The sequence below is a fragment of the Pinus tabuliformis genome, chromosome 2_1 (assembly GCF_031772625.1).
Source record: "Pinus tabuliformis cultivar Carrire ecotype Pingquan chromosome 2_1, CPIR1, whole genome shotgun sequence".
NCBI classification, from domain to species: Eukaryota; Viridiplantae; Streptophyta; class Pinopsida; order Pinales; family Pinaceae; genus Pinus; species Pinus tabuliformis.
The window spans coordinates 974,242,915-974,315,003 of NC_142299.1; the positions used below are offsets into that span (position 1 = coordinate 974,242,915).

Genomic DNA, 72,089 nt, shown 5'->3' on the forward strand with positions numbered 1-72,089 from the left:
CTGTCTTTCCCCAACCAAAAGCCCCCTCTCATCCTCGGAGGTAATACTTATGCAAAAGCTTGTGACTCTTGGTCTTCCCCGCCTCTTCATCTCCCCCCATTATTTTTGATATACAAATCGAGTATACAGAGATAGGATCGTCAGCGTAACCGCTGACATGTAGAAAGCATATTTGTTGGAGCGCTTCGTTTCCCGAGGAAGTGAACAGATGTTGATAAAAGGGGTGACTGTGTGTTGCCACACCATGATGAAAATCAGGACAATTTTGCTTTCAGAACGCACAAGAAACGCGTGGGATTCCGACCTGGAACGCCTAAGGCTGGATCTTTAAACACAATGCTTCTGCATACATGACTCTTCGAATCCACTCCTACGTCCTTTACTTCTCACCTGTAGAGATAGTTATCATTAGCTTCATGATTGTGAACAATATAACAGAAATGTTCAAACAAAACTTAAACGTTGCCTTCATTAACTTTTATAAAACTACAAGGAACACGTGTGAAAAAAAAGGATTTACGCACAAAACACACGTAACACACAATTTTCCCACTTAATCCATAATATTGGCACTGTTTTCGAGGGCTTACACTTCCCCGATGTGCGATTACACTATTGGGACTCCACAAGCGCGCCTTTTACACTAAAAACCTGCTCCTTTTGTTATATCGGGAATTTTGGAAAACACGGGAATACAAAGAAAATCTCACTCCAATCACTTAGGCCAGACCTCAAATTTTATGTATTAGGGCTTATAAATATCATCGGGTCCGGCATATCACATATCGCAATATACACAAGCCTGGGGCTTCGCCAATTGCAATATGCGATATCCCCCCGGGCCTGATATATATATATATATATATATATTTGATAAGCTTGGCGGGTTCGCCATATCGCCGCACACATTGTGTATAAGGCCCGGCGTCCGCCGATATGCAATATGCGATATGGCCCCGAACCCGACATATGTATGAAGTATGGTTAATAGTGTCGTGAGTTCTGGAGTATAGTGGTGCACCTTATATATATAAGCCTTAGACCTTCGCTGATTGCGATATGTGACGAGGCTTTGGACTCGACATATATATATATATATATATATATATATATATATATATATATATATATATATATATATATTGTGGTTTATAATGTCGTCGGGTCCGGTGCCTTATGGTATGCGTTATGTGCCAAGGTTGAGTGCGATAAGCGAAAAAGGGAAGATTTATGCATGTTAGTGAAGTCTTTCATTGCAAAGAGTTAAAATGGAAATGAGGTGCGATAGAAGGTTTTGTGTGTTAAGTACACAAACGACTATAGTGAGGGTGGGGTGATTATGCATGTGGGCATAAATGTACTATGGATGCTTATGAGGATTTGAAAAGTCCTGATGAAGGGAATGAATGAAGGGCTAGGCTGGGTTATGAATGAACCATGCAGCCAAGATTTATTCAAGGGGCTCAACCATTAGGAATTGAAAATTTGACTTGTGATAGAGTTAAAATCACTAGGATGAAACAGATCATTCGGAGAGATGAGAGATCAGATTTCTAGGGGACCCATTCAAAATTGCTACCAAGGCAAGTTTTAATAGGGTGGTGGTTGCGGCCACAACAAAATGCAATCACTGATTCATTCTCCTCCATTTTAATGGAGAGAATCTTGCTTTTCAAAAACAGTAGGTGATTTGTGTTTTTGATCTCGTACATGTCCTTGAGGGTTTTCCAGATGTCGTTTGTTGATTTACATTCACGGATGTGAAGAATAATACAGTCTTTCACTGATAGTTTTAACAACCCTTTTGCTTTGTTATCTTTCTTTTCCCAATCCTGAATTGTTGTTGTTATTCCGCCTGTAGCTAGGGTCGTCTTTAACTCATCTCCTCTTGTAATCGCCCATGTGGTTTGCCCCTCCAACAGGGTCTGCAACTTAAATTTTCAATTGGAGTAATTGGATCCATCAAGCTTATTGCTCTCATTTAGATATGCTCATGCCATCTAATTATTCATCTTGACAGGTCTCCCGTAGAAAATTTCAAACCTCCAACAATTCAAAAACAAATCTATCCTCACATCCAAGGAGCAATCTAAAAAAGGTACTCTCTTAATAAAAAACAACTCCTTTAATTAGATGAAAAACAAAAAAAAAAAAACAAGATCCCCTTCTTTCTTAATAGAACCTCCTTTGAAAAATAAAAAAATGTGACTCCTTTTTTTTACATGTACAAAAAATCTCAATCACATGCGCCCAACATTTTTTTTTAAATGTTACAACCCCAATTTCTTTTTTTCTTAAACACGGGTTTCAATACCCCTTGCTCTTAGCCTTCGAAATTTAGGCCTTTTGACTTTTGGCCACCACTCGACCTCTGGCACTTTCTTTGTAAATCGAGCTGCCACCAGGCCCGACTTCCATGGTAGTCAGTTCCCACTGAGTGCAACCACTCGCGTCCAGCCCGACCTGCACACCACGAGTTTCGTTGTGCCTCTGTGTTGCTGGATCTGTGGATCGGCCACCGCTCAGCCTTCTGGATAGGCTTTATCCATCAGAATTCTACCCAAACATCAGAATTTCACCCAGGCAAATTAATGCCTCAAAGTCACCATAGCAGGCACCGATTTAATGGGAGTAGCACAATGATTTTAATGCTACAAATCCACCACCCTTCGTCAATGGACGCAACTCACTCTGCAACCTCCACACTCATCGATCGACACCGACGATCCACCACTGCAACAGATCTCTCGAACATCAATTGAATAACAACATCCAGCCCTTCTTGGACATACATTAGCATGCAAACTCTACCACCACCGTCCTCCTTTTCGACCATGCAGTTCGGTTCTCCTCCCCAGTTCAATCGCTAGCGCTCGGCTCCGTCGCTTCAACAATTCCACGCGGTCGGCCACAGATTTCTCTCCAGCCTGTTGTTGCTTCTCTTCAACTGCTCGGCGCAACAGAGTCTTTGGCTCAATCACGTTTTAATCACTCACTGCTAAGCCACCACGATCTTCGATGGCAGCTATCCACAGATCCACAATCGACAGTCAATACACTGGTCAACGGAGCCACGCAACTCCTACATCCAAATGCGCGCTGATGGCCCGCGCTGAAGAAAATCGACTGGAGAGAAAGCTGAACAACGTAACTTTCTCTTTGGTAAAGGTGTTGGTCAACACCTAAAAGCACGTTTCCTGAGAAAAAAATGGGCGCTGATTAGATTAAACTTCAGAGAAAAAAAAAAAAAATTCCCGGTGCTCTGCCTCTTCACCCGACCTTCTTTGCACCACTCAGGTCCGCAATCATGCCCGCGACGCTCACCCAATCACCAAAGCACTTTGGCTTTACCTCACTCAACCTTGATGATATTATGTTTACGCCGTAAGGCGTTCCCCTCTGAAATCAACCTCCCAAAATGTCTTCGTGTCGTAATCGTAGCCGTTAGATCTAGTGTTAGACGATTGTAGAGAAATAAACCGTTGATTAAGAGGTTAAAGTTTTTTAGGGTTTAGAAAAAATCAGCAGAGGGCGCGGGTGTTGAGGGGGCGGCGGCGGACCTGCAGAGGCGGACCTGCATGCGGGTGTTGAGGGGGCGGCGGACCTGCAGAGGCGGACCTGCATGAGGGCCGCGTAGTCGTGCGTTGCCTCTGATGTTTCAGCTGCCTGGAGGAAGTAATGGAGTCTTTTATAAAGCTTTTTCATGTGGCTTGTAATCCTGACAGAGATTCTGGTCACCGGTTTGGGGTTCGCACCTGCTACAGAGGAGAAGGCGCTCCTCCAAAGCCACGCTACGACAGCAGCCGGGTAAGATTACAGACAGTTTCGTTTCTTTCTTGGTTTCTGGATTCGAATCGTAAAACTGTAATTGCTTTCATTTCCTCTGTAATTAGTGGTTGGTCAATCGCTCCGAAGAAAGAATGTTTGATTGAAGATCTGTGTGCCTCAACATTAATGACCAGTGGTTGGGTTCCTTGCATAAATACACTATTGCTATTGAGCTGTCATTACTATGTCTGATAGAGCTTATATATATTGTCAAGTTAGTATTTTAGTGAAGCCAGGGCTGTATATGAAGCCAGGGTTGTCAACTTGTTCTTCAAGTGGTTTCCCAAATCATTACAAAATCTGTTCAGCGTAGTCTTTAGCCCTTTTACAACCAGCCAATAGTGGTCTTTTTTGTTTGTTCATTCCAGCCTGTCCACCTGATTCACCTCACACAAATCTGAATCATGATCTTACCAGCTCCCTGGATTAATGCCAAGACTTTCCATTTTGTTGGCAGTTCTCACATATAGCCAAGCTGCTGTTAACAGTTCTTATGTAATGACATGTTGCTCTGGAATTTATAATTATAGAAACCAATTTCCCCAAAGTATGGAGAATTCTGTCGGACTATTTTATAGTGATGGAAACGATTTACAAATGTTGAACCGTATGCAGAACTCTGCCCTTTGCGCATATGGGGTATAATCTGAAAACACAAAAAGAACTTGGAAGCAAGTCATATATAGATTCAGGGCACTCTTGCAACAGCAATTTTCATTCACAAGCAAGAAGTTAAATCTAGTCATATGTGCAAGTATATGTCTAATATGTTGTGAAAAATTTACTATTAGTTCATGCTTAACTCCGAACTTGGCCATAGAAATTTGATTTAGTAAGCAAGTCTTGTTACTGTTATAGCAATTAATCATTATCGTTCTTAAATGGTTCGTTTTAGCCCTTGTGGAAAGAACTCTGTTGCTCTGCTCTGTAAGAGGGCTAAACCTCTCTCGTGTTATATAGACAGGAAGTATGTATATACCACATTTGGCATGTTCCAGAACTCAATCTTGGGTTTAATGCATTAAAATATAATACAAACTAGGGAGAATAAGATGGTAATATGTCATTGCAACCGTCCATCGTCCATTATTCTCATATGATCAAAGAAATTTGGTGAACAAAATTTTACAAAAAGAAATCCAAGAGACAGTTTTTATTAACACATTTGCAAAGATTTGTCCGTCATGGTCATCATGTTCTCAAATTCCTCAAAATCAATTCTACCATCTGAATTTCTGTCAAATCTTGAGATCATGATTTCACAATTCCCCAAATCTATGGACTCTAAAGTTGTTACAACGCGGTATTTTCTGGCATTCATGTAATACGCAGATAGTTGTGTATTGTTTGCAGGGCTTCAGATTTAATGATCTCTGCTTCTTTGTGATCTTCTTGTAATCGTGTGTTGTGGATGGACTAAAATCATTTCCTGTGAACAATTGATGGGCCACATTCATAATCAATGAACCAAATATGAAATAATCAGAATGATGTTATTTGATGTTAGAACCTCAGTATCGGTTAATATAAACAACAAAAGTTATAGTTCCTTAGCCAGAGATATCTTCGAGTAGAGTTGGGTCCATGACTAGCATCAAGCGATTCACATAGGTTCTATTATCAGTTTGGAGTCTGGACTACCCTCTTACATTTTTTATGTCAATCAAGTTATACCAGAGTTGGATACATCAACTTGTTCTCAATCGAACATTCTAGCTCAGACCATTTAGGACTAACTCTTTGCCATGCTCAAGTAAGACCTGGTAAGGTCTTTTTGGGACATGACTTAGCAGGCTGCAAGTCCTTGGTGATAATTGCTGGAAAAACTATAGGTCAGACCTGACAGAAGAGTCTAAGGAAGTCTGTGCTTTGTGATGCAGCTCCTCAAGTATTTTTCTTAAGGAACTTAAAAATGTCTGGTTGTAAATTTCTTCCCCTATCAGAAACAATGCCTGGGAGGTGTTTTCAGATCTCAAAACAATAACATACTTTTTATAAGCATGAAGGATACTAAAGAAAATAATTGGCAATTAAATAAAGTCTATTTTCTGGAGTCTCATGATCCATTATTCCAAATATTTAAGGTATAGGTTATAGTTCAAGTGTTGAAATATGGTTGAGTTGATATTTCTGATTTCAAGAATGTGTTGGGTTCCTTGCATAAATACACTATTGCTATTGAGTTGTCATTACTATGTCTGATAGAGCTTATATATATTGTCAAGTTAGTATTTTAGTGAAGCCATGGTTGTATCATTGATGTGCTACTAAGACCTGGTAAGGTCTTTTTGGGACATGACTTAGCAGGCTGGCCTTTTAGGACCAGAGCTCTACTAAGGGCTAAGCTTATATGATTGAAGCTCTACTTATATAAAACCTTTCAGGACCTGAAGTTCTACTTACATAGGACCTTTCAGGGCGTTTCTTTTGGCAAAGGGAAGTTTATTTTTGGAAAGCTCAGGAAAGACCCTTTAACACCAACCTGGTATAGTCCTTCTAAGACCAAAGCTCTGCTTAGATAAGACCTTTCGGGAGCTTTCTTTTTGCAAACGGAGTTTCAAGGAGACGAGGCACAGTGCAAGTCCTTGGTGATAATTGCTGGAAAAACTATAGGTCAGACCTGACACAAGAGTCTAAGGAAGTCTGTGCTTTGTGATGCAGCTCCTCAAGTATTTTTCTTAAGGAACTTAAAAATGTGTGGTTGTAAATTTCTTCCCCTATCAGAAACAATACCTGGGAGGTGTTTTCAGATCTCAAAACAATAACATACTTTTTATAAGCATGAAGGATACTAATGAAAATAATTGGCAATTAAATAAAGCCTATTTTCTGGAGTCTCATGATCCATTATTCCAAATATTTAAGCTATAGGTTATAGTTCAAGTGTTGAAATATGGTTGAGTTGATATTTCTGATTTCAAGAATGTGTTGGGTTCCTTGCATAAATACACTATTGCTATTGAGTTGTCATTACTATGTCTGATAGAGCTTATATATATTGTCAAGTTAATATTTTAGTGAAGCCAGGGTTGTATCATTGATGTGCTGCCATCGTTTCCAGTATGAATAACTACGAGTTGATATAACTGTAATTGCTTTACGCTATGGACAATAAAGAACTGAAACTTGTGTATGTATACCTGATATACACTATGCATTGCAGCATGTAGGAGGAATGGTAGTATCTTATATATTTCCTTCAGACACCCATATAGAAGTCCGTCCTCCCATCAGATAAAATGTACAGACATGACAATATCAATGTCTGTGTGATAGGAATATTCCCAGACAAATTGTTGTAAGTTAATATACATGTAACCAATTCAAACAACCAAGAATGAGAATTGAAATTCTGTAAGTTAATATGGAGTGACCAATTCATACAGCCAAGCACATTTTAGGAGACAAAAAGAACATTATATTATCCGTTCAATATAAGTAATAGTTACAAGCATCTCAAAAGAAATAACAAATAGACAACCCATTTTCCTTCCTACATAATTGCCAAACCATAATAATCAACCCAAAACATACATATTGTAGAAATATAGTTGCCTCTTAGTTGTATGTAGTTAATCCGAAATCAATATCCTCAACCATACTTTTACAACTTGCCAACTGGGATGCTAGGTCTCCAAGAACTGAAAGATCCATCCAAGGGTATTGAGACTCGAGAGAATGAAATTCCAGACAATGTCAATAGTGGTCTTTTTTGTTTGTTCATTCCAGCCTGTCCACCTGATTCACCTCACACAAATCTGAATCATGATCTTACCAGCTCCCTGGATTAATGCCAACACTTTCCATTTTGTTGGCAGTTCTCACATATAGCCAAGCTGCTGTTAACAGTTCTTATGTAATGACATGTTGCTCTATCTTGTGTATTTGCCTCTGTTTAGGAGAGTGGACTCTAAAGTTGTTACAACGCGATATTTTCTGGCATTCATGTAATACGCAGATAGTTGTGTATTGTTTGCAGGGCTTCAGATTTAACGATCTCTGCTTCTTTGTGATCTTCTTGTAATCATGTGTTGTTCTATCCATAAACAAAAATTTTCGTTCATTGCTCCTCAAAGTAAATTGCCAAAAGTTTTGTGTAATCACTTTAAATTATGAATGTAACATCAAAAGACATTGACAAATTTCTCTAAATTTCAGCATCTAACACGTTCAGAGTTTTTTCATTTACATTTAATCATATAGTAACCAAGGCACTATTGACATGTCATATGAGGTATGCCTCTAATAACTAGATATTTGCCTGAAAGGAGATATATTAGTCTTCAGATTTTGTTATCATTTGTCTTCCCCTTATTCTTGTTTTGGTAATATTTACATGTTTCTAAGATTCAAGTCTCTGCACTTTGCAGAAGGAAAAATGTATTATGTTGTACTATGCACGTTATTGTTAAGAATTATTGGTGAAAATAAATTTTCATGGCATTAGTGGAGTAATCACTCGCCCTCTTAGGGGATTGAAGAGCTTTCTCCCTTGTGGAACAAGTATAAGCATGAAGATATCTTTGTGTGGACCTCCTAAGGTACGGTGAGAATATGGCTTGCCTAATGAGCATGGAATTGCATATGAGGCTTGAGCCATGAGCTTTGCTAGCTCAAAATCAAAATCAAAATTCCTTTCAAATGGAAACAAATTCTGTTCCTTAGTAGTGTGTGTCCTAAGTCCTCAGGGGAGCAAGGGCAGCAAACGAACTTCTTTCTAAAGAACTAACAGCAGATGTGTCTAAGCAAGTTGAATTCTGCTATGTGATGAACTAGGATTTGGTGCCTATTGTATTGATGAAATTTTTGTGTTGAGGGTTACTTTTATTTCAGATCTTCTTTTCCCAGGTTTTTTATTAGGCAAAATGTTTGTTCTTTTAAAGTAGAAATATCATTATACAGGCTTTGCTTTTATCTTTAATGAGTCAATATTTTCTTGGGCAGAATTTGGCAAAAGAAATTGTAAGATCGAGGCAAGCTATTAAGTGCCTTTATGAGAACAGGGCACAGCTGAATTCGATATCTACGCACCTTGGAGAAAGTGGTGGTAATTTTTTCTTTACTACTTGTTCTCGGATCATCCTGCATGTAGTTTAATCTCTGTTCTGTTATTGAATTTGCAGTTGTTTCTCCCTACCTTTATCTGACAATATCCATTTTTTACTATGTGTCAAGCAGTTGCAAGCTAAATATGATATTAACTAATTTGTAGTTGCTGTTCAACTTTCAGCGTTGAAGGACATTTCTGGACGTTCTCTGTATTGCTTCATCTCTGGTAACAACCTTAATCTCCTTTCCGAGTTTTTGCTTCATTTCTATTTCATCCATGGACCATGATAGAAAAGCATCTTCCATCAATTGTACATTAGCCGCTGAGCAACTATAGAGTCTTACTTGAAAGCAGAAAGTGTTTTTCATGTATTTAACATTATGTATATTATAGAAGTAAAAGACGAATCTTTTATCATATTGTTCAAGTTCCTTTGGAGACAATGCTTAATAGTAAGTGGGTATTATGGTATACATTTTTATTTGCTGGGGCACCCACATTTGCCTAGGATTTTATAACATAAGAAAACCTTTAAATTCCTGCAAAACCTTCCTCTTGAGGATTAGATTGTGTGGATTATGTTGGGTTTTCTTCCCGCAAAGACTATTAATTTGCATAGCACTGTGCAGCTTATGTTGGTTACTCACACAGCAATGTTAAATACAGATACTTTGCCTTGGCCTACTCTGTTTTGTCACTGGGCAATTCAACTTTCAGCATTGAGGGACATTTCTAGGCGTTTTTTGTATTGCTTCATCTCCGGTAACAACCTTCATCTCCTTTCCGAGTTTTTGCTTCATTTCTATTTCATCCATGGACCATGATACAAAATCCTCTTCCATCAATTGTACATTAGCCACTGAGCAACTATAGAGTCTTATAAATTTCATTCAAAATTATTTCCCAATTGAAATGATTCAGTTATATATATGCTTTCTTGATAATTTAAACTTTATTCCTTTGTGTGGATTATGTTGGGTTTTCTTCCCGCAAAGACTATTAATTTGCATAGCACTGTGCAGCTTATGTTGGTTACTCACACAGTAATGTTAAATACAGATACTTTGCCTTTGCCTACCGTATTTTCTCACTGGGCCATTCAACTTTCAGCATTGAAGGACATTTTCTGGACGTTTCCTGTGTTTCTTCGTCTCCGGTAACAACCTTAATCTCCTTTCCGAATTTTTGCTTCATTTCTATTTCATCCATGGACCATGATAGAAAATCCTTTTCCATCAATTGTACATTGGCCACTGAGCAGCTACAGAGTCTTATAGATTTGATTCAAAATTATTTCCTAATTGAAATGATTTAGTTATATATATGCTTTCTTGATAATTTAAACTTTATTCCTTTCTGTTAAACTAATGCAAAGTGGTGCCATCGTGCCTGTCTTGTTTCTAGTGAACAAACTCTGGAAAATATTAGATACAAACTTCAATAGCTTTGCTTATGTCTGTCAGAATTCTTGAATAGTCATATCCCTATATTGATATTATATTCCACTTGGCATTTTTTTTGTCATGCACACATTAAGAAAGCGGGAAACAAATACATGCATGTACATTTACATTTAGAATGCATGCATAAATTGATTTATGGAACAATTTCACTTCTCTTTCCTTAGTTACGCCGTAAGGCGTTCCCTCTGAGAAAGACATCCCTAAGATGTGACGTGTGCGATCCTCAGCCATTGATTTTATGTGTTAGATGATTGGAGTGTTTTCTGCCGTTCATTTTATCTGTTTTTTCATAGAAAAAAATGGTTTTTCCATGGTAATGGGGCATGAAAGGCCAGGCCTGGCCTGCTGGCGATGAGACTCTTCTGCTGCCTTCGCAGAGACTGCCTGCTGGCGATGAGACTCTTCGCAGAGACTCTTCATGGCAGAGACTCTTCATGTCTTTCTTTGTCGACAGTTATATTATTTGGCCTCCATGATTTAGTGGATTAGTAGCTATTTAAGGTTCGACCCACAGCTATCAAACCCTCATCGTTTACATTTTCCTACTGTTTATTTAAGGTTCGACCCACAGCTATCAAACCCTCATCGTTTACGTTTTCCTCCAAGGTATGAACTCTCTATCCGGTCAATTTGAACAGAGTACTATTCTGTGTGCTTGAATGTGCTTGAAAACCCATCCCAGCCGCAGTTTAAAGTAGCGAGAAAAACCGGGTTACTTATATATTGTGTTTTATTTTGCATTCTCTTTTCAGTGGCTAGACTATGCATATGGTTATTTTCTGCTTTTGCATGTAAAATATGTGAATTGACATCTTCAAGCACTCATTTCAGCTGGAGTTTGATAGCACATCATTGTTACATTAAATTCTATTCAATGGCTAGGCTATGCATATGGTTATTTTCTGCTATTGCATGTATAACTTGTGAATTGACGTCTTCAAGCATGCATTTCAGCTGGAGGAGTTTGATAGCGCATCACTGTTAGGTTGAATCAAATAGCATTAACAATTTGAACTCTCTATCCGGTCAATTTGAACAGAGTACTATTATGAACTCTCTATCCGGTCAATTTGAACAGAGTACTATTCTGTGTGCTTGAATGTCGAGAACAGAGTACTATTCTAATTGCTGCCGATTTTCTGTGAATGATATTTACTTCACATCATTATCACCGATAACAATGCATAAATCCCAATCTATTAGCGTAGTTGTAGTTGTGGAAAACCCATCCCAGCTGCATTTTAAAGTAGCGAGAAAAACCGCATTACTTATATATTGTGTTTTATTTTGCATTCTCTTTTCAGTGGCTACACTATGCATATGGTTATTTTTTGCTTTTGCATGTAAAATATGTGAATTGACATCTTCAAGCACTCATTTCAGCTGGAGTTTGATAGCACATCATTGTTACATTGAATTCTATTCAATGGCTAGGCTATGCATATGGTTATTTTCTGCTATTGCATGTAAAACTTGTGAATTGACGTCTTCAAGCATGCATTTCAGCTGGAGGAGTTTGATAGCACATCACTGTTAGGTTGAATCAAATAGCATTAACAGTTTCATGATTTCTGTTGGCACCTATTGGCACCATACTACCATCTCCAAGTCTGCTTCAATCAGGCTTTGTTAACTTTGTCAGTGGTTTATCCTATGCTTTCTGCCAAATTTGTGCAACATTAAATATAAATCTAGGCTTCAACTTGGTGTTTTGAACTATGCTCTCAGGTTATTCAATCAGGCTTTGTTAACTTTGTCAGTGGTTTATCCTATGCTTTCTGCCAAATTTGTGCAACATTAAATATAAATCTAGGCTTCAACTTGCTGTTTTGAACTATGCTCTCAGGTTATTCAATCAGGCTTTGTTAACTTTGTCAGTGGTTTATCCTATGCTTTCTGCCAAATTTGTGCAACATTAAACATAAATCTAGGCTTCAACTTGGTGTTTTGAACTATGCTCTCAGGTTATTCAATCAGGCTTTGATGTGCATATATATATATTTCCCATGTAACGAAGTACAACCTTATATTCTACCTATACTCTCAATTACAGAGTATAAGTAGGGTAAAATGTTTTCAAATATGAAGGTCTTACAACAAGGTGGCTGGAAGTTCTTGTAACGAGATCCAATCTTGTTAACTTTGGAAGTAATTTGACTCATAAAATGTATTTATATATTTTACTTCTGAAATCACTATTTAAGTTTGCAAAGTTATACATATTCTATTATTAGTGTGCAAAGTCATGCATATTCTATCTGTAAATTTGAATTGATAACTTTTGAATGATGCAACATATTTTTTTAACCATCAAATTATATTAAAAGATGATATTAAACTACTTGTTCTCAGATCATCTTGCATGTAGTTCAATCTCTGTTTTGTTATTGAATTTCTCCCTACCTTTATCTGACAATATCCATTTTTTACTATATGTGAACCAGTTGCAAACTAATTTGTAGTTGCTGTTCAACTTTCAGCATTGAAGGACATTTCTGGACGTTCTCTGTATTGCTTCAACTCCGGTAACAACCTTAATCTCCTTTCCGAGTTTTTGCTTCATTTCTATTTCATCCATGGACCATGATAGAAAATCCTCTTCCATCAATTGTACATTAGCCACTCAGCAACTATAGAGTCTTACTTGAAAGAAGAAAGTGTTTTTCATATATTTAACATTATGTATATTATAGAGGTAAAAGATCAGTCTTTTATCATATTGTTCAAGTTCCTTTGGAGACAATGCTTAATAGTAAGTGGGTATTATGGTAAACATTTTTATTTGCTCGGGCACCCACATTTGCCTAGGATTTTATAACATAAGAAAACCTTTAAATCCCTACAAAAACCTTCCTCGCAAGGATTAGATTGTGTGGATTATGTTGGGTTTTCTTCTCGCAAAGACTATTAATTTGCATAGCACTGTGCAGCTTGTGTTGGTTACTCACACAACAATGTCAAATACAGATACTTTGCCTTGGCCTACTCTGTTTTGTCACTGGGCAATCCAACTTTCAGCATTGAGGGTCATTTCTGGGCATTTTCTGTATTGCTTCATCTCCGGTAACAACCTTAATCTCCTTTCCGAGTTTTTTCTTCATTTCTATTTCATCCATGGGCCATGATACAAAATCCTCTTCCATCAATTGTACATTAGCCACTGAGCAACTAAAGAGTCTTATAAATTTCATTCAAAATTGTTTTCCGATTGAAATGATTCAGTTATATATATGCTTTCTTGATAATTTAAAATTTATTCCTTTGTGTTAAACTAATGCAAAGTGGTGCCATCGTGGCTGTCTTGTTTTTAGTGAACAGACTCTAGAAAATCTTAGATACAAACTTCAATACCTTTGCTTATGTCTGTCTGAATTCTGGACTAGTCATATCCCTGTATTGATATTATATTCCACTTGGCATTTTTTTTGTCATCCACACATTAAGAAAGCGGAAAACAAATACATGCATGTACATTTACATTTAGAATGCATGCGGAGATTGATTTAGGACTTTGCGTGTGCTCTCTGCTCTATGTTCAAACAGTTTCGCTTCTCTTTCCTTAGTAGCTAGGATTTTCACTGCAAAAAAGAAAGTAAACGATTGTTTATCATCTTAGATTGCATATTTAGGAATTGTTTATGTACATCACGTGATCAACCTTAAAGGCAAACTTCTTAAGAAAGATCAACTGTAAAATACATTTCAATAAACATAAAAACGCTTTGGAACCTAACGCACACCATTTAGAAGTCTAGGCTAGAGACGTGTTCCGGCTTCGTAAAGCCTGGTAACTATCACTTTCATCGTAGGTTGGGTGATTCCTCCTCTTTGAAATGACAAGTGCCAGTACGGACTTGTGCTCCCACGTGTCGTCGAGTATATATTGGGAGACCACAGTAGGCTATATCCTTTATCCTTAGGAAGCCGTGTCTGCCGCCCTATCGATCGCAATGCACTGAACACAGCATTCGGGAAGATTGACTGCCGTACCATAAAAAGTATTTTGCAGTTTTGCGATTGGTTTGGTAATCCCCCTGTCTAGATATCCAGAGTAGTCACTTTCATTCCTTTTCGGACTCCTTAAAAGAAAAGGACCATCTGAGCACTTGTCACTTCAAGCTCGTTAAAAATCGAAGGCGACTAGAGTCATCTTTAGCTTTTTCTCGACTCTTAAAAAATGAAAAAGCAAATTGTGTCAAAGTGTCATAAAATTTATTTAAATCGGAATAACCTGGACCATCTGAGCACTTGTCACTTCAGGCTCGTTAAAAATCGAAGGCGACTAGAGTCATCTTTAGCTTTTTCTCGACTCTTAAAAAATGAAAAAGCAAATTGTGTCAAAGTGTCATAAAATTTATTTAAATCGGAATAACCTCACTGTTCCCTCGTTGGTCTTAGGGTAGGAAAATGGAGTCCACCAATCAAGGATTTCCCCATGGAGGAATCCTGCTCCCTTTTCCTCTAGGGGAGATGTTGGTGCACCTCATATGGCTACATTGACCCTTCCAGGGCTTGCAATTGGCCTGCCAATATGCTTTTTCTCGACCTCTGCCGTTCAAAACACCGTGATTCTTGAGCAATCAACTCAGCAACCAGATGATACTAGAGTTGCCCAAATCGAAGGCGACTAGAATCGTCTTTAGCTTTTTCTCGTCTCTTAAAAATTGAATAAGCAAGTTGTGTCAAAGTGTCATACAATTTATTCAAATCGGAATAACATCACTGCTCCCTCGTTGGTCTCAATTTGACAAAATGGAGTCCACCAATCAAGGATTTCCCCTTGGGGGAATCCTACTCCCTTTTCCTCTAGGGGAGATGTTGGTGTACCTCATATGGCTACATTGTCCCTTCCAGGGCTTACACTTCGTCTGCTGGTATGGCTTTTCTCGACCTCTGTCGTTCAAAACACCATGATTTTTGGGCAATCAAATCAGCAACCAGATGATACTAGAGTTACCCCCAAACCTTCTATTTCATTTGTTTCTCCCTCTCCTTCCTCTGCGCTTCGTGGAAGTATGCTTAAAAAAAAATGAACGTATAAAAGTTGTTGTAATAAATATTTTTCTTCATTATGTTTACAAGCTTAGATGCCCAATCATTTAGAAAAAAACTGAACATGCTTCTTTCAACATTTTTGTGTTTTGTTTTGTACCAGAAAATGACATCAAACCTCACTGAAAATGCAATTTCCTCAATGTTATCTGGATCAACTCATATTCAACCATACCTACAAATTGCTGAACTTGAGCCAATACAATCAATGCAAAATTCAACTCCACGATATCGTACTGCAATTTCAGACGGAACACATAAGAAACACATCATGCTTCCAAAAGATTTCAATGATCTCGTAGCAACAGGCTTGCTACAAAAGGGTTCTATTATAAATGTTAAAAGTTGGACTACCTCAGCTATTGGTCCTTCAACGTAAGTTTGTTATAAATTTCTTATTTCAAATTTAACATTTTTTTACTTATAACACAACCGCTTCTAACAGTTATTCCTTTGACTCTCATTTGTCGTGTAGGTCTATAAAGCTAGTAGACTTTGAAATATCTGCTTCATATGCACCCTTAATTGGCAATCCAAAAACTATGAGTGTCCCCATCACATCTGATGAAAACTCTCCATCCTCATCGGATCCACATCCTCCATCAAAAAGGCACTGCCCTCTTCCAACTACTCCAACCCCGTCCGTTCAACTGGTTCAAATTCCCATCAAATCGTTAAACCCTTACCACTCAAACTGGTGCATAAAAGGATACGTCCAAAGGAAAACAGCTCTTCGACAGTTTCAGAATCAATACGGACCCGGTAAAGTGTTTGGTTTTGACCTGTTCGATACAGAGGGTGGAGAAATACATATTACATGTTTCAACAATGTCGCAGATTATTTTTTCGACAAAATCCAAAATGGAAATGTCTACATTGTTTCTAAAGGGAATGTGAAAATGGCTAATAAGCAATAAAACCACTTGAACAATGACTGGGAAATTTTGTTGAATGCAACATCTACCATAGAACATGTTGTCAGTGAAAAAAAACATAATCCAACAGTGCGATTCAGTATAAAATCAATTGATGATATCAGAACAACAAACGTCAACTCCATTGTTGATATTCTTGGTGTTGTCACAGACATTTCCAGTGTATGCACTATACGTAGAAAAGATGGCTCTGAAGTCAATAAACAAACAGTACAGCTTCGAGACATGTCAGGGTATAGCATAGATGCAATCTTTTGGGGAGATAATTTTAATGCCGTTTCACAAGAAATCTCCTCCCTATGTGCTACAGGAAAAAACCCCATCATTGCAATCAAATCTGCACGTGTTGGGGAATTTAATGGAAAAAATATCGGCACTACAACGAGATCCATTGTTCTTGTAGATCCTGACATTGAAGAGGCCCATGCGCTAAAGTCGTGGTTTAAAAAAGAAGGCTCGACTGCTGCTTCTACATCTTTGACAACAAGCTCTCCTTTTTGCCACCAACAAAAAAAAATAACAATTGCTGACATTTACATTATGGATTCCTTAGAGAAACCAACATTTTTCCAATTAAAGGGCACAATAACAAAAATTGGTATGGATAGTTTTTACTACATTTCTTGCCCGTCGATTGTTGGTGGGAAAAAATGCATGAAAAAACTTATTCCACAAAATACAGGGGTGTGGTTCTGTCCAAAATGCAACGCTGAAGTAAGCGGCTGTGATTACAGATACTTACTGAAAATCGACATACAAGATCACACTGGTGAATTGGCTTCAACTGTTGCTTTCAAAGACGCGGGCTCTACAATTCTTGGAAATAATGCCAAAGACTTCTATCTATTATCTTCAGATCCAGAACTAATCAAGGAAATTGTCTCTAGAGCTCTATGGACAGATCATATCTTCACACTATCAGTGAAGACAGAAACTTTTAAAGAAGTCCCACGATTGAAATGCGTTATCATAAAAGAAGAAAAACTGCATTTCATGACAGAATGCAAAAACATCCTTCGAGAAATTCAGAGCATCTCGACATTGTAGATAAATATTGCAGAATGTGTTCCTTGCTTTTTGGCAATTCCTATTGTCCAATTTTATAAATACAACTTTACAAGATATATTGTTGCATGTCTTCTTATGAAATTTTCTTATATACCATTGAAATAAATATTTGTTCTCCATTGTATCTAGCATTATGTTAGTAGACAAAATCACATTTTTTTTCCTTTTATCAGCTTTACACATGAAACTACCTACATGTATGCAGAAAAAATACTAATACGTTCTTTCAAAAACATTTCTCAAATAAAAAAATTCACATGGCACTGTTCAAAACTTAGATTTTTTTCCCCTTCTTTCGCTTTCGCTTGCATTTTTTACCATTCTTTCGCTTTCATACAATAACATGGTTGTTGTCTCCAAATAACATTCTTCTTTTCCCCTCCCTTGCTTATAGGTACCATAAATTTTGCGAATGGCTTCTTCTTCTAATAATGAACGTGCTCGAAGATACTATGCAACAAATAAAGAACGAATAAATGCACGGCGCCGTGAGCTTTACCAAGCAAAAAAAAACATCATAGAATGTCAAAAACACAAAAAACAAAAGGGTGACCAACCTTCCTCGTCTGAAATGGCCCACCCTGAAAACAATCCTCCCTTGCAATTATCAGACTCTTTATCTTCTCAGCAAACCTCTCAAACAAATACATCCATGCCTCATTGCCCTAACCCCTACTTTGCACATGCTTTCAGCAATGTTTATACTGATCAAGCACATCGAGATTTCCGTTCAAAGCTTGATAAACTTCCACCTAAATGCCCATGCTCCATTTGTCTTGAATCATATCCTGGAATACATATCCACAATTCCAACCACATGTATTGCTGCTCCAGATGCACCTCTGAAACAAAGGGTCATCGCTTCTCATTATCAAACAACATGGACCCTTGCCCTCAACCAGCTGCCCTTACGTCTCTTTCACAAATAGAAGAAATGCTCATTGCTAGGGTTAATCCTATACTGCAAGTAACACATGCACATGGTGGCCAGTATAAATACAGTGGCCACACAATTTGTTTTCCTCAAGACATAACAAAAATCGCAAACATGTTGCCACGACGTGTTGAGCACTTGGACATCCTAATTGTCACGCGTCATAGTAATGACCATAAGGTTTATGATTTCATTGTCAGTAGACATCGCGTTCTCGCTACATTGGAATACAAATTGGCTAATGACCCATACTATAAGAATGTTCGTATTGATTCCAATGCACTGGCGTCCTTACCAGCAATCCCCACCGATGTCTCCTCCTCCCTTCACCATTCCAATACTACAGAAACCACTGTTCGCCTTCCACTTGAACCACCCCATGAGCTCACCGAAGATTTCACAGACCCATCCACTGGCCAAACATCATCGTTCGTACCCATCATACCCAATACAAATACAAAAATCCAAGAAATCTGCCATTATTTGCATGCTTACAACCACCAATCTGATACTACAATTGAGTGGCCAACAATTGGTTTATCGCCAGTCAATGAATACAACACAGAAGGTCTACTCTTTATGGCTTTCCCTGCCCTTTTCCCGACAGGCGCTGCAATGCCAAATCAGCCAAGAATGAAAGCTATGCAGTTACATGAATATGCACTTCATCTCATACGTTACTACGATAACAGATTTGGAAGCCACCCACGCTTTCGTTATTACATATATAATCTCATGATGCGGCATCGCAGTCAAGCAACAACGTCGATTTTTGTGAAAAAAAACATCACAGATAACTTTCCAATATCTATTCAAGATCTGAACATTCGATTAGAACAATTTCCAGATGAGCAATTGGCAGAGCAAGTCATGCGATTCGGTAGCTCTTTACGTGGAACAAGGTCATTTTGGCACAAAGCTAAAAATGAACTAATGGACATGATATCTCAACTCGGTTGCCCGACGTTCTTCTTCACATTGAGTGCAGCTGATACAAAATGGCCTGATCTTCATGCAGTCATGCCCGGATGTCTTCCTACTGATATTGGAAAACAACAAAAGTGGAGAAATGATAACATTATCTCTAACCCACATTTAACATCACTATATATGCACCATAGATTCACAGCATTTCGTGAGATTATCTTGGAGAAACACTTGAATACAAAAGATTACTGGTACAGGTACGCATTCTACCGCATTTTTTTTCCTCCAAGAACTCTAAACAACATTCCTTACCTATTGCAAAATTATCTTACAAAAACGCATACTTGTTAGGTATGAATGGCAACATAGGGGATCTGCGCACATCCATGGTTTCCTTTGGATAGAAAATGCACCTGATATGGAGAATCTCAACTGGGAAGACACAGAAGCAGTCGATGTTGCAAGGCAGTTCTTCGACAAATATATTTCCGCTTGGAACCCTCGTGCTCCTTCGAATTCAAACCAACCAAATGCTTGGACAAATCCCGAAGACCCTTGCCTGTTGTCCACACCGCAAATCTTCAGAACCAATCCTTTCAGTGACTATGAACAGCTCGTCAATTGTGTTGAACGTCACACAAAATGCTCAGAAAGCACGTGCCTAAGAAAAAATGGATCCTCACTCCAATGTCCTTATAAAGCACCGTGGGAATTACATCCAAAATCGGCCTTATTCCTTGATTCCAATGGCCAAAAAACATACACCCCTGCTCGGAACGACGATCGACTCAATAGCCATAACCCTACCATCCTATCTAATTGGCGTGCAAATGTTGACTGCCAACCAGTACTCTCCATACACGCTGTACAAAAATATATCGCCAAATATGCATCCAAAGCAGAAAAAAAATCCGAAAGCTTCCACGACATGCTACGTAGAATTGTCCTGGCTTCACCCATTGTTGACCCAGCAACATCCGCATTTCGAAAATTTCTTGCAGAAACCCTTGTTGATCGTGACATTGGAGCACAAGAAACCTGCCATATGCTGCAAAAATTACCGTTAACATTATGTAGTCAGCCATTCATTTCTTTAAATGTAAACCAAAAAATTCTTATGCGCCTTCCACAAACGGACACCACCTCCACTACATCCCCGCACTTCATAGATACATATATCCAGCGCCCTTCTACCCTAGAGTCCACATCACTAATAGAGTTGGCAAGATCCTGGTCATATGATCCTCGTCGCAGAACAAACAAATGGAAACAAAGGCCTACAAAAGCAATTGTTCCGGTCATACCATGTTACTCCTCCATACCATCCACAACAAAACCTTGCTATGCTGACTTTTGCAGGGTTGAACTTATGCTATACAAACCTTTTCGCCGTATCGTACAAGATATAGGAGATTCTGCTGCAGAATTCATCGCAAATTGCAAGCATTTCGCCCATTCTACAATCCTTGGCATCAACGCCGCACACTATCTGATATTGAATCTGTCACAAATGATACCTCAACTATGAATGAAGCCAATCCAACAGACACCATGGAAATAAATGAATGGGAATTACTTTCCCAATTACACCCTACAAATGAGCTTCTCATAAACGACCTTGACATGCTTGGTCTTCGTGGCTTTGATGACACCCATAACTGGAATCATACCACTATCCCATTGGATCTACAAAATAATGCAATACAATTCATTGAGAATAGCCGCTCCATCCACCGCATTCTTCAAACACATCAACATACCCTGCCGACCCTTACTACATTATCTCCAATGCAAAGAAAAGCTCTAAATATTATTCTTAATCATTTTGCTAGGAAGGATTATTTACCTGCTCTCAGAATGATAATACAAGGCACTGCTGGTACGGGAAAATCCCTCCTTATTAATTGCATCAAAGATATGCTCATAGGCCTTGCAAGCCTGGGACCTTCACCGATCATGCTCCTCGCCCCTACAGGGGTTGCTGCCTTCAACATACAAGCATCGACAATCCATTCTGCTTTGCACCTTCCTATAAAGGATCTTATGCCGTTAGAAAGTAGTGCTCTTGCAAAATTCCAAGAAGAACTCAGACATATAAGATACATACTAATCGATGAAATGAGCTTCATTGGGCAAAAGCTTCTCAGCCATATTGATGAACGTCTTCGCGAGGCATTTCCCCACCAAAGAAACACTCCTTTCGGTGGTTGTTCCATAATATTGGTTGGTGATCTCGGTCAGCTACCACCCGTCAAAGACATACCTCTATATGCAGGGACGAGCCACGGAAGCGCACTGTGGAACACCTTCAACACAGTCATCACATTAGACACAATATTTCGTCAACAAGGCGACGACATCGCCCAGGTTACTTTCAGGAACATTCTCCAGAACATTAGAGATGCAAATCCAACAATCGACGACTACAACGTACTCATGTCGCGCACAGATTCCTTTTTATCAGAAGAAGAAATATGTTCATTCCATGATTCCATGCATCTATTTCCAACAAATGCTCAAACAACGGTCCATAATAAGCAAATGATGAAATCTATAAACACTCCTATTGCACGATCCATTGCTGAAGATGACAACACATATTCCAGTCTTTCCTCTGAAGATGAGCAACTTGAGCGAATTGTATTGCTATGCAATGGCGAAAAAGTTATGTTGACTTCCAACCTTTGGGTTTCAGCCGGTCTTGTTAATGGTTCCCTTGGAAAAATTGTAACCATCTTTTACAAAGAATCAACTGCACCACCACAAATTCCAACATTTGTTGACGTAGATTTCCCCAAGTACATTGGGCCTCCTTGGGATGAAAGAAACCCCACTCACTTGCCTATTCCAGCAGTAAAAAGAAATGGTCGTGCACAAATTCCACTGAAGATGGCTTGGGCTTTAACCATACATAAATCTCAAGGTATGACCCTTCCAAAAGCAACAATTGACATTGGAAAAACAGAACGTCAAGGTCTCACATTCACAGCTATTTCAAGAGTGCCTTCTCTACAAGATCTTCGGATTAACCCCGCATTCAGTTTCGATCGTTACAGTAAAATGAAGGACAACAAAAACATTGCTCGCAGAAAACACGCAGAAGAAATTCTCCGTTCAATGCCGCCTCCAGAGAATCTGCTCCAACCCGTACTTTGACATCACCAAAAGGTTTCCTCCATTTATTTAACTCATTCTATTTCATAACATACTTTTCATATCTTTCAACAACAACAAACTTTAATCAATATTAGTAAAGAAACAAATACTAGAATGTCTTTATATTGTCTGTACATCTCATTCTAACCTTTTCTTTCTTTTGCAGCAGGCCACATGGGCTCAGAAATAACATACCTGCACAACTACATGTAGATTGGCAAGCAAAAAATCTGCATCTCCAGCTGTGCATTGACCTCCAATGGTGTTCAATATGCCGTTATTCACCATGCATCTTCCACTAACAATATATGGATCCCCATAGCAAAGGTAACTTCATTACCATTCATTCCAGATTCATTTTAACACAACTCACCTGCAGAGTATTACTAATAAATTTCTGCAACTGATTTACATATTACTAATTCTAACAGAATATAAATTTTGCAGGTCCATTGCTGCTTCGCTGCCTCCACCATGTTTTCGTACAACTTCAAATATGGAATGACAAGCACAATGTTCTTTAGACTATTATATTCCTTCTCGAACCTCTTTTGTTACAATTCACTGTTTGTATTTTCCATGTCAAACTTGAAAAAGGATGTTTCAAGATCAAATACCGTTTTCATTGTTTGTTTCCTCACAACTTTTTGTGTTTTCCATTTCAATCTTTAAAAAGGATGTTACAACACACTTTGTATTTTCCATTTCAAACTTTAAAAAGGATGTTACAATACACTATTTGTATTTTCCATTTCACGCTTAAAAAAGGATGTTTCAACATCAAATACCATTTTGATAGTTCATGTCCTCACAACTATTTGTGTTTCCCGTTTCAAACTTAAAAAGGGATGTTTTGAGATCAATGCCATTTTGATAGTTTATGTCCTCACAACCATTTCATTGTCAATGGGTTTTAACATATTTTGTTTACAAAATCAATTGACTTTAGTGATTATAATTCATGTTTTCAATATATCTTCATATTAATTTAATTTTCAATTTGAATAATGGTTTCTTAAATAGCCCTTTCCAAATCAATATGGTTGCCCGGTTGTTGTTCGCATATTAATTTAATTTCCCATTTGAATAATGATTTCTTAAATAGCCCTTTCCAAATCAATATGGTTGCCCAGTTGTCGTTCGCATGGATTCATTTATTTATCTTCACCTTTAACTCCACAATTTTTCCAACAACAAACAAAGGTCTCTAAACATGTTCAATACATATTTATGGCTGCTTGAATTCCATTTCAGCGGTTTTAGGCATCGCTCCCTCAAATTAAAGCTCGAATTCATCGACCCTTGCTTCCAAAAAAGCCCGCAAAAGCCTATTCACGTTTCAATATTCTTCCACACACTATGCCTTACGGCGTTTCCTTTGCAACACTAGGTGCAAATGCTAGTAAAAATGGGAGGACACATGATATATTCAACACATTGAGTAACTCTAAGGTGAGGCTGGAGACTCCTTATTGCAAAAAGCTTTATAATCTTTTCATTGACAATCAGGAATATATAGTTGTCAATCAGTGATATATAGTTTACAAGCAAATAGGGAGATTAGAACAACCACCTAGAAAATAGGGACAAATTCCTAATCTAAATCTACTAGGTAACTAATGAATTGACTCACTTCTAGATTACATTTCTCCAATAACTTTAACATAATGTTTAACAAGGAGCCCGTCAAAAATGACGGTGAAAATAGATTCAGCGCCATCAACCTCTCCAAAGACAAATCCTGATCCCTGACAAGAAGCCTCAGAAGCTGCCAGGCTCCATAATCTGGACTTCCATGCCTTCCGTAGTACAGTCGTGGGAAAAAGTGGTAAAGTATGGATGTGATGTAGAATTTGCGGAGAACTTGAAGCCTCACATCCAAGCAATCTTTCAAACGAATGGAATTAAATTTTCACACAACTTGAATAAAATATGTGTGTAGCTAAGAACTTCGCTAAAACGTTTTGTAATAATAATGATATTAATTTTAAGTTTACGGCCAAGTCAGTCAAGTCAGAGTCAAGTGGGAAAATATAAATGTAATCTGAAATTTGGTCAGAATTTATTGAAACCTTGCAACAAAGGTAATTTTTCAAATGAATGGAATTAAATCTCAGGTAACTTACATAAGATGGGTGAGTAGGTAAGAATTTCGTTGAAACTTTCTGTAATAATAATGATTCAATTTTACAGTCATGCCCAAGTCAATCAAGTCAGACATCAAATGTGAAAATATAAATGTGATGTGGAATCGGTGGAGAACATCTTGAAGCCTCACATCCAGCGAAATTTTCAAACGAATGGAATTAAATTTTCACATGACCTACATTAAATGGGTGAGTAGGTAAGAACTTAGCTGAAAAGTTTTGCGATAGTAATGTTCAATTTTAAAGTCGCAACTAAATCAACAGACTTTTATGAGATTTTGTTATGAGATTCTTTCAAATAATTTATTTCTAAGTAGCGATTTGACCACAAACGTCGATAAAATCAGATTTAAAATTTAAGGTGTTGTAAAGCTATTTATATTCAACAGTCCACACATCAACATATTGGTCTGTTAGAGGAGATTTAGAGCTAGTAGTGTGTGGAACAGACATTATCGAAAAATAAACAATTGTGCTCCTCTGAAATGAATCAACACGGTGGTTCCAGTTAGACCTATGGGTAATTGAAAACAATGGTTTTCTTTTAAGATAGTGGTGGGCGGAAAGCAGAAACACTTTCATCATTTTCGAAGTTTTGCCAAAATATCTCAAAAGAAGGGCCACCTTTGATATTTGCTTTATTGAAACAAAAGTGAGGTTTCTTTCCAGATAGTGGGACGCTGAAAGTAGAAGCGATTTGATTGCGTTTGAAGTTTCGTTAAAATATCGCAAATGAAGAGCCTCCCTTTATATTTTGTCAAAACACGTTTTGACATGAAGAAGCAAACCAACACACGCAACGATATCTTGCCTAACTTTGTTTTTATTATACTCGATGGGGTGGATAAGTATAAATTTTTATTTTATTAACCATTATAACTATTTTATGGTGGGGTGTTTATGTATAGGTTTTGGTAAATTTTGATTAAGATTTCGTATATATTTGTTGTTAAAATGGAAAGTTTGAATTGTGTAATTTGAGGTTCGTGTTTATGTTGGGGTATTTGTGTATAATTTTTTTTTAAGGTAAATTTTGATTAAGATTGGTATATTTTTGTTGTCAAAATTGAAAGTTTGAATGGTGTAATTTGAGAGTCGTGTTTTAGGGAATGAAATATATTTTTTTATTTAAAAATGTATTTAAAATAACTAAAAATTATAATCTTTCGAGAATTACATCATTGTAAATAATCAAAAATTATAATCTTTCTAGAATCACATTATTGTATTCTGTTGAAAAAGATTAAATTTATGGTATGGTATATTGTGATATCCTAGGAATATTCTAATTGGTATTTGTTGGGTTTATTTTTACAAATTAGGGGTTGAGAGCTAGTGAATCAATTAATCTTGCCTCACTCTTAATTAATTTGCAACTTAATTATATTTTTTAATAAAACTTATTAAAGTATTATCCAATTTATATGTTAGATTTAGTATTTAAAATATATAGAGAGTGATCACACCATCTTGTATTTTGATAATGTCATCTTACTACATCATTTGGTCATGTTGATGCCACATCATCTCCATGTTGATTCTACATCAACCATAGGACAAATCCATGTTAACACCACATTAGTCCACATTAGCACCAGGTCATCTCCACATCATTACCATGTCACTACCACATCAGGATCCTGTTGTAGCAGCTACAACCACCCTCCAAATTTTTTCCTTTGCCTGTTTTTGAGCCTCCCTACCAACCTTCACAGCAGCTTGCCTTGCTTCGTCAAGTCCTCAAGTTTCAGTGTCTTTATTGCTCAAAGGCAGTTTGTCGATCACAGTTTGATATTTTCCCTTCATAGGTTGCTCACCCAGACTTGGTTCAGCTGCAGGCTAAGCAACTTCCCCTTGAAAATTGCGCATTTCTGGAGGGCAACTAGCCTTCACTCTAGAAATTGCGTAATCCTCACTGACAGCCTGATGGGTTCTAAGATTGCGCAATCCTGTCAGTCAACCCTTCCAACAGGATTTGCGCAAATTTTCCTAGTAGCAGGCTGTTCAACCCAGGATTTGTGCAAATCTGGGCAGCAGTCAATTGATCAGCCTAGAAATTGCGCAAATCTCCTAGGTAGCCAGCCCAGCTCCCAGCCAGAAATGCGCATTTTTCTCCAGCAGTCAAGAAATCTCTTGCATGTGCAGTTGAGTTGACCGATTCCCTCCGGAACTGAGCAAAACAGACTTACATGCATGGGCTATTTCTCCCAAGGCAGCATGCAAAAGCATCCCTTCTTTCAGCGATCTATGTTTAGCAGTTGCAGGTTACATGTAAGGAACAATTCAGAAACCTCCCTCCAAGTGTCGCTTCCCCTAGATTTGTGGCATGTGTGTCACAACCTCAATTTGATCAAAACTCATCAACCGGACGCTGCGGAGCTCATTCCTCAAATCAACCTTGTAGCTCTAACATCCCACATCACATCTAGGAGCAGTCAACACATTCAACTCATTTGCTTTGGGGTAAGCTCGCTTCCCATACATTGTGCTGCATTTTTGTCGTTTTTTGTGTATTTGTTTGTGTGGGTGGTATTTGCTTGATTTCTTTGAACACCCACTGTCGTTTATGTGTATTCTAGCTTTTCCTAGCTCTGTTTCAATTTTCATTGCTATCTCACTATTATCGCATGCATGAAACTATTTTCCACATACGTTCGCCCAACTGGCGAACTACCTCACCCACATGCATGTTGATCTGTTTGTTGAATATTTCATTCATGTTTTGCATGCATGGTCAATTACTTTTCCTATCACTTAGTTTCACCATGCAATTACTGTGTTAGTTGCTTTCAGTTGCCCATCGGTGAGTCGGGCCAACCTTTGCCCAGACTCTGCCTTCCCCAAGGCTGCGTTGCACAATCTGGGAAGGAAGGCTCACCTTCCTCTACAGATTTGTGCATTCCTACCCATCACTGGCCTCTAGGACTATTTTGCGTATTTCTAGAGGACAGTGGCTGCTTGGATCAAGAAATTGTGCAAATCTGTCCCTGGGCTAGCAGTCCTTCCCAGCTGGAATTGCGCAATGCTTAATCCCAACAGTCAGCAGCCAGACTGGACTGTACATTGCACAGTTCCAACAGTAAGTCAGTCTCTCAGCAACTTGGATTGTACCTTGTACAGTCTTAGTAGTCGGTATCCCGACCTCCTAGACGAAATTGCATAACCTTCATGATCATTCACCCGGGGATGTTTCCAGTCAGTTCTTATGTTCATTCTAGCTTTCGACTGACAGATTGCTTGCTATGAGTGTTTTCATGTCTCCAGGTATCGCAGGTGTTCACATGCCTCTCAGCAGTACCGGTACAATGGCTTCTAGGAGAGCAGTGGCGAAGACACCATTCCGAGCATGCTTGGGGATGCAGTCGATCAAGTGTCTTGAGCTTGCCTACTCATGAAGACATCAAGTTGTTCATGGACAAGGACATCAAGTAGCAACATCACAGCAAGCAGCATCATGAACAACAACTGAACGTAACATAATGAATGCAGCGAATGCAGTGAATGAAGCAAATGCAGCGAATGTAAGAGGAATGTTGTTGACAACATAGAGGCGGAGAAAAGTTGCAAGATCAAGCAGATCTATTGATAATGAAAGCAACTTTGGAGACTCAGGCTATGAAGTGACGACACGACATGAAGATCACGTGAAGGCAGAAGATGGAACAAAGAAGGAGTTGCATGTGATGAAGTAGCAACATAGGAAGAACATGAAGTTGCATCGACAGTCCAATGAGTTGCAGTAGGAACAAGAACAACAATGGGTGCAACTTGCACTCACGGATGAAACTGCACCAGTACAAGTTAAGGATCCAACCCAGCAGCTGACGCAGAGCAAACATGGTGAGCAGTGTTATTGATCACATGCAAAGGATCTAGCAGCATTCATGTCAATGAGCGCACACATGCAATCCCACCCATTCAACACACTCACCAAGGCGAAGACAAGAAGCAAGTCCAACTGGGGTTCAACATGCACTTCAACAAGTTGATGCACATGACCACCAACACACACTTGAAGATCAGCATGGACACTATGCATCAGTGTGTTGTCAGTTCGATAGTACCCCAGAAGACCATGCACATGTTAGCAGATGAGTTGGATGAAGGAGTTGAACCAATGCACTGGTTGCAATAGAGGCAAGATTTCACTTTAGCAAGATGTCACCATAATGTACATGCACACCATCATGGATGACCAAGCTTGGCATCGATTCACCAGCTTCACCATCACAAGCATGTCAAAGAGTTGGTCTCACCACAATGGATCGAGTGTTTGTGATGTCTTGCAGGGCTTGCTCAAGAAATGTTGTCTCACATGAGTACATGTGCATTGTAATGTTGAGTCATGTCAATTGTAAGTCGAGTGTCAACAGTTGGATGTAACAGTGATAGAGTAGGTGAAGAGTTATGAGGGTAGTTGAACTGTCACAAAGGGGAATGTCAAGGCTCACCCCACCGTTTGCTATAAATATTCCCTCATAACTCATTGTATGGGATTTTGGTCAGCCAAGCTTCTACTAAGACTATCTTGAAGAAGGCTTGGACAATATTGTAACGTGCCTTGGCTTCTCCACTGCATGGAGCTAGTAAATTTCTTTGGAGGAGCAGGCAAATGTGGTTGTAACATTTTGCTATTGGGGCTAGTAGGTTTACATGGTGTATTGTATGATTGTGACTTACACTTCTTTAATAATAAGAGCCATCACATTTTCATGCATATGTTGTTAATGTAGTTGGAATGTTCCAGTTGCCTTAATGATATATGTTGTTTAACTTATGTACTGGTATATGAATTGATTTGTATGCAATTATATGAATATTGTTGTTAATGTGTTTCATATATTGTTAATGTTGTCATCGTCCATGTCGATTGCTCTTCTGGACATTAGATAGACCTTTCTCATCAACCTTGCTATATCAACCGTCACACTCGTCTCAGACTGATTCATGAGTGTTGTTCATGTTATCTTACCTTGTTGTTGTGACTGTTGCATTTGAGTGGACTGCTCCGCCGGAAGTTATGCATGTTCTTTGTGTGGTGTGTTCCTAGTCGATTTGGGACTGATCCCTTTCAACCTGCAACTCACCTTCACCTTCCTCTCCCTTTGAAGTGTTGGAACCTCTTGTACACATTCCTTGACTCTCTCCATCAGTCACACCATTGCTATTGACAGAGTTATCTTACTTTCCTCTGTGTGACATCACGGTCAAAGCATTACCTTATGACCCACTGCTGGGACTCTTACACCGAACGTTCTGAGGTCTAATTTGGAATTCTTACAAGGGAGATCCCCTTGACATGTTGGCGGCTCCAGCACCATCAACATTTTTGGCACTAGAAGGAGGGCCTGATGACAAATAGTGTCCTCTCATCCGGTTTTGAACCTTTGCATATCTTTCATGGAGTCCTTCATTCTTCTTCCCCCAAGGTGTTTTTCGAATCATGAATATGTCTCCATATCAAGGAAGATTTTCAATCTCTTTTCCACTCACATGTATGATGGTGAAGGAGAAGTGACCTGACTTGAGAACTTACATAACTTTCTTTCCATGATTTATGAGAAGATGAGTTTATTGACGAACAGGCTGGGATGTTGCTCGCATACACACTTCGCGGATATCCATTTCTTTGGGTGCTCAGCCTACCGGCTGACACTGTGCACTCATGTGAGCACTTCTATTATCTTATTGAAGACATGTTCCACTACAAGAAAAAAGGACATTGGTGAGGGGCAAAAAATGTCACCATAAGCTCATTGGTGACGATCAAAAGAGCCTTCTTCACCAAAAAACTAAACTTCACCAAAGGTGGTGTCGCTAAAAGTATAGGTGTTGTAGTGACATTCAAATTCCATCACCAATAATGGTTTATAATGACGGATAGTGACCGTCACCATTTCATATGAGCAATGGTGATGAACAATAGCCTCTGTCACTAAAAACTGAGCGTCACCAAAAGTGGTGTCACCAAAAGTATAGGTATTGTAGTGACATTCAAATTCTGTCACCAATAATGATTTATAATGACAGATAGTGACCGCCACCATTTCATATAAGCAATGGTGACAGACCATAGTCTACATCACCAAAAACTGAATGTTACCAAAGGTAGCGTCGCCAAAAGTATAGGTGTTATGGTGACATTCAAGGTTTGTCACGAATATTGATTATAATGACGAATAGTGATCGTCACCATTTCATATGAAAAACAACGATTTATTGTGATGGATATTTCATGGCTATCATTATTGGTGCATATATATGGTGACATTTTTTGACTGATAAACAAAAGCCACATTGCCAGAAGTATAGGTGTTGTGGTGACATTCAAAGTCCGTCACGAATAATGACTATAATGACGGACAACAGCCGTCACCATTTCATATCAACAACAATGATTTATGGTTATGGACCTTTGAGAGTCGTCACTATTGATGTTTATATATGGCGGCATTTGTTGACCATCACCATTTCATATTTTGGTGAGGGTCGAAAAATGTCACCAAAGCTCATTGGTAATGGTCAAAAGAGCCTCTGTCACCAAAAATTGATCGTTGCCATTCCATGTGGATGTCAGGGCATGATGGAGTCAAACCACCAACCTCATGCTTGTGAAGCAGGGTCTCTTTCATTGAGCTAGCACCCTTTAAAGAACTAGACTTTTAAAAATTAGACCTTGAAACTTCATAAATTGCAAATTCTACAACTTTCAATAAGTTAAAGTTTCAGCAATATTTTACTAAACAAGCAAAGAAACATCAAAGTTGCAAGTCCCTACTTAATGGTTATGAAAGTTATGAAAAGTTGGTGGAGAGAAAAATAATTATGTATAAGAAAATCAATATGTTCAATTGAATACTCAATTAGAAGTGAAACTCTGAAGACATTTATAACCTATAAATGACCTATAACTAGCAAATGCACCAAATATTGCAAAGGAAATGCCATAAGTAGATAGCATATGGAATAAGAACATTAATGAAGACAGATGCAATATGTTATAAGTTGAGTGAAAGAAAAATCTCAATGTTGTTGTTTGGTGTTTAGATATCTGAATGATATCTAAACTTCTGTGCAAATGTAACATGGATCTCTAGAAACCATGAATGACATATGATATATATATATATATATATATATATATATATATATATATATATATATATATATATATATATATATATATATATATATATATATATATATATATATATATATATATCTATATTCCCTTTACATAAACCAACATGCAATTTGGAATCTCACAAGTCCACACTCAAAACATGACAGCGACCAACAAATAAAAGAAATTGACTTGGACAGGAAGCAATAGCTTCACCTTCATTCTTGAGTTGCTTCTGTTTATTTGAATTTGACTCATGACATTCTTTATCTGAAAAAGAATCAAAATCATTACTAGTATTAAATTCATCCAACACGAACTTTGGATATCCCACTGACATCTACGTTTTAGTTGCCATGCCCGAAAACCATGGTATTTTTTGTTGATAGTAGAATAAGATGTGTGCCTGTTGCTCAAGAAAACATTCCTTATTAACCATTGTTACCTGACAAAAACCAAAGAGACAACACAATATCAGTGTATGCAAAATCCCCTACCGAAATATAAACATAACTTAACCAAGAAATCTAAAATATGTTCTTAATTAATAAACTTTGCATTTGGAAATATTGTTTCTTTAGATTTAAAAAGACTATGTTGTACAACACTTTTGTCTATTTATCCAGGCAATTATATCATAGTACATGTCATGTAGTAGCAATATAGAATACCTAAAGTAAGAAGAAAATTTTTCTCAAGAAAATAAATTTAGAAAAGAGCTTTGAAAACTATAAGTTTGTCATCATGCAAGTTGTGTAGGCTATGCAAGTAGCCATTATCTCAGAATGGTTGTTGTTGCAACCTAACAGCTATTGTGACAACCGCAATGAGCTAATCTGTATAACATCTAATTATGTATTCCAGTGTGTAAGATTATAACAACAACAAAGTAAAAATACCCACACTTGAAAAGATATGTCAAATACTTAAGAAGTTTTTAGTTTACGTATAAATAGAAAGGTATAAAATCATGTTTAACAACAGAAAGGGATTAATAAATATGGGAGCTACTACAGTCAAAGCAGTGAGACTTTTATAAAGGTAATTTAATTTGCGAGGCTAAAAAAGGATGTCTACCTGTAACAGCACAACACCATCACCATCCCCAAAAAGAACACAGGAGATCCAGTTTGTTCAATCAACATATCTATTAAAAGCATCTGCTCCAATAACCAAAACATTTTTAAATCCACCACATGTCATTGTTCCAAGAATACTAACCATAAGTAAATGAATTATAGAAAAAAAATGGATTTATCAGCAATTGGAATAGACACAACAACTCACCTTTTAAGAAAGATGTAGTTGTTACAATACCCAACACAAAGCCATTACAAGAAGTTGTAATGTCGAAAACCAAGGCTTTTATACAACCCACCTCACTTTGTACCTAATATCAAAATTGCATTTTTTTCTAATATAGAATCATTAGTATGAATAATTAATGCAAAAATTTACAGAAAAATATCTAAAATCTACACATAGTAAACTGTATTTGCTAAAATTATACAAATTTACACAAAAAATACCAATTTAATATGGTTAAGGGGAAAAAGGTTATACAAAAAAAATACCAATTTAACATGGTTAAGGGGAAAAAATGTTATGTCCTAAAGACATGGGGTGTCAGCATGCAAAAACTTAATCCTAACAATAACATGAAATCCAAAAAAATGGAACTTTGAGAGTTGAAAACAAAATATTTTATAGACCCTTGGTTGGATCCCATTTAAAAACTAGAACAATTATATATTTCCATAAAATCAACACATGCACAATCATTAATATCAATTACTTTTCATTTGGATCTCATGAGGCAATCCACTTTGTGGTTGCTACTGCAGGCAATTTTCATTCAAACCCAATAGGAATGTAGTTGCAGAAATATGTTCATATACCAACATAATTATCGATATAGATGGAATACATTGTGGTACCATTTTATTACATATGTGAGAAGCAAATAATACTAATAGAGATCTGGCAATTTTTTAAAAACATAATACACACATGCACACAAGAAGAAGTTTTGAAGGCACCAAATCATGCAAGTGAATACAAAATGTATCCCAATGATAAACTCTTAGAGTGAAGTTCTTTGATTAATTCTATGTAAATACATTTGAAATTGGTTGCTACCTTGCATGGGTAACAGATGTAGCCTCAGTCACAACGCCCACAACATTGAAGGAAGCTCATTTATTAAAAATTCAAAGCATTAAAACTAAATATTGATTGAAGTGTGGTTTACTGACCATGGGACATGTCGATTAGAGGACCATCAAATTCTACTGAATGATTAAAATAGAATTTGCTTAACTATGATATTTCATATGTTGTGTCGGTTAGTCTAGTTAGTCATATGAAAAATATGCTCACTTTCTTGTCTTGGTTATGGTCTGCTCCTAGTTTTCCTGTGTTTTAACCTCCATCTAGTATCAATTGTTTCAACCATTTGTAATTTTTTGTCTTTATGCAATATGCAAGGAGGTTTTCGATACCTTTGCAGATCAAATAGGGCATGTCTAGATCACCATATATAAAATTATATAAATTATATATATGGTGATCTAGACATGCCATATTTGATCTGCAAAGGTATTGAAAACCTCTTTGGATATGTTGGCAAGTGGCAACTCTTAGCTATAAGGGTTTCACTGTCCAAGCAAAAATTCAACTTTAAAAAGGTAACAACAAAGTCTCCTTAGGGAATGAAAAAACAATTACAAGATTTTTTTCTATACGTCTTAAAGGTTATTTCCTTAATAATTTTTTATCAGATTTTGAACTGCTGTGAGACTCAGCTCAAACAAATTCATGAATAGTTGGCTATAAATGGTAAATATAGGTATGCTTCAAAAGGATAGAGGATATTGATAGTGATGTTTTTATAAAAAAGTATCTTTAGTCAATAAGAAGCAAGCTAATAAAATAAGGAAAATGGGGATGCTTAGCATGTGGAAAATAAGGATGCATTGCATATATTATGACAAGGCACTATAAACATTGTAAGGAATAACATACTAAAATGTGATAGAATGATCATCTTTGACTCATAGATTTGCAAACAGGAGGCACAAGTTCATTCAAAAAACAGAAGAATTTTCACAAGGAAATACAAACTATTTGTGAGAAGCAAAAAACTAAAATAGGATAACTATCATATGCTTTAAGTCAGAAATTTGCACAACATGTACAAATTCCTCCACATGCAGCAAAAGAATTTTGATAAGAGAAATTATATACAAGACCTACCTTATATAAGAGAAATTATATACAAGAACATCCCTGAAATTTTCCAGGAATGTCTCGGGTATGGCCAGCAAGTCCCTTCATCCCAATTGAAATCCATCGCACAAAGGGACATTTCCTTACTCCCCAAAAAAGGAGAACAGTGGGTATGATATTTATTTATTTTATTTTATTTTGGGGGGCGAGGAGGGGGCATGAATAGCAAAGGATAATGTCAACCATTTTATCATCAACGTGTAGTTAACATCTTTAGATCCTTGTTTAGCTCAATGTTGCTAAAATTTAAAAATGGACAATCGAAACTAGAAGCAACTAGTTTTAGTACTGCTTTGAGCATTTCGAGTCAGAACCCACCCATGAAACTAGAATTGATCAATTTTTCCCAAAAATTCCAGTGCAGAAAAAAATCGATCAAACTGGACAGTTTGACCAATTTTGCACCATTGCAACCCCAACCCCAGAAAAAGGAAAAAATAAACCTAAAAAAAATCTGAACACTGCCATAAACCTAATTTCCCATATATTTAATCATTCCCCCTATATTTTATTCTCAACCTTCTCATTGATCATTTGAGCAAATAGCATTGATTCAACAATATTCTTGTGCTGATTCATAATGCTTCTCATTCTGATTCAGAGAGTTTCATCCGATGATTTGGAGCACTTAAGATTTGATTAGGGAGTTTCTTGGATCTATAACTAAACATGATTTGGTTAAAGATTTGGAGTATTGATTTGAAGATTTGATTGGGGTGCTTCTTGTGTTTTTGGTAATGTTGTAAACATCATGTCAACAAAAATATCACCAAGAATCAGGAAAATAAAATATTGACAACATCAGGAAAATATCACAAAATATAGGCAAATTTAAAAAATACAAAATTATTCAAAGACACAAATAATTGACTTTATGACCCTCCATCGATGAATAGGGAAAATAATTTCATGCATCTCATGATAATATCAAGATATTTACAATATTCTCATGCTATTTTTGAGAATGAAAACACTGTACAATTTATCGGCAATAATATCGTTCTAGGATAAAATTTGTGACATTGCAATAATACCATGGCCATGATAATCACAATGTTTGCAACACTGGTTTCTGCAGCTACTCTTTTGCCGATTCCAGATGTTGATTCAATCTGTTCCTACAATTGATTTAGATTTTCTCTTGGAATTGATTTAGAGTGAAGACTTGGAACTTGTAAAGGTATTTACAAATATTCTTCAAACCCTACTTCTCTTAAGAGAGTTTGTTAAAAAATCTAGAAATTAAATGTAAGGCTTTGTTTGCAAATTATTTATGTAGTAGAAAAAATGCCATGGCTCCCAAACATAAAAAGGATCCTACATGTAACCATTGCCAAATAGTTGGGCATGAAATCGTATGAAACTATTGTCCCATAGAAATTGGTCGGGCAGTGGTTATACATAGACTAAGAGTTGAAACAACACCTAGAAAATATACTAGGGGAAAATTCAATATTTATCTAAAAACTCAACCAAATTATAATCTGACATGCAAGCTGCTATTGAAAGCTATAACACGAAGGAAATATATGAAAGAAGAGAAAGGAAGAAATGGAAGTGAACATGATAATGAAAACCATAGTTTTCGAAGACTCCACTACTCATCATGCTAGGGATACCTTTAGAATCCCAATCCATCCAGAACATGAGGGTGATTATGGCACAAAGAACACAATCCTAACAAGCAAAGAGTTGACTCAATCTTTGTATCCAATAGACAACAACACCCTTAGTTCTTAGCCCACCATTGATAACAAATGGAGGAAGTTGCTTGGGAATGCATTGATAAATGGTGACATGATGCAAAGATAAATTACAATCTAAGTTCAGCAAGATACAGATAGGATCTGGACATAGATTTGCCAAATTTTTGAAAAGCCAGGATCCAGATATAGTAGGAAAATGGCAAGTACAAAAATATTTTGTAATTATATAAAGAGAAACAATTAAAAAAAAATTCAATAATCAAAACCATTCAGGAATGACAAGAGAAAAACTACAAGTTTATAACCAAAACCAAAAAAGAAAATTCTAATGCATGTTACTATTAGCGATCCATGTATTATAACTGATAATTTGATAAGTCATAACCACCATTGACTATTGATAATTTTGAAGACCATCTCGGCATGAGAACATCACAATTCATAAAAATATTTTTGTAAGCAGCATCCACATGTCCATATCAACAGTGAATAAAGGGTGTCTTGAAGACTATGACAAGACTAAATAACAGTGTTAGTGAAGTGACCAACATCGTAGTGCATAAGGGTAGAATAGACATTGAGAAAAACCTTGAACATGATGATAGATCAAACCTTCTCAAACCTTAACATTGTACAAAACATTAAGTAAAATGATTGGCCTCCAGTTTCTCACCATATCTCTTTCTATTCATTTAAGAATAAGCTTGATCAAATCTACATTTACCTGCTCCCCCATGTGCCTATTTCCAAGGATTTTCAACACACCCCAAGAAAAAACTTACATGAATTCAAGACACATTTCTAGCCATTGAAATGGTAATTCTAACAAAACAACCCAACGTCGAAGTGATTCCCTACAGCATAAACTAACATTAATAAGTTAATGAATAAATGCACATAGAACTTAACATTTAACTTCAATGTCACTACAGTTCGTTTTTAGGTTAGGAAAATTCTTCTCTTTTAATCAATGCAACAACAGTAATGAGTTTAAACTTTAAAGGCATACCCTCATATCAAATTAGACACAAAAATTGTCACAATAAAGCCCAAATGTTGGCTATGAACATCATCTCAAAACAAAAAACACAACAATACGAGGAGTTTTGATATCAACAAAATTGTGAATTGTATAATTCGAAAATCCAACACCTATGAATTGAGATTAGCCTATACAAACGCAATTGCTCACCAAGCTAATCAATACATGATAAAAAAGAATTGTTTGCCACTCAATTAAATGCATCTAAACTCCATGTTAACTGCTATAACATAAATAAAATATGATACCATCATGATATAGATTCTATAACTAATAAAGTCCCATAAAAATGCTAACGATATAGCATAATATCTCTAGTCCAAGTAGCTCCCATATTATGGAAAACATTAACTCAAACAATTTGAACCAAGTAGAAGCATGGGAAAACAAAAAAATAGGGAGTACAAATACATTAAAGTGTCATTGCAAAGTTAACGATAATTATTCAGCTATAGATCAAATAAATATCATATGATACTTACTTAGGGAGCACCACCAAAAAGATCATCTGGAGTAGGCATACACATCAAAACCAAGTCAACATCCTTTGGCTTGACTTTTGCCATTTCAAGGGCTCTTCTAGATGACTCTACAACTAAACCAATTAGCGTTTCATCACTTACAAAACAAAGTGACCTTAATGATGTTTTATTCCATGTAAGTGAGGAGGTTTTGGTAGGCCTTTTTTTAGTATCCACAAAAAAATATCAATTCTAGACTTTCCTTCATCTATTCCTTCCTTTGAGTACAATTATTCAATCCCATTCTTACACAATAAGCCTTATTTCCTTCCATATGCAAGATTTCCTAATTAAGTGTTCCTTGTAATGATGCTCCCTAATTATTCATTAAATATAAGATCTAGTACTACTCTGATTCTCAATATGTAGGGAAAATATGTTTTCAACTTATAGAACTTTAAATGGTCATTCCTTCAACAACTTTGTAGTATTTGTTGTTTCTAAGGCCTTTGATATTGCATATACAATACCAAGCCCTGTTGACTAGGGATAATCTTTCTTAACATCCTGTTAGTGCTACATCCACTCATGTTTCCATCATCAACATCAAAGTTGAGGTGCCTCATTTGATTAATCCACAAAAACTGAAATGGTTTGATTTCCTAGTGGCAATGTGCTTGTAACAACACTTTCCCAATAACTATAAAACCTGAATATAGAATTTTGGTAGCTACCTCACATAAAACTTGTTAGAAATTTGGAATTCCAACATCTTTATCCACTTTCTTAATCTAACAAATAGGATATTCTAGCAAGAAATCACAAAAAATGTATATTTACATAAAATCTTTGGAGGCTTTCTAGCATTAGCTGCAAAAGTAATCGACAAAAAATATTTTACAATAGCTCTAGTCATCATAAAATAAGTAAATGACACTTGGAGTGTTACTATAGTGATCCACAAAATTAGAATTTGGTTGTGTTGTAACTAGGAGTGAAGGTGGCACTAAAAATTTTGGGGGACAAGAAGTTGCTTTTGTGATCAGAAAAAGATGATTAGATGCATTATTTCCATAATCAAATTATCCTCCAACATCACCATTATTTGCAAACAAAACACCTTCCCATTTAGCCTATTGCATGTTAGTGCTAATGAAATTTTCTACAAGACTACTGCTACTGGTTTGTTCCAAATTAGAGGATGAAAGATGGGGAATGCCTAGTGTTTTTCTAGGCATGCCACCAATGGGAATGGAAATGGAGACTGTAAATTTACCACTACAATCTTAGTAGTACTTTCTGTGCCTACTTCCATGACACCATTGGCACTAACCATAGTCAAGTTTGCACACTGAGCATTTTCCAAAAAAAATCAATCGCACAAAAGGGAACTTAACTGGCTCTGGTGTAATGCATTACAACCCAAAATCAATGATCCAGAATTCAAGCTTCTGTTTAGGAGAACTATGAACAATCTTTGAAAGGAATCCACATTATTGTTACCTTGACTCTAGGGTGTTGTATTTTAAAAATTTGGCAAGGTCTTGAAAGCTTAACTATTGGCTGAATGATATTTTTTCTCTTTAAATTTGGATATTGGATTATTTCTCATATTCTTGAAACATTCAAGAACAATCATGTGAATATATCCACACAAGATAATGTTGTAAACCACACTCCAAACCTTATGCCATAGAAAGAAAGTGGAATTCATGCCATTAGGCTCCTGCTTTCCTTTCCAGAGACACATGAATAAAACTCAACCAAGACCTACATATGAATGATGTTTGATTAGAGGGATTCCACCAATACCATGCATCAAAAAATGGTGAAATCCCAAGGATGATACTCAACCAATATTTTCATATAAATGATGTTTGATCAAATAGATTCCATAAATTAGCATGCACTAGACAATGGTGAAATCCCAAGGTTGTTGTAAGAGTTACACTCCATCTTCAAGGTTTGCATGTATAGAATGAGAAGGTCACTAATTACTTAGGTTGAGCGATCCATAATGGTTTTTTGGTAAAGTCAAAGTGGCTAGGCAGATTGAAGCCTCTTTCCACTAAGGTTTAATGCTATTGAATTAAACCCATGATACCACAGGCTTGACTCATAAAGATCTGGTAGAGAAGAGATGTGGAAGGGTAGTCAGCACTATCATCAATAGCACACTTCACCTTGTACATCTCCCCAGAATCATAGTTACCTGGTTTGTGTTCACCTTTGAACACCAAATTACAAAAAAGATCACCCCATACAAAAATTCAATAAAATTCACCATTAAATTCAAATATATCTATATAAAAAACTTGCATATAATTTTTTCAATATAACATATATCAAATAATAAATATATTAAATTTAACATTTATAAAACATGATACATATAACTTAATAATTGAAAAGAAAATATTGACAAGCTTTATTTATTATAGATTCAAAGATATGTTTAGGCCAAAGAATTTAAGGATATAAATTCACTAAAGATAAGCATTCAAGAAGATTTTGTTGAAAGAACTGGAACCAAATGCAAAAAGGTGAGTCTCAATGTATAGCACATGGTTTCAATAAGTGGCACATATACAACGCAGTTCATAATCTTGGCAAACTGGAGGAGAAAGTTAATGGACAAAATGTTGCTACCAACAAAAAGAGTATAGAAAAGGACTTGTCTCACATCATCCCCAATGCAGAGTTTTCAAGAAACAAGAAGAAAAACCGCTCTTTGACCATAGATCTATAATAGCATTCCAAAGAAATGATAACCTGTCACATGAAATCAACCTCAAAGAAGAACCCCCTATTGGTATCAAAGGAAAGCTACAAAAATTCAATGATGAATACTACTTGTTGAAAGCCCTCCAAGGTTCAGAGCTTGCTCCAAAAGCTAGGGATGAGAGATAAAGGGAAGACCACGAGGCTGGAGAAGACATCCACCATCCCATTTCCTTGAAGTGAATGAATAACATGAAGAATCTTAGGTCCCCCTCTCTATGAGGGTTTAGTTTATATATTTTATTTCTATTGTTCTAATAACATAGGATTTAGTGGCTAGTAGCCAAGGTATATACAACAATGGCATGTATTTCTTCTACTGTATTTAGTGCACAACAACCCAACTATACTTAGTATTATTTTCTTTTGAGTGTATTACGAGACAATGGACAAAGGCCCAACACTGTTGTTCTAAAACTTGGTCCGACTTGGCTCGATGGGCCAGTTTGGTACCAAATAAGACCTACTCAACCAAGTAGATGCATGATGACCCCATACAGAATCCAAGAAAAAAAATCACTATTTAATTAAAAAGCTAAAAAAAACAAAGCATTAAACTGATCAAATTTCTATAAAGAGATATCCCACCCCTCTATTTGTCTCACACCTTTCTCACAGAGCATTTGTGAGCATTTCAAGTTTTGGAGCAAAGCTGAAATCTTGAAGAGCAATGTGACGCTTGAGCTTGGTGCTAGTTTGGAATTTGTTTGAGGTTGTTTGCAATGGATTTAGGCAGCTTAATCAAGAGGCTATAATGTATCTTGAAGCTTGGAGGAGTTGTGGACCAAATTCTTGTGCCACTGCCCATATTTTCATTTCCAGGAATGTTTTCCCTCTCTTTACATTGCAAATGTATATGCTCCGAAATCTGTCCCTGTTTTTAATCTTCTTCTCTTCAAAGTTGAAATATGTGCCTCTTTAAATTACAAATGCAGATCATCTTAAATGTGTCCATGTTTTAAATTTGACTCGGACTTTTTAATTTGCACAGGTCTAGAATTATGCTACTTGGATTTTAGAATTCTAATATTCTCTTTCAAACCGTGGATTGGAATTTTACCATGGTTTACACCCTTAGAGTGAAAGATCCTACATGGATCCATGCTAATCTGGATGATGTGAAAATTTATTGCAAATATTGCAAGAAATGCATTAAGAAGGGCAGGGGGAGTGGGAATTCATAGATTTAATGAACACTTGGATAATATAAGAGGCCAAGTTTTCCATGCATGGCCCCATTAGAGGAGATTCAACATATTAGATTTGAATTGCAAAACCAGCTTCCAGAATTTGAAGAAGACAAGTCTAGGCCAAAAGGAGAAGGTTGTAGCATGTTTTTTAGACCCTAAAGCTTATGGAGGCCATTTAGAGTCTCATTGTTACTGATATATATTGGACTCGGTGCCAAATTTTTTTGATATATTCAACCTTACATGGTATATGTATGTGCCATGATTAGAGTTTTTCATATTTTGTTTCAATGGTTTGGAGTCGTATATATTTTTTGGTAAATCGAGTCATTGAAATAATATTAGTCCGAGTCTGATTTTTCAAACATTTACCAACACATACACAAACTTTCCAAACTTCATATATGACATTATTCAAGCCAATTGACTTGATAGAGTATATAGTAGTTTTAATGTGAGGTTTTCTCAACTGAATTTTCAAATAGCATTTAAATAGTTTGACAATTAGTATTTATGAACAAATGACTTACCATTTGCTTATTAAGAAATAGGAAGAAACCAATGCACCATAATTAGGAAACTTCTCAAGAGGATGACACACTCAAAACAAATATTTATGTCCTCCTAGTTGCTCCTATGCCCCCTACACTGTCTAGGTAAACCGTTCGAACCTCCTAACTGAACTAGAAGGAAAAATGGTATTTATACCTCCATTGTATTGGTATCTAACTGATTTCAATTTGATTTCATTGCAATTTGTGGAACAACCTTTGAGGAAGCAAGCTTCTATTCCTCCCCAATATTTGTTTCATGACAATAAGGCTTAAAGGACCATGCATCCTTGTCAAAATTGACATCTCAGCTGAAAACCATCTTCCATTTAGAAAAACTGTAGACTTTGTAAGGCTTATATGTCTCATTGTATCTCGCCAAAGTACCATTCAAACTAGATGGTTCCAACTTGGTTATTTTCTCCCCAATGATATGAATGTATACAAGACAACCAAAAACACCAAAATGTGATACTTGTGGTTTCTCACTAATGAAATATGTTTCTGGTGTCTTATCCTTCAATATCTAGTGAGGTCACATATTTGAAATGTAAATTTTTGTACAACATGTTTATGCCCAAAGACAAATGGGCAGATCTATGTCATGGATCATTGCCTTGGAAGTCTCTATTATGGGCCTTCTTCCTCTCTACAACCACATTTTGATGTGTTTGGTAAGGCACTGTCAAGTGGCTCTTGATCTCTATTTCCTTGCACAAAGTGTCAAACTCTTTGGAGGTATATACTCCTCCATTATCTAATCTCAACACTTTAATCTTCTCACCTAGTTGAATTTTCTACAACATATTTAAACTCTCAAAACTTCCCAACGACCTCATCCCTGGTGTTCATGAGATAAAAACAGAGCTTCTAAGAGAAATAAATGAATCATCAATTAATATTACCTAATAATGAGATTGAAGTAATGGTTTCATATACATATGAAATTTATCCTCCTTTTCAATTTGGCTTAGACTTTCTAATTTGTAAAAGTCTAGAGACATGCAATTCGGATTTTAGAAATCTAATGTTGCAACCTTTGATAGGATGCCAAGGCACATGCTCCTTCAAAAGCAACTGCAACTGACATATACAAGCAACAAAATTGGAGGGGCCTTCCAATCAGTCTTCATATTTGAGATTAAAGGTGGTTACATTGTCACTCCTACAACACAGACCTAAAAAAACAAAGCAGCAACCTTCAGTAAACTATCATAGGTCCAAAATGGATCTTGGACATCCCATCTTAAATTTTTTTAACAAAACTTCCCTATCCTAGCCTCTAGGTATTAGCCCAAGTATCCATATACATGGAATCCTAGAAGATTTCAGAACGTGCTCCCATACCATGTTAAATTTCCAGACCATGGTAAGCATAGCTACAACACAATGATCTAGAAACACATATGATTCATGAACAACAAATACAACTCTAAAACTCTAAAACTTAAACACTCAAAATCTCAAACTTGCAAGTTTCATCACATTAAATAAGAAAAAAACTAAATACGCAATGAAAGTTCCAAAACTAGAATACCTCACTCTACTCTCATGCCTTGCTTTTATAACTGTAGCAAAGGGTCACGAGTTACAGTCAAGTTAGGAATAAATCTGTCTTAGTTCCCAACCTACATGGAAAATCATGTTAGAGAAATAAATGCACTCCAAATGCATGCACCCTCTTACTCTAGACTCATATGTTGGGCTACCATGCCAAGAAAATTGTGTTAAAAACACTTTCCAAATATATCTAATATGTTTTTAACTTCTTATAAAATATTTTTTTTTGCTAGTTTAAGAAAAGCAACCTATTCTAGTTTTGGAAAAACCATAAATGAAATAAAACTTGCTCAGAGTCGATCAACTATTGAAATATTTTCAACTGTCTACATTAAGAAAATAAGCCTCACTTGGAGTTTTTTCTAGTGCACCCTCCACCATCTTGGATCTAAAGTTACAAAAGATGTGTTGCTAAAGGTACATTGTGAAGACACTTTCAGAGAAACAGAGTAGATATTCTAAAAATTTGGAGGATATTTATCAGTTTTATTTTCTTCTTCCTGCCTCTATTCACTATAGCTTATGTGGCATACCCTTCAGAATCCCAATTTCAAGAATTAAGTGAAATGAATCCCAAGAAAATTGATGATGGACTTGAAGTTTAGGGTATGTTTATGTGGTTCACAGTCCTTGGAGAATGGTAATTGTTACATCTAAGGAATATTTGTACCATGTAGATCCTCCCAAAGGAGTCACCTCCTATCAGATGGACAAAAAGTTTCTACCAACAACAAGCATATAGAAAAGGACTTGGCTCACATCATCCCCAATGCATATTTTTCAAGAAACAAGAAGAAAAACTCCTCTTTGACCATAGATCTATAATAGCATGCCAAAGAAATGATATCCTGTCACATGGATTTAGCCTCAAAGAATAACCCCCTATTGAATGGTATCAAGGGAAAGCTACAACAATTCAATGATGAATACTACTTGTTGAAAGCCCTCCAAGGTTCAGAGCTTGCTCCAAAATCTAGGGATGAGAGGCAAATGGAAAACCACAAGGCTGGAGAAGACCCCCACCATCCCATTTCCTTGAAGTGAATAAATAACATGAAGAATCTTAGGTCCCCCTCTCTATGAGGGTTTAGTTTATATATTTTATTTCTATTGTTCTAATAGCATAGGATTTAGTGGCTAGGAGCCAAACTATATTCAACACTGGCATGTCTTGCTTCTATTATATTTAGTGGCCAATGACCCAACTATACTTAGTATTATTTTCTTTTGACTATATTATGAGACAATGGACAAGGGCCCAACACTAGTGCTCTAAAACTTGGTCTGACTTGGCTCGATGGGCTGATTTGGTACCAAATAAGCCCAACTTAGCCAAGAAGATGCATCATGACCCCATACAGAATCCAAGAAAAAATCAGTATTAAATTAAAAAACTCAAAAAAGCAAAGCATTAAACTAAGAAAATTTCTATAAAGAGATCTCCCACCCCTCTATTTGTCTCACACCTTTCTCACATAGCATTTGTGAGCATTTGGAGTTTTGGAGCAAAGCTGAAATCTTGAAGAGCAATGTGAAGAAAATCCACCTCTCTCAAGAAACTACATTGCCATGGAATGTGACTTTGTAAGTCATAGACAACTAAAGAACCACCTAAATTGTAGCTATTGGAAGGTGTAGTTTCAAATATTTGCAAGATATAGCCATTACTTTGTTGTTCATCTGTTGTTATGTATCCCAAAGGATTTTCCAAAATCTTCATGAATGGACTATTACCTTTAATGTTGTCATCTAAGGAAGACTTTTTACTGTTATCTACAACACCTGCACCAGCTAAAGTTGTATCTTCAAAATCAGAGACAAGTGAATTTCCACCCATAGAACCAATGTGCTGGGCATCTATAGTCATCTGAAGTTTGTATTGCAACATATGGTCAAGTATGAGCAATAATGCAGTCACCCACTTGGGAACTGAAATTTTTTTCCCTGTTAGGTTATTTGGCATAAAAAATTCAATAAAAACAATGTATACCAACAAGTCCATTCTTGGTTCCTATATCTCTAGTATTGATGTCTTCACTCAAAACTAATGCCAAAATATGAGAAACAGTTGATAATGGACTAGTGCCTTTTTCAGATCCATCCACCTTACAAAGCTTTAGTTGTTGAATAAGAAGGGAAACAACTCTCAGAAGGTATTGGCCTTTGTTTTAGTTGCAAAAAGTCAATCAAATTAGTCATGGAAAAAGAAATCACATCTGTACTTTGCAACATATTCATACATGTAGTTAAGATATCCTCAATCGGAGGATTTTCTAGGGGCTTCTCTTCATAAGAAATATCTCTTCCTTTTTCATTGGAATTGTCTTTGGGAACCTTAGAATTACCTAGTGACAAGGAAAGAGCTTGGGCAAGTTCATCACCTTCTTGCATTGGCTCCTCAGGATGACTAAAGAGCCACTCCATAGCCAGTTCAACAATATTTGTTTCAACACGCCCCATTGCTTCCTCTTCCCTGGACCTTGGAAATCCCATTTCAACCATCATAGAAATGGAAACCTCATCAGTGGATGCCATCTAAGTCGTTGACCTGTGCTTCCAGGAATACTATTTCTACTTTCTTTAACATCACCTATGGCAGTGTATACATGGGTAATAATGGAAACAACAAAGGTAATCAAAGATGGAGTACAATGCAAAACATTAGATTGCTCCAGATAGGTAGAACAACATTGAGAACTTGAGCTTGTAGAGTGCGAACAAAAACCTTTGGATCCCTTGGAACAGTGACAAAGCCTCCAACAAATGGTTGCACTAACTATGATGTAGAGGGCATAGTTAATAGAAAAGAAGAATTCGCAATGTACTCCAGAAGCCTGCAATAGCTTTGTAATTCCTCTAACAACCAAGGTACATTCTCTAGCTTGTCATTTTTTGTTTCCATTCCTTGCTGTGACATAAATGGTACTGTCCACAGAGAATGACCTGTTGCTTCAAAAGTAGTCAAAAGACTTTTAATTGTACCATGAGCATAGAAAGAATTCACCACTGCTGTATTGCACATTCGCTTGTCGTTGTCATATATAATTGTTGTCATTTCATCCACAACTTTCCTACGGTAGTGACACTTTTAAGAAAGTGATGACTCAAACTCATATGAGCTACAGTTCTCATCCACATCAAGACTGTCATAAATTTTTTTTTACAAGGGTAACCACCACACTTCAAGCTTCAAGTGTGCTATGGTGCTATCCAAGCCTCCTAAATCCCTAAAGGAGGTTGCAGCATGAATCTATCCATGACCTCTATACTAAGAACAAGGGTGAGTGGTAGTCCCTTTATGCCATATGTGGAGAGCAATGGGATGAATTGGTTTCCTGATATCTCATGTTCATGGCCTCTGTTTCAATAATCTATCATTTTCCATGCTATTGTGACCTTGTATCCAATATCTTTCATGATATGCTAGGTTGTAGCAGGAATCTGTAGATGTTTACAAATACACTGATACATTCCCACTTGCCACTTGTCACCTAGTATTATGCTCGCCTCCTCCTCCTTGCTTGCAAGGAATTGTTCCCTAAATTAGCAAATGGAAACCATTATGTCTTCCCTCAAAAGGAAACCACATGTTTTCCATTGAAATGGGTGGTTGTGATATTTATTTGGGTGATGAATGGGTAAGAACACTACGGCCTATCACCATGGATTTCTTGGAATTATACATAAGTTTTCAAGAGAATGGAAATTCCTACATGCTCAAAGGTTTCAAAGAAACCACTATAGAAATAATCAACTACCATTGTATGGAAAATCTTCTGAAAAAGGGCCATTGGTTTGAAAATGGGGGATATGTGAAATGTGAAGGAAGACATATAAGTTTCCATTTTATTAATTGACTAGGAAAAAGACTTAACTATTTTCTATACTTCCTCATGGCTGACATGCTATGGGTGTTTTTCATGGGACCATTGGGTCCATCAAAGGGGTTAGCCAAATTTTAGCCCAACATAATGAGTGTACCAAAAGAAATTTGTTGAGAGGGGCCACAAGTAATGGTATGAGCTGGTCCACAAAAAATGAAAAATTAGTTACTGTAAAGTGACACCAAAACAATCAATGTTGCACAAAGATTTGACTTAGGTCTCCTGTAACAGTATTGGCAGGCCCTAGACATATTTTTTCAATTTGAGGGGAGTATTATTGCAGTGATGAAATTCCAAAACTCTTGATACTACAAAATGTGTAGGAACTTTGTTACCTGTGTTGCAAAAGCTATGGTTTAGAGGAAGAGGCTAGGATTTGTAGGGTCCTAAGGATAGAGGAGTGTCAAGTTATATAGATCTTAATATACCTATGGTTTCCATCAATAGTAATCAACCGAATATTTCATTACACCAACTAATGGCGATAAATTATACCCTTAGTCATACTACCCAATTCCCTAGTATGTGAGAGTTATCTCCCAAGTGTTATTCTCCATGTAATCATGGCAATAGGATGACTAATAGGGTTAATTAAAGTTGGTTTCAAGTGTACAGAGGTGGATTTTGATATACCTGAAGGAACATGGAAGATAATTCCATATGTAGGTGTTATTTGATACAATGCTACACAAATAGGTGCCAACAAATGTCAAAAAGGTGTTCAACAGGGTGATGCCTCTATTATTTTCTACATGTATTCTTCCCCAATTATTGGCTTGCCCATTGAATGATAGATATTTGTGTTATTTAAAGATGTTGAAACACATCTCTAACCTAAATAATGTTTTTTCTAAAATTGGAACATGTGTTGGCATGAGAAAGTGCTCTAGAACCACTTGTATTTCTCGTGTTTCTTGTTAGTTGAAATAGAATATTTAGAGAAAAAAGGGCATAATTTAAATTCAAGAAGCAATTAAATAAGACACATGGAATGCAACTGTGGAAAGCAAATAATAGAACTAAAATTGGAAAATAACACTTTAAGCAATCCTTTATTGATATTCCAAACTAAATGCAATGTTCAATTGCCTTTTCTAAGGGGAAATATTCAACATGAGGAGCTCCAATACTACAATATTCACTTGATAACCCATTACATAGCTTCTACTACTATACATATATAGTTTTTAATTGACGAAAATTGTAACCACCTAATGGACTTCCATTAATGAGGCCTCAACCACTAACTAATGGACCTTCTTTAATAAGTTCACTTACATTTATTGATTTCACACTATACTATTGTGTAGAGCCTTATTTAATAAATATGGTTGTCAATACATTAACAATATATTCCACTAACTATGGAAATTAAGGTGGTTGTGGAACAATAACAACAATGCAATGTTGTCACACTCAAACTTGACAAAGGCCCAACTAGCGTAGGAATCAACAAAACTCAATGACTTGACATGACTCAGTGACTTGGGAAAGACTCAACAAATACAAATGAACCTCAAAATACAAGAAATTTAGTGCCCAAAAAATATGGTGAGCCTTGATGAGCATGGAAATTTTATGGTGAGTATAGAAAGTGGTGAGTTTGTTGGTGAGGTTTTTAGTGACTGTGGGGGCTACAGAAGACCCAACAAAAGAGTCTTTGATGAGTCAAACTACACTAGTACAATGTATATAGTTGCGATAATTCTTCTCTTGCATTTTCTTGTTATGTGAGTGTTCTCTCATTGTTGTCTTTTGTGCACATATCAGATCTGTAGGTTTAGAAGCTTCTAGCTGTCCAGAGCTCTAGATTTTTGCATTGGTCAATTCATTTCAGTATTGTTTTGGATTGGTGTTTAAAATGCTTGGCTCTATGAATATACAATACTATGGTAGGGGTTTCTCTATTTTGATTTTTGAGTTACAAGAAAATAAACTAGTTGTTTTGAAAGTCGGGCCATGTTAATTGTGGAAGGAAAACCTCAGTTGAAACCATGGCATACAAATTTCAAATTTCAGTCATTTCATAAAAAAAATTGAAACCATGTAATTTTGAGTTTAACTCCTAAATTTGTTACCAAATTTTTGGTATGAATCAGCCTTGAAGAGTATAGGAAATTTTCTAAGAAATCACCGACAATGCAGCCTCCCATAGTTGGTCACATGTCTTGTACTATTATTTTTGGAAATGAATCTTCATATAGGACTTCCTTTGAAATTCAATGTTTTTACCTAGAAACAGGGTTTATATTATGAAAAGGTTACCCTTCAGTGTCGGTCTTGCCATGAATATGGCATATAGCCCTACTATTTCCCTCTCCGTTGTTGATTTTTGTGTAACTTGGGAGGTACTTCAAGCCCTAGGGTTCGGGGTTTGGAAGGTAAAGCGCCACAAGTAGGCTTGTGGACTTGGAACCTAAGCATGGGGTTTTGCACCCATCAGGATTCAGGATAAAACCATGAAGAATTTGAGCATGGGAAAATTTGAGGGGATAGAGCTTGGTGTGCCAATTCCAACACTTCGAAGATCACCCAAATCGGAGCTCTAGAACTTGAGATATAAATTTTTGAAGGTCATGAGTGGGATTACACCATATGTGTTGAGGTTGGCTTGAGTTAAATAAGCCTCTTCACAAGTTGGACAGCCCTAGAATGACGTTGGAAGAATCCCTCTTGTTTAGTATAAATAAGAGGTGATGTGTGATCATTTAATCATTTATTTTGTGCAACATAAGGACAACAAAAGGGTAACATAGAAGGGGAAGAGGCCACCGATTTATCCACAGGAGACTAAGGCAGAACAACGAGGATTAGAAGGGCAATTTTCGAGCCCCTTGTGACTGCATTGAGGATTATCGTGTTGAAAATGGCAACAAGAAATGCTAACAATAGAAATGCTAAAAATAGCATTGTTATAAATAGAATTTCAGGTACCAGTGTTGGACATAGCAACAAGGAATGAAAAAATGGAAATGCTAAAAATAGAATTGCTATAAATAGTATTTCGGGATAGATTCCAATTTTAGTTAGTCCCTGAACTAAAATTGAGAATTAAAATTCGAATTTGATCTTAGCATTTGTTTATAAAATAATTAATTATTCATCTTGAGTTAATTAGTTGTAGAAAATCAAACATGAAGTCTATGTGAAGACATTCAACAGTTTCCCCTTTGATTGAGGAAGTTATCCCTTGATTAAAGGAGATCACGATGAGTTGTACTTTGAGTTGTAATTAGTTAGCTCAGTTAACTAAGTTAAGTCCAGTTAGATTAGTTCCAATATTTTGTGGAACTGATTGTGAGTTGAGTTACTTAATGCATGCATGCATGTAACTACTGCACTTCAGATAACTGAATATTCTCTCATAAATAACTCATGCATGTCAGTTCAGTCAGAGACTAAGTTGAGATAAGAGGAAGGGATAGTGTACTATCAGTTGGAGGATTTTTCCTATATAGGAAACTCATCCATGAAGAAGGAATTATCTCCTTCAGGACTACGCAGTTGCTTTTGAGTTTAATGTGTTGTGTGAGACGTAAATTCACACAGGTGGTAACATTGGACCACAGCAAAAATTGCGCAAGGAAATAGGAGGCTTGGAGGGTAGAGAAGAAGGTTTGTGAGAAGCCTTTGATTGTCTATGAGAAGCAGAAGGATTGTACTGAGAATGGAATAGCTTGTGAGCTAAATCTTTGAGTAATCCGAACATATTTCTACTTGTATGATAATATACAGATCGGGGTTTTTAGCTGAGGCTTTTCCCAGAGTATTCTTCCATGTTCACGTGTGATTGATTTCTCAAATTCTATCATTTTGATCTAGACCATCTTGATCGGAAACTGTTACATCAATGGAGGGCTCTGCATGAATTCGTTATTGATTTTTGGCAGCGCTTTTGTGACTTGCAGTTTCAAGCTCCGAGGAGCCAGATGAAGTTTTCTTATCTTTGGGACTAGTTCGAGTACTACCTTAAGAAATTTTCCCATCCCAAGAGGAAGCTCGATGTCAAGCCTCGTTCAACCTTCTTCGTTGATGGAACTACACAATCCCATGAGGGAGCATGAACTTTCTCAACGGACTGTTCGTCCCCGTCTCGTTCAACAGTTCCACCATCGCCTAGTGATGCTGAGGATCATGTTCACACATTTGTTCATCCTTCACACACCCCCAACATCACTCCACTCAATTTTTTAGTATAGTTGGTTGTGAGTCCTTCAAGTTCCCATATGCATTATTTTCTTTGACTTTCTTCTTCGCATTCAGGTGTTCCTCTGGATGATGTTGTCTTGTGTTCATCCATTTCAGACTCTTCACTTGTTGTGAACGAGGAACAACCCACTGACGGAGTTGGTGATGCACATGCACTGTCATTAATGAAGAGTATGAGTGGGAGATTGAACATCAACACTTGGTGAAGGACGACTCTCTTCCATCTGAGCCCCCTTTGTTCTTTCCTAACTTCTTTGGTGAATCTTCCATCCATGACTTTGCATGTGTGTCTTCATCCACGGATGCACCCATTGTTGATCACTCGCTGGACTCACTGGATGCTAGTCCATCATTTTACAATGGAGGGGATAAGTTATTCATTGAATATACACTTGATCCTTCATCTGTATTTTCCGAAAACATGGAGGATGAGTTTGTTCCCTTTTCATCTACCCCTCTACCCCTCTATTTGACTCATCTGAGCATGAGGATGCCGAAGAATACATTGATTTTTCTGATCGTGGCAATCATGATCCATTTTCTTCCAAATTTGATCGTGATCATGAATCTATCATAGTTTACCTTTCGAAGCCACCGGTTTATGAGGATCTACCTAATGATGAAGTTGAGACACCCAAGACTATCGAGGCACTTCAACCCAAACTGGTGGTTATGTCAGGCCCTCGCTCTCTTGGGGTTGGTTTCACTTTCGATCATGAAACTATTCAATCACCCAAGGCTCCTCGTCACTTGTCTGTATGCATTGAAGATCCATCTCACGCACATATCAAACTTCCTCCACTCGAACTGCACGATCCCATTTCTCATGCATTGGAGGAGTCTTACATTGCAAGTACTCGTTCACGACGCAAGTTATATTTGTTTCTTTCGTTTGCTTGCATGTCTCAGTCAAGAGTGTGATTTTTCTTCAAAGTTGCACGTAGTGTAACACAACACCATGATAATTCCACAGGCTATCCGTCATGCACATGTACTCACTTATGTCCCGTGGGCACTTTAAAACACGAAGTGTGGTTGTCTTCACTGTTATATCATTCTTGTTTTCTGGTTCACACAATTGGGTTACTTGTGGACCAAGCCTTCACCAACATGGGTCTACCAATGCGCCAGTGGATGCATTGGAGATATCACTTCACGTGATCAGGCCTATGCACCATTAGTGTAGGAGTAGGAGTAGTGTTTTCTTTCAGTTGTTTGCTTGCATGCTTTGTTTGCTTCCTCGTTTGTTTACTTGCTTCGCTTTCATTTCTACTTCCGCTCTTGCTTTGCTTTATTGATTGATTAGTTCGTTTTCTCATTTTGTTCGTAGGTTAGTTGGCATGAAACCATGTATGACTCTTCAAATGATTTGCTTGAAGTACAAAAGCATTGCCTAATTGAAACCCTGTTTGCTTCGAAAGATAGCAACAATTCTCCATAAAAACCCTTTTCAAACTCTAGCCTAAGTTTTAACTACAAAAGTTGAAATATATTTTATATAACCTAGTGCTCCATTCAAAAATTCATATTAAACCTAAATTTACTATATAACTCACACTTTATTTCCCCTTTCCCGTATTATATAAAATATGTTAAAAAATCCCCGCTATTAAATATTCCCGTCCCCCAGTTATATAAGAATATTCATTGTTTAAATGAAGGATTAATAGTTCATCATGAGCTTATTAAATAACCTTTTTCTCCACCGCACAAAAACCCTGGGATTAATTAACCCCATGTTAATTAATAACTGATCAACCACGATAACCAATCAAATCCACCTCGATATCATTAAGATTAAACGTTACTTTGCACCGGTCCCGTGCATTAACTCCTCGCCTTATTCATAAACTATCTGTCGTCCAAACTGGACCTCCACATCTAATGGACCTTAACCATTTTGCAACCCTTCTTTCCGCCGAACTTTACCACCTAGGGAACCAGCGGTTTTTGCCGCCCGTACCATGCCACCCGGCACACTCCCGGGTTGCTCACTCACTCTCTGCCCGAAACCGCCCAAGCCCGAAGGTGGTGTGGGAAAAACTGTTTACCGCCCTCCCACTGACCCTGGCTGATGTCACCCTGCCACGTCATCCATACCGTACCCCCTGCTGATGTCATGCTGATGTCATTCGTCCTTTGAAACAAAATTTCCCGCCAAAATCATTTTTGTCCAATAAAGAGTAAAAAGGTAATTTCTTATGTTTTCGTTGCAAAAACAGTGCTCCAAGCATGCAATATTTTGTGGTTTTGTTTCCAATGTTTCGACCACCTTCAACCAGAAATCTCCATCAATGATCTCGCGGCCTCCCCCAATCGGCCATTTTGTAGTTTTTCTTCCTTAGAACAGTTTAAAGCAAACAGTGTACTCTGAGTTCGCAGAAAAAGAATTAAAGGGATGAACATATATATGTGCTACCCTAACCAGTGGAAATCCGTCAGAGACATGATTTACCAGAGGAAAGGTGGTGAGAAGACATGTTTTGGTCTTATTTTTGCCAGAAAAGTGGTGGGCAGGGGTTGGTTCAGCATTAAAGAGCATCCAAACAAAGTCAAAGAGTATTAGAGGACCATTAAAAGAGTATCAATGCAGAATTAAAGACAGGTCGAATCAAAATTAATGAATATCGAAGCCAACTAAGAGAAGCAGATCAGAAGTTAAAGAACAGTTAATACAAACAGTCGGCACAGAGCTACAAAGGACACCTGCAAATCGAACCCTAAAGAGCCAACCTCCAGCGCAGCATCAGTTACCTCTCTCAAGCCTCTTCTATGTTACTTGTAAATTACTTTAGGTTAATCTTATATATTATCTCACAACCTTTATGAGAAATTTGTGTACATATTTTTTTGTATAAATACCCCATTCCTCAGATCTCTAAAGAGGTTGGGTATGTGTAGATTTCCCTAGACTTTGCTATAAATACTAAACCTTTGGAATAAAGAGCTGTTGGAAACAAACTGTTGTCCGGCCTACTAGATGAAGAATCGATACAGAGGACTTGTTACAAAATTCTTAAGTCAACCCATGGATCAATGATTACTTTCTACATTGTGTTTTACAATCTCTTATCTATTATATCATCTATGTTTCATTAATCTGAATGATAAAGAAAATGATTAATTCAGAATTACTTAACTGCACTCTGTTTTTAGTCCTTATTATTCTCTGTGTTTTCTTCAGAATTAGTATAAGTAGTGAATTCTTAACTGCTCCTGCTTACTGGTTCTTTCATGTTGTTTATTTGCTAAGGAATCCTTAATTGCTCCTTAACAGTAATCATCCATTTTCCCTCTTTCAATATGATGAAGGATTATTAATTTCCCTTCTTCCATTTGAGTCCATTTCATCTGATTCCAGCCTTTATTTGTTCCATGCTTGACTACCTTGCTCTGTGATGCCATCCTCTGTTAGAAACCTAATCCAGAAAACCATCTCTTTTGACTCCATCATGCCCAATGGACTGAAATATTCTGTTTTACATCTTTGTTCTATTGAATCTCACCACCCAAACTCAAAACAAAACCCTTGAACTTCATAACTAGCCTAACACCTTTCAAAACAAAGCTAAATCATAAAGAGATAGCCCTCTTTGGATGCAGATTCGCTAGAATCTGTATCTAAAAGATTGGTCTGTGGTTACCTCAGCCGTATTCCCTTTCTTACAACTTTTGGGGACAAGCTGAGTGATAACATCATTGGCAACTCCACTAGGGAACTGAGTAATTGTTTTTTATTATTGTTTATTTCATAAGCTACAGATGGAGCTTGAAGTTAGCCAGGTAGCCTTTGAAATTGTTTTTTCTTTGCAATTGCAGAAGTAAATAAACACTGCTTCAGTCTATCTCTAGCCTAGTTTATGTTTTGAACAGTTGTTTCAAATACTTGATCAATTCCTCTTTTCAATAAATCTTTAGGAAAGTTCAAAATTCCCACATCCAAAATTTCCTAGAAGAGTCTGTTAAAGTTGTATTGTGAAAACTTTTCTAAGAAAAAACCAAAAATATACCTAGAAACTGGCTCCAAAAAAGGTTCATTACACTAGATCCAATCCTGATCCAAATCCTTCACCTGTGTTTGAAAATCATAATATGATTCCTAGGATCCATAGAAGACAAGAGAGCCAAGAAAACTCTGCTAGTTCACACCTTGACAAACATTTGCAGAACCCCATTCAATCTAAGCTTGCCTCTGGAAAAACACCAAACCTTTCTGTGATTACTGCAGCTTCTCCAAGTTCATCATCAGCGCCTCAAGCCACCCTTTCCACTCCCCCATCCACAACTCTCATTCCCATTGTTATCCCTACTCTTCCAGCTGTCACACGTGTTTCTGCAACCATGGCAAACTTATATACTCCCCTAAACTTACCTGCAAATCCATGGTCTATGCCTCAAGATTATCAAAGTAAAATCAGTAATTTTGATGGTACTGGCACTTACACAGCTCAACAACATACCAATAAAATGACCGACTTCTTTGAAAACTATGAGATTGATGATGATGATGTCAGAACGAAAGTATTTGTTCAAAGTTTAACTGGGGATGCCCGAAAACCATGGTGTTGTTTGTTGATAGTAGGATAAGATGTGTGCCTGTTGCTCAAGAAAACATTCCTTATTAACCATTGTTACCTGACAAAAACCAAAGAGACAACACAATATCAGTGTACGCAAAATCCCCTACCGAAATATAAACATAATTTAACCAAGAAATCTAAAAGATGTTCTTAATTAATAAACTTTGCATTTGGAAATATTGTTTCTTTAGATTTAAAAAGACTATGTTGTACAACACTTTTGTCTATTTATCTAGGCAATTATATCATAGTACATGTCATGTAGTAGCAATATAGAATACCTAAAGTAAGAAGAAAATTTTTCTCAAGAAAATAGATTTAGAAAAGAGCTTTGAAAACTATAAGTTTGTCATCATGCAAGTTGTGTAGGATATGCAAGTAGCCATTATCTCAGAATGGTTGTTGTTTCAACCCTAACAGTTATTGTGACAACCGCAATGAGCTAATCTGTATAACATCTAATTATGTATTCCAGTGTGTAAGATTATAACAACAACAAAGTAAAAATACCAACACTTGAAAAGATATGTCAAATACTTAAGAAGTTTTTAGTTTACGTATAAATAGAAAGGTATAAAATCATGTTTAACAACAGAAAGGGATTAATAAATATGGGAGCTACTACAGTCAAAGCAGTGAGACTTTTATAACGGTAATTTAATTTGCGAGGCTAAAAAAGGATGCCTACCTGTAACAGCACAACACCAACACCATCCCCAAAAAGAACACAGGAGATCCAGTTTGTTCAATCAACATATCTATTAAAAGCATCTGCTCCAATAACCAAAACATTTTTAAATCCACCACATGTCATTGTTCCAAGAATACTAACCATAAGTAAATGAATTATAGAAAAAAAATGGATTTATCAGCAATTGGAATAGACACAACAACTCACCTTTTAAGAAAGATGTAGTTGTTACAATACCCAACACAAAGCCATTACAAGAAGTTGTAATGTCGAAAGCCAAGGCTTTTATACAACCCACCTCACTTTGTACCTAATATCAAAATTGCATTTTTTTCTAATATATAATCATTAGTATGAATAATTAATGCAAAAATTTACAGAAAAATATCTAAAATCTACACATAGTAAACTGTATTTGTTAAAATTATACAAATTTACACAAAAAATACCAATTTAATATGGTTAAGGGGAAAAAGGTTATACACAAAAAATACCAATTTAACATGGTTAAGGGGAAAAAATGTTATGTCCTAAAGACATGGGTTGTCAGCATGCAAAATCTTAATCCTAACAATAACATGAAATCCAAAAAAATGGAACTTTTGAGAGTTGAAAACAAAATATTTTATAGACCCTTGGTTGGATCCCATTTAAAAACTAGAACAATTATATATTTCCATAAAATCAACACATGCACAATCATTAATATCAATTACTTTTCATTTGGATATCATGAGGCAATCCACTTTGTGGTTGCTACTGCATGCAATTTTCATTCAAACCCAATAGGAATGTAGTTGCAGAAAGATGTTCATATACCAACATAATTATCGATATAGATGGAATACATTGTGGTACCATTTTATTACATATGTGAGAAGCAAATAATACTAATAGAGAACTGGCAATTTTTTAAAAACATAATACACACATGCACACAAGAAGAAGTTTTGAAGGCACCAAATCATGCAAGTGAATACAAAATGTATCCCAATGATAAACTCTTAGAGTGAAGTTCTTTGATTAATTCCATGTAAATACATTTGAAATTGGTTGCTACCTTGCATGGGTAACAAATGTAGCCTCAGTCACAACGCCCACAACATTGAAGGAAGCTCATTTATTAAAAATTCAAAGCATTAAACCTAAATATTGATTGAAGTGTGGTTTACTGACCATGGGACATGTCGGTTAGAGGACCATCAAATTCTACTGAATGATTAAAATAGAATCTGCTTAACTATGATATTTCATATGTTGTGTCGGTTAGTCTAGTTAGTCATATGAAAACTATGCTCACTTTCTTGTCTTGGTTATGGTCTGCTCCTAGTTTACCTGTGTTTTAACCTCCATCTAGTATCAATTGTTTCAACCATTTGTAATTTTTTGTCTTTATGCAATATGCAAGGAGGTTTTCAATACCTTTTCAGATCAAATAGGGCATGTCTAGATCACCATATATAAAATTATATAAATTATATATAGGGTGATCTAGACATGCCATATTTGATCTGCAAAGGTATTGAAAACCTCTTTGGGTATGTTGGCAAGTGGCAACACTTAGCTATAAGGGTTTCACTGTCCAAGCAAAAATTCAACTTTAAAAAGGTAACAACAAAGTCTCCTTAGGGAATGAAAAAACAATTACAAGCTTTTTTTCTATACGTCTTAAAGGTTATTTCCTTAATAATTTTTGATCAGATTTTGAACTGCTGTGAGACTCAGCTCAAACAAATTCATGAATAGTTGGCTATAAATGGTAAATATAGGTATGCTTCAAAAGGATAGAGGATATTGATAGTGATGTTTTTATAAAAAAGTATCTTTAGTCAATAAGAAGCAAGCTAATAAAATAAGGAAAATGGGGATGCTTAGCATGTGGAAAATAAGGATGCATTGCATATATTATGACAAGGCACTATAAACATTGTAAGGAATAACATACTAAAATGTGATAGAATGATCATCTTTGACTCATAGATTTGCAAACAGGAGGCACAAGTTCATTCAGAAAGTAGAAGAATTTTCACAAGGAAATACAAACTATTTGTGAGAAGCAACAAACTAAAATAGGATAACTATCATATGCTTTAAGTCATAAATTTGCACAACATGTACAAATTCCTCCACATGCAGCGAAAGAATTTTGATAAGAGAAATTATATACAAGACCTACCTTATATAAGAGAAATTATATACAAGAACATCCCTGAAATTTTCCAGGAATGTCTCGGGTATGGCCAGCAAGTCCCTTCATCCCAAATGAAATCCATCGCAAAAAGGGACATTTCCTTACTCCACAAAAAAACAGAACAGTGGGTATGATATTTATTTATTTTATTTTATTTTGGGGGCGAGGAGGGGGCATGAATAGCAAAGGATAATGTCAACCATTTTATCATCAACGTGTAGTTAACATCTTTAGATCCTTGTTTAGCTCAATGTTGCTAAAATTTGAAAATGGACAATCGAAACTAGAAGCAACTAGTTTTAGTACTGCTTTGAGCATTTTGAGTCATAACCCACCCATGAAACTAGAATTGATCAATATTTGCCAAAAATTCCAGTTCAGAAAAAAATCGATCAAACTGGACAGTTTGACCAATTTTGTACCATTGCAACCCCAACCCCAGGAAAGGAAAAAATAAACCTAAAAAAAATACGAACACTGCCATAAACCTAATTTCCCATATATTTAATCATTCCCCCTATATTTTCTTCTCAACCTTCTCATTGATCATTTGAGCAAATAGCGTTGATTCAACAATATTCTTGTGCTGATTCATAATGCTTCTCATTCTGATTCAGAGAGTTTCATCCGATGATTTGGAGCACTTAATATTTGATTAGGGAGTTTCTTGGATCTATTACTAAACATGATTTGGTTTAAGATTTAGAGTATTGATTTGAAGATTTGATTGGGGTGCTTCTTGCGTTTTTGGTAATGTTGTAAACATCATGTCAGCAAAAATATCACCAAGAATCAGGAAAATAAAATATTGACAACATCAAGAAAATATCACAAAATATAGGCAAATTTAAAAAATACAAAATTATTCAAAGACACAAATAATTGACTTTATGACCCTCCATCGATGAATAGAGAAAATAATTTCATGCATCTCATGATAATATCAAGATATTTACAATATTCTCATGCTATTTTCGAGAATGAAAACAATGTACAGTTTATCGGCAATAATATCGTTCTAGGATAAAATTTGTGACATTGCAATAATACCATGGCCATGATAATCACAATGTTTGCAACACTGGTTTCTGCGGCTACTCTTTTGCCGATTCCAGATGTTGATTCAATCTGTTCCTACAATTGATTTAGATTTTCTCTTGGAATTGGTTTAGAGTGAAGACTTGGAACTTGTAAAGGTATTTACAAATATTCTTCAAACCCTACTTCTCTTAAGAGAGTTTGTTAAAAAATCTAGAAATTAAATGTAAGGCTTTGTTTGCAAATTATTTATGTAGTAGAAAAAATGCCATGGCTCCCAAACATAAAAAGGATCCTACATGTAACCATTGCCAAATAGTTGGGGATGAAATGGTATGAAACTATTGTCCCATAGAAATTGGTCGGGCAGTGGTTATACATAGACTAAGAGTCGAAACAACACCTAGAAAATATACTAGGGAAAATTCAATATTTATCTAAAAACTCAACCAAATTATAATCTGACATGCAAGCTACTATTGAAAGCTATAACATGAGGCAAATATATGAAAGAAGAGAAAGGAAGAAATGGAAGTGAACATGATAATGAAAACCATAGTTCTGAAGACTCCACTACTCATCATGGTAGGGATACCTTTAGAATCCCAATCCATCCAGAACATGAGGGTGATTATGGCACAAAGAACACAATCCTAACAAGCAAAGAGTTGATTCAATCTTTGTATCCAATAGACAACAACACCCTTAGTTCTTAGCCCACCATTGATAACAAATGGAGGAAGTTGCTTGGGAATGCATTGATAAATGGTGACATGATGCAAAGATAAATTACAATCTAAGTTCAGCAAGATACAGATAGGATCTGGACATAGATTTGCCAAATTTTTGAAAAGCCAGGATCTAGATATAGTAGGAAAATGGCAAGTACAAAAATATTTTGTAATATATATAAAGAGAGACAATTAAAAAAATATTCAATAATCAAAACCATTCAGGAATGACAAGAGTAAAACTACAAGTTTATAACCAAAACCAAAAAAGAAAATTCTAATGCATGTTACTATTAGCCATCCATGTATTATAACTGATAATTTGATAAGTCATAACCACCATTGACTATTGATAATTTTGAAGACCATCTCGGCATGAGAACATCACAATTCATAAAAATATTTTTGTAAGCAGCATCCACATGTCCATATCAACAGTGAATAAAGGGTGTCTTGAAGACTATGACAAGACTAAATAACAGTGTTAGTGAAGTGACCAACATCGTAGTGCATAAGGGTAGAATAGACATTGAGAAAAAACCTTGAACATGATGATAGATCAAACCTTCTCAAACCTTAACATTGTACAAAACATTAAGTAAAATGATTGGCCTCCAGTTTCTCACCATATCCCTTTCTATTCATTTAAGAATAAGCTTGATCAAATCTACATTTACCTGCTCCCCCATGTGCCTATTTCCAAGGATTTTCAACACACCCCAAGAAAAAACTTACATGAATTCAAGACACATTTCTAGCCATTGAAATGGTAATTCTAACAGAACAACCCAACGTCGAAGTGATTCCCTACAACATAAACTAACATTAACAAGTTAATGAATAAGTGCACACAGAACTTAACATTTAACTTCAATGTCACTACAGTTCGTTTTTAGGTTAGGAAAATTATTCTCTTTTAATCAATGCAACAATGGTAATGAGTTTAAACTTTAAAGGCATACCCTCATATCAAATTAGACACAAAAATTGTCACAACAAAGCCCAAATGTTGGCTATAAACATCATCTCAAAACAAAAAACACAACAATACGAGGAGTTTTGATATCAACAAAATTGTGAATTGTATAATTTGAAAATCCAACACCTATGAATTGAGATTAGCCTATACAAACGCAATTGCTCACCAAGCCAATCAATACATGATAAAAAAGAATTGTTTACCACTCAATTAAATGCATCTAAACTCCATGTTAACTGCTATAACATAAATAAAATATGATACCATCATGATATAGATTCTATAACTAATAAAGTCCCATAAAAATGCTAACGATATAGCATAATATCTCTAGTCCAAGTAGCTCCGATATTATGGAAAACATTAACTCAAACAATTTGAACCAAGTAGAAGCATGGGAAAATAAAAAAATAGGGAGTACAAATACATTAAAGTGTCATTTCAAAGTTAACGATAATTATTCAGCTATAGATCAAATAAATATCATATGATACTTAATTAGGGAGCACCACCAAAAACATCATCTGGAGTAGGCATACACATCAAAACCAAGTCAACATCCTTTGGCTTGACTTTTGCCATTTCAAGGGCTCTTCTAGATGACTCTACAACTAAACCAATTAGTGTTTCATCACTTACAAAACAAAGTGAGCTTAATGACGTTTTATTCCATGTAAGTGAGGAGGTTTTGGTAGGCATTTTTTTAGTATCCACAAAAAAATATCAATTCTAGACTTTCCTTCATCTATTCCTTCCTTTGAGTACAATTATTCAATCCCATTCTTACACAATAAGCCTTATTTCCTTCCATATGCAAGATTTCCTAATTAAGTGTTCCTTGTAATGATGCTCCCTAATTATTCATTAAATATAAGATCTAGTACTACTTTGATTCTCAATATGTAGGGAAAATATGTTTTCAACTTATAGAACTTTAAATGGTCATTCCTTCAACAACTTTGTAGTATTTGTTGTTTCTAAGGCCTTTGATATTGCATATACAATACCAAGCCCTGTTGACTAGGGATAATCTTTCTTAATAGCCTGTTAGTGCTACATCCACTCATGTTTCCATCATCAACATCAAAGTTGAGGTGCCTCATTTGATTAATCCACAAAAACTGAAATGGTTCGATTTCCTAGTGGCAATGTGCTTGTAACAACACTTTCCCAATAACTATAAAACCTGAATATAGAATTTTGGTAGCTACCTCACATAGAACTTGTTAGAAATTTGGAATTCCAACATCTTTATCCACTTTCTTAATCTAACAAATAGGATATTCTAGCAAGAAATCACAAAAAATGTATATTTACATAAAATATTTGGAGGCTTTCTAGCATTAGCTGCAAAAGTAATCGACAAAAAATATTTTACAATAGCTCTAGTCATCATAAAATAAGTAAATGACACTTGGAGTGTTACTATAGTGATCCACAAAATTAGAATTTGGTTGTGTTGTAACTAGGAGTGAAGGTGGCACTAAAAATTTTGGGGGACAAGAAGTTGCTTCTGTTATCAGAAAAAGATGATTAGATGCATTATTTCCATAATCAAATTATCCTCCACCATCACCATTATTTTCAAACAAAACACCTTCCCATTTGGCCTATTGCATGTTAGTGCTAATGAAATTTTCTACAAGACTACTGCTACTGGTTTGTTCCAAATTAGAGGATGAAAGATGGGGCATGCCTAGTGTTTTTCTAGGCATGCCACCAATGGGAATGGAAATGGAGACTGTAAATTTCCCACTACAATATTTGTAGCACCTTCTATGCCTACTTCCATGACACCATTGGAACTAACCATAGTCAAGTTTGCACACTGATCATTTTCCAAAAAAAATCAATTGCACAAAGGGGAACTTAACTGGCTCTGGTGTAATGCATTACAACCCAAAATCAATGATCCAGAATTCAAGCTTATGTTTAGGAGAACTATGAACAATCTTTGAAAGGAATCCACCTTATTGTTACCTTGACTCCAGGGTGTTGTATTTTAAAAATTTGGCAAGGTCTTGAAAGCTTAACTGTTGGATGAATGATATTTTTTCTCTTTAAATTTGGATATTGGTTTATTTCTCATATTCTTGAAACATTCAAGAACAATCATGTGAATATATCCACACAAGATAATGTTGTAAACCACACTCCAAACCTTATGCCATAGAAAGACAGTGGAATTCATGCCATTAGGCTTCTGCTTTCCTTTCTAGAGACACATGAATAAAACTCAACCAAGACCTACATATGAATGATGTTTGATCAGAGGGATTCCACCAATACCATGCATCAAAAAATGGTGAAATCCCAAGGATGATACTCAACCAATATTTTCATATAAATGATGTTTGATCAAATAGATTCCATAAATTAGCATGCACTAGACAATGGTGAAATCCCAAGGTTGTTGTAAGAGTTAAACTCCATCTTCAAGGTTTGCATGTATAGAATGAGAAGGTCACTAATTACTTAGGTTGAGCGATCCATAATGGTTTTTGTGTAAAGTCAAAGTGGCTAGGCAGATTGAAGCCTCTTTCCACTAAGGTTTAATGCTATTGAACTAAACCCATGATACCACAGGCTTGACTCATAAAGCTCTGGTAGAGAAGAGATGTGGAAGGGTAGTCAGCACTATCATCAATAGCACACTTCACCTTGTACATCTCCCCAGAATCATAGTTACCTGGTTTGTGTTCGCCTTTGAACACCAAATTACAAAAAAGATCACCCCATACAAAAATTCAATAAAATTCACCATTAAATTCAAATATATCTATATAAAAAACTTGCATATAATTTTTTCAATATAACATATATCAAATAATAAATATATTAAATTTAACATTTATAAAACATGATACATATAACTTAATAATTGAAAAGAAAATATTGACAAGATTTATTTATTATAGATTCAAAGATATGTTTAGGCCAAAGAATTTACGGATATAAATTCACTAAAGATAAGCATTCAAGAAGATTTTGTTGAAAGAACTGGAACCAAATGCAAAAAGGTGAGTCTCAATGTATAGCACATGGTTTCAATAAGTGGCACATATACAACGCAGTTCATAATCTTGGCAAACTGGAGGAGCAAGTTAATGGACAAAATGTTGCTACCAACAAAAAGAGTATAGAAAAGGACTTGTCTCATATCATCCCCAATGCAGAGTTTTCAAGAAACAAGAAGAACAACCTCTCTTTGACCATAGATCTATAATAGCATTCCAAAGAAATGATAACCTGTCACATGAAATCAACCTCAAAGAAGAACCCCCTATTGGTATCAAAGGAAAGCTAAGAAAATTCAATGATGAATACTACTTGTTGAAAGCCCTCCAAGGTTCAGAGCTTGCTCCAAAAGCTAGGGATGAGAGATAAAGGGAAGACCACGAGGCCGGAGAAGACATCCACCATCCCATTTCCTTGAAGTGAATGAATAACATGAAGAATCTTAGGTCCCCCTCTCTATGAGGGTTTAGTTTATATATTTTATTTCTATTGTTCTAATAACATAGGATTTAGTGGCTAGTAGCCAAGGTATATACAACAATGGCATGTCTTGCTTCTACTGTATTTAGTGGAAAACAACCCAACTATACTTAGTATTATTTTCTTTTGAGTGTATTACGAGACAATGGACAAAGGCCCAACACTATTGTTCTAAAACTTGGTCCGACTTGGCTCGACGGGCCAATTTGGTACCAAATAAGACCTACTCAACCAAGTAGATGCATGATGACCCCATGCAGAATCCAAGAAAAAAAATCACTATTTAATTAAAAAACTAAAAAAAACAAAGCATTAAACTTATCAAATTTCTATAAAGAGATATCCCACCCCTCTATTTGTCTCACACCTTTCTCACAGAGCATTTGTGAGCATTTCAAGTTTTGGAGCAAAGCTGAAATCTTGAAGAGCAATGTGATGCTTGAGCTTGGTACTAGTTTGGAATTTGTTTGAGGTTGTTTGTAATGGATTTAGGCAGCTTAATCAAGAGGCTATAATGTATCTTGAAGCTTGGAGGAGTTGTGGACCAAATTCTTGTGCACACTGCCCATTATTTTCATTTCCAGGCATGTTTTCCCTCTCTTTACATTGCAAATGTATATGCTCCGAAATCTGTCCCTATTTTTAATCTTCTTCTCTTCAAAGTTGAAATATGTGCCTCTTTAAATTACAAATGCAGATCATCATCTTAAATGTGTCCATGTTTTAAATTTGAATCGGACTTTTTAATTTGCACAGGTCTAGAATTATGCTACTTGGATTTTAGAATTCTAATATTCTCTTTCAAACCGTGGATTGGAATTTTACCATGGTTTACACCCTTAGAGTGAAAGATCCTACATGGATCCATGCTAATCTGGATGATGTGAAAATTTATTGCAAATATTGCAAGAAATGCATTAAGAAGGGCAGGGGGAGTGGGAATTCATAGATTTAATGAACACTTGGATAATATAAGAGGCCAAGTTTTCCATGCATGGCCCCATTAGAGGAGATTTGACATATTAGATTTGAATTGCAAAACCAGCTTCCATAATTTGAAGAAGACAAGTCTAGGCCAAAAGGAGAAGGTTGTAGCATGTTTTTTAGACCCTAAAGCTTATGGAGTCCATTTAGAGTCTCATTGTTACTGATATATATTGGACTCGGTGCCAAATTTTTTTGATATATTCAACCTTACATGGTATATGTATGTGCCATGATTAGAGTTTTGCATATTCTGTTTCAATGGTTTGGAGTCGTATATATTTTTTGGTAAATCGAGTCATTGAAATAGTATTAGTCTGAGTCTGATTTTTCAAACATTTACCAACACATACACAAAATTTCCAAACTTCATATATGACATTATTCAAGCCAATTGACTTGATAGAGTATATAGTAGTTTTAATGTGAGGTTTTCTCAACTGAATTTTCAAATAGCATTTAAATAGTTTGACAATTAGTATTTATGAACAAATGACTTACCATTTGCTTATTAAGAAATAGGAAGAAACCAATGCACCATAGTTAGGAAACTTCTCAAGAGGATGACACACTCAAAACAAATATTTATGTCCTCCTAGTTTCTCCTATGCCCCCTACACTGTCTGGGTAAACCGTTCGAACCTCCTCACTGAACTAGAAGGAAAAATGGTATTTATACCTCCATTGTACTGGTATCTAACTGATTTCAATTTGATTTCATTGCAATTTGTGGAACAACCTTTGAGGAAGCAAGCTTCTCTTCCTCCCCAATCTTTGTTGCATGACAATAAGGCTTAAAGGACCATGCATCCTCATCAAAATTGACATCTCAGTTGAAAACCATCTTCCATTTAGAAAAAATGTAGACTTTGTAAGCCTTATATGTCTCATTGTATCCCACCAAAGTACCATTCAAACTAGAGGGTTCCAACTTGGTTATTTTCTCCCCAATGATATGAATGTATACAAGACAACCAAAAACACCAAAATGTGATACTTGTGGTTTCTCACCAATGAAATATGTTTCTGGTGTCTTATCCTTCAATATCTAGTGAGGTCACATATTCGAAATGTAAATTTTTGTAGAACATGCTTATGCCCAAAGACAAATGGGCAGATCTATGTCATGGATCATTGCCTTGGAAGTCTCTATGATGGGCCTTCTTCCTCTCTACAACCACATTTTGATGTGTTTGGTAAGGCATTGTCAAGTGGCTCTTGATCTCTATTTCCTTGCACAAAGTTTCAATCTCTTTGGAGGTATATACTCCTCCATTATCTAATCTCAACACTTTAATCTTCTCACCTAGTTGAATTTTCTACAACATATTTAAACTCTCAAAACTTCCCAACGACCTCATCCCTGGTGTTCATGACATAAAAACAGAGCTTCTAAGAGAAATAAATGAATCATCAATTAATATTACCTAATAATGAGATTGAAGTAATGGTTTCATATACATATGAAATTTATCCTCCTTTTCAATTTGGCTCAGACTTTCTAATTTGTAAAAGTCTATAGGCATGCAAATCGGATTTTAGAAATCTAATGTTGCAACCTTTGATAGGATGCCAAGGCACATGCTCCTTCAAAAGCAACTGCAACTGACATATACAAGCAACAAAATTGGAGGGGCCTTCCAATCAGTCTTCATATTTGAGATTAAAGGTGGTTACATTGTCACTCCTACAACACAGACCTAAAAAAACAAAGCAGCAACCTTCAGTAAACTATCATAGGTCCAAAATGGATCTTGGACATCCCATCTTAAATTTTTTTAACAAAACTTCCCTATCCTAGCCTCTAGGTATTAGCCCAAGTATCCATATACATGGAATCCTAGAAGATTTCAGAACGTGCTCCCATACCATGTTAAATTTCCAGACCATGGTAAGCAGAGCTACAACACAATGATCTAGAAACACATATCATTCATGAACAACAAATACAACTCTAAAACTCTCAAACTTAAACACTCAAAATCTCAAACTTGCAACTTTCATCACATTAAATAAGAAAAAAACTAAATACACAATGAAAGTTCCAAAACTAGAATACCTCACTCTACTCTCATGCCTTGCTTTTATAACTGTAGCAAAGGGTCACGAGTTACAGTCAAGTTAGGACTAAATCTGTCTTAGTTCCCAACCTACATGGAAAATCATGTTAGAGAAATAAATCTGAGCTTGTAGAGTGCGAACAAAAACCTTTGGATCCCTTGGAACAGTGGCAAAGCCTCCAACAAATGGTTGCACTAACTATGATGTAGAGGGCATAGTTAATAGAAAAGAAGATTTCGCAATGTACTCCAAAAGCCTGCAATATCTTTGTAATTCCTCTAACAACCAAGGTACATGCTCTAGCTTGTCATTTTCTGTTTCCATTCCTTGCTGTGACATAAATGGTACTATCCACAGAGAATGACCTGTTGCTTCAAAAGTAGTCAAAAGACTTTTAATTGTACCATGAGCATAGAAAGAATTCACCACTGCTGTATTGCACATTCGCTTATGGTTGTCATATATAATTGTTGTCATGTCATCCACAACTTTCCTACAGTAGTGACACTTTGAAGAATGTGATGACTCAAACTCATATGAGCTACAGTTCTCATCCACATCAAGACTGTCATGAATTTTTTTTACAAGGGTAACCACCACACTTCAAGCTTCAAGTGTGCTATGGTGCTATCCAAGCCTCCTAAATCCCTAAAGGAGGTTGCAGCAAGAATCTATCCATGACCTCTATACTAAGAACAAGGGTGAGTGGTAGTCCCTTTATGCCATATGTGGAGAGCAATGGGATGAATTGGTTTCCTCATATCTCATGTTCTCTGTTTCAATAATCTATCATTTTCCATGCTATTGAGACCTTGTATCCAATATCTTTCATGATATGCTAGGTTGTAGCAGGAATCTGTAGATGTTTACAAATACACTGATACATTCCCACTTGCAACTTGTCACCTAGTATTATGCTAGCCTCCTCCTCCTCGCTTGCAAGGAATTGTTCCCTAAATTAGCAAATGGAAACCATTATGTCTTCCCTCAAAAGGAAACCACATGTTTTCCATTGAAATGGGTGGTTGTGATATTTATTTGGGTGATGAATGGGTAAGAACACTATGGCCTATCACCATGGATTTCTTGGAATTATACATAAGTTTTCAAGAGAATGGCAATTCCTACATGCTCAAAGGTTTCAAAGAAACCACTATAGAAATAATCAACTACCATTGTATGGAAAATCTTCTGAAAAAGGGCCATTGGTTTGAAAATGGGGGATATGTGAAATGTGAAGGAAGACATATAAGTTGCCATTTTATTAATTGACTAGACAAAAGACTCAACTATTTTCTATACTTCCTCATGGCTGACATGCTATGGGTGTTTTTCATGGGACCATTGGGTCCATCAAAGGGGTTAGCCAAAATTTAGCCCAACATAATGAGTGCACCAAAAAAAATTTGTTGAGAGGGGCCGCAAGTAATGGTATGAGCTGGTCCACAAAAAACGAAAAATTAGTTACTGTAAAGTGACACCAAAACAATCAATGTTGCACAAGGATTTGACTTAGGTCTCCTGTAACAGTATTGGTAGGCCCTAGACATATTTTTTCAATTTGAGGGGAGTATTATTGCAGTGATGAAATTCCAAAACTCTTGATACTAAAAAATGTGTAGGAACTTTGTTACCCATGTTGCAAAAGTTATGGTTTAGAGGAAGAGGCTATGATTTGTAGGGTCCTAAGGATAGAGGAGTGTCAAGTTATATATATCTTAATATACCTATGGTTTCCATCAATAGTAATCAACCGAATATTTCATTACACCAACTAATGGCGATAAATTATACCCTTAGTCATACTACCCAATTCCCTAGTATGTGAGAGTTATCTCCCAAGTGTTATTCTCCATGTAATCATGGCAATAGGATGACTAATAGGGTTAATTAAAGTTGGTTTCAAGTGTACATAGGGGGATTTTGATATACCTGAAGGAACATGGAAGATAATTCCATATGTAGGTGTTATTTGATACAATGCTACACAAATAGGTGCCAACAAATGTCAAAAAGGTGTTCAACAGAGTGATGCCTCTATTATTTTCTACATGTATTCTTCCCCAATTATTGGCTTGCCCATTAAATGATAGATATTTGTGTTATTTAAAGATGTTGAAACACATCTCTAACCTAAATAATGTTTTTTCTAAAATTGGAACATGTGTTGGCATGAGAAAGTGCTCTGGAACCACTTGTATTTGTGGTGTTTCTTGTTAGTTGAAATAGAATATTTAGAGAAAAAAGGGCATAATATAAATTCAGGAAGCAATTAAATAAGATACATGGAATGCAACTATGGAAAGCAAATAATAGAACTAAAATTGGAAAATAACACTTTAAGCAATCCTTTATTGATATTCCAAACTAAATGCAATGTTCACTTGCCTTTTCTAGGGGGAAATATTCAACATGAGGAGCTCCAAATACTACAATATTCACTTGATAACCCATTACATAGCTTCTACTACTATATATATAGTTTCTAATTGACGAAAATTGTAACCACCTAATGGACTTCCATTAATGAGGCCTCAACCACTAACTAATGGACCTTCTTTAATAAGTTCACTTACATTTATTGATTTCACACTATACTATTGTGTAGAGCCTTATTTAATAAATATGGTTGTCAATACATTAACAATATATTCCACTAACTATGGAAATTAAGGTGGTTGTGGAACAGTAACAACAATGCAATGTTGTCACACTCAAACTTGACAAAGGCCCAACTAGCGTAGGAATCAATAAAACTCAATGACTTGACATGACTCAGTGACTTGGGAAAGACTCAACAAATACAAATGAACCTCAAAATACAAGAAATTTAGTGCCCAAAAAATATGGTGAGCCTTGATGAGCATGGAAATTTTATGGTGAGTATAGAAAGTGGTGAGTTTGTTGGTGAGGTTATTAGTGACTGTGGGGGCTACAGAAGACCCAACAAAAGAGTCTTTGATGAGTCAAACTACACTAGT

The 72,089-nt window shown here is 36.3% G+C and overlaps 1 protein-coding gene across 3 annotated transcripts; it reads left to right on the plus strand.

Moving 5' to 3' along the window:
- Nucleotides 1-3,547: 3,547 nt before the first annotated feature.
- Nucleotides 3,548-23,097, plus strand: LOC149203879 (uncharacterized). Of its 3 annotated transcripts, none has more exons than XM_089400263.1 (7): nucleotides 3,548-3,807; nucleotides 8,773-8,875; nucleotides 9,059-9,103; nucleotides 9,545-9,640; nucleotides 9,938-10,034; nucleotides 22,580-22,740; nucleotides 22,861-23,097. In XM_089400263.1, the coding sequence occupies exons 1-6, from the start codon at nucleotides 3,679-3,681 to the stop codon at nucleotides 22,713-22,715; spliced, it is 606 nt and encodes a 201-aa protein (XP_089256389.1). In that variant the 5' UTR covers nucleotides 3,548-3,678; the 3' UTR covers nucleotides 22,716-22,740; nucleotides 22,861-23,097. The 3 variants fall into 3 exon arrangements, with proteins under 3 accessions (XP_089256389.1, XP_089256390.1, XP_089256391.1); XM_089400264.1 differs by having other exon boundaries at nucleotides 22,583-22,740; XM_089400265.1 differs by lacking the exon at nucleotides 9,545-9,640 and having other exon boundaries at nucleotides 22,861-23,096.
- Nucleotides 23,098-72,089: the final 48,992 nt, after the last annotated feature.

Coding starts and splice junctions, on each gene's coding strand:
- LOC149203879 (XM_089400263.1), top strand. CDS start 3,679: ATGGAGTCTTTTATAAAGCTTTTTCATGTGGCTTGTAATCCTGACAGA. Junction 8,876..9,058: donor GCACCTTGGAGAAAGTGGTG/GTAATTTTTTCT, acceptor TTCAACTTTCAG/CGTTGAAGGACATTTCTGGA. Junction 10,035..22,579: donor CCTGTGTTTCTTCGTCTCCG/GTAACAACCTTA, acceptor TTTCTTTTGCAG/CAGGCCACATGGGCTCAGAA.